This window comes from Equus asinus, chromosome 23, assembly GCF_041296235.1.
Source record: "Equus asinus isolate D_3611 breed Donkey chromosome 23, EquAss-T2T_v2, whole genome shotgun sequence".
Taxonomy (NCBI): Eukaryota; Metazoa; Chordata; class Mammalia; order Perissodactyla; family Equidae; genus Equus; species Equus asinus.
The window spans coordinates 14191832-14263920 of record NC_091812.1 but is presented as its reverse complement, the minus strand read 5'-3'; the positions used below and the strand labels follow the sequence as shown (position 1 = coordinate 14263920).

At 45.4% G+C, this 72089-nt stretch overlaps 1 protein-coding gene and 1 pseudogene across 1 annotated transcript; both read right to left on the bottom strand.

Annotated features, from left to right (window-relative positions):
* Positions 1 to 24974: 24974 nt before the first annotated feature.
* HSD17B3 (hydroxysteroid 17-beta dehydrogenase 3) lies at positions 24975 to 70545 on the bottom strand. Its single transcript, XM_070496088.1, has 11 exons — positions 70392 to 70545; positions 68205 to 68251; positions 46175 to 46307; positions 44044 to 44151; positions 42908 to 42975; positions 41597 to 41632; positions 38677 to 38711; positions 37494 to 37575; positions 36816 to 36881; positions 35565 to 35714; positions 24975 to 31595 (listed from the first exon to the last, which is right to left on the bottom strand). Exons 1-11 carry the CDS (start codon positions 70543 to 70545, stop codon positions 31362 to 31364), a joined length of 1113 nt encoding a protein of 370 aa, XP_070352189.1. The 3' UTR covers positions 24975 to 31361.
* On the bottom strand, positions 47133 to 47233 carry LOC123280309 (U6 spliceosomal RNA; annotated as a pseudogene).
* Positions 70546 to 72089: the final 1544 nt, after the last annotated feature.

Here is a 72089-nt window from a genome sequence, read left to right as displayed (position 1 = left end):
ACTGCTCTGCGTGCCCATGTCTCCACGAGCCGAACAGCCTCACAGAAATCCCCTCTCTCTTTCCAAGTATTGAGAAATTTTATAAGCTATCTTTTCCAACATGCTCGAAGCTTCTTAAGGGGATGTGAAAAAAGATTGATTTTGAAATCTAAAGTACAAGAAAAGCCTAGTGATAATGGGAAGGGTTCCATCTTACAAACCCAAAATGGTTTGCAGTTGCTGGTGCGATTTCCAGGCCCCTCTGCCCACACAGGAGCTGCTACGGTGGCCAGTCAGGAGAGGAGCAGCCAGATCCTGCCGGGGAAAAACTGATCATCTATCTAACAGCATCTGATAGCAGCACCCGGACTTCCTGCCCCTCCTTTGAAAAATCTCTCCACTCCCCCCAGCTCTCAGAAGAGATTCTGCATTACAATCCTGAGCTGAAGGGAGAAAGCGGCATTGGCTGAAAGGATGTGCTGACAGCCAGCAGAGAGAGATGGATGTGCCGAGCGGGGCTGCCCACGGCATGTGTTCGCCATCTGTCAGGCGGAGGGAGCCCTGCCAGCCCTACATGGTTATTTAGTATTAAAAGAATATTCTTGAGTTTGACTGAACTGACACCCTGGGTAGCCTTGGCCAAGACAGTTGGGCTCTGGGGTCCAGATGGGATGGAGGGGCCTCTGGTCTTCTGGGGGAGATGCCTCCAGAGGGCTGGGCCACCCAAGCTTTGCAGGCGGGCTTTCCAGGGCCCAGGAGGAAAGTGTGGCTTGGCCCGGGCTGGGCAGGCCTAGGCCTGAGCTGGAACTTTCATGTGTGGCTCGGCTTCAAAGGCAAGGGTGGAACTGAAGGAAAATGTTCTCCACACATTACCCCTGCTCTGTGTGATCCTTTGGGGAACAGTAATGCCAGGCTTACAGGGTGCCTCCTGCAAGGGAATGGAATAATCAGCTTTAGGCTTTTCCTGAAAGCTTGTATACACAGGCAAGCCTTGTCCATTAATTTCAAGACAGAGTGGACAGAAAGCCCCTTTCCAGTGGGCTGCCTCCATGGACTATCCTGACTGCCCCTACAGTTCCCTCCTCCGCCGGGAGAATTAGGTCTCACTTCCCACAGAACTCAGCAATGGCCAAGTGACCCACTTTGATCAATGAAATGCAGGCAGCAGTGAAATGTGCCAGCTCCAGGTGGAGCATTCAAAGCCAGCATGTGGTTGGCCATATCTCTTTTCCCTCTGTCACACCAGCCAGTTCCAGATAGAGACACTCTACGGGCAAGGATCTCAGAGCACAGTTCACGTGGAACAGAACAGGGGCTGGCCTGTGATACAGCTATGAGGTGAGAAGTAAGCCTTTCCTTCTGAGCCACTGAGACTTGGGGGTTGATTGTTTTTGCAGCAAAACCTGGCTTGTCCTGACTGACGAGCTCTCCAGCCCACTCCACCACCATGCCCTTCACACACCCTGCAAGGGGCCAGAAGTTTCAATTGGCAGTTGGAAAAATTTCTTTGCAGCAACAAAATTTAGAGGGAAAACTGGAGGAGGAGATTTAATTAAGGCCTATCACACATTAGATTTTCACAGCTAAGAAAAACACCAGGCCTGGAACCACAAGAAGGTTGCTTAAGAGGCATTGGGTTGGTGACAGAAATAAATAAAAGCTGGAGACCCAGAAAAAAAAGTCTCAAACCTCCCCACCACTGAGGCTGTGGGGCAAGGGTTTAAGAGATGGAAATTTCGGGCAAGGTGAGAGGGGTAGGCAGAACATGCTTGCCGGTTATTTAAATCTCTCTCTGCTCTACACACACGGGCTCTTTTTTATCATCAAACTATAGCTCTAACACTTTCATCTTGGTGTTCGAGCTAATCTGTTTGGAGACGGATTGGTAAAAGTCAAAGTTTAACAGTATTGTCTATTTTGGTTAATTCTACTCTTTTGAATTCTATTCCTTTGACTCAATTTCAAGCTTATCGTTGAGTCCTTCAACTGCAAAAGCCCCCACACACCCCAGAGCCCTGGCTGAGAACTGAGACGTCCTGCCCAGGACGGTTCCCATTTGGTTACCCGGTCATTTGGGGTTTGGCTGCTAAGAGCAGAAAGTCTTTCTCGTGAGCCGTTTCCCTGAGATGCCCAAGTTGGCTCTCAGAACTGAACTTCACATTTTCTATTGTGTTGTCTGTTCCTGAGAGTGGGCTTACCCCATCTGAAAGAGGCTCTGAGAAACCTGCATCTAATTTAGCATTCAGCTAACAACTCGGCACTCCTAGCAGGTTGAAGTCATATGAATTAGGGGCACATGTGCTATTTACACGAACACACACGGCGACGTGCGTTGAATGGCAACACTCCTTCTCCCATAAGGACAGGGCTCTTCCCATGCATTTCAGACTCCAACCCAGGATACCCGGGTTGTCTCTCCCAACTCTGATGACAGCATTCTGTGGCAGAAGCAAGGATGGGCCCTGTGAATGGCAAGTGGCTCTGGAAGGAGGAAACGTTTGCCTTGCCACAAAACTATTGTCTGGCAGCACAACATTTTATTTTTGCTTTCTTTTTTTCTCTCTTTCTCTTTCCTCCTTCCCAGTATCAGCATCTGAGACCATTTTGTGCCCTCCCACTCCCATCCTTACCCTAGACACACACCCCCACATGCTCTCCTGCCCCTCAACTTGGAACTGTCCCTTGGTCTTATCATTTTTTCCCATGAATAAGCCTCAATTTCACAGCAGAAAAAAAAAAAAAAAAAGCACTGGTTTCAAAATCTAATGCTGTGTTTGAAATTACTTATTAGCAATATAAAAAGGAGCATATTGTGAAGAGAAAGTGTTCCCTACTGCCACACTTTGACGTACCTTAGACGAAAGCACAGATACACGAAGGGCTGGAGACGGAAGTGCCTTCTGAAATGTGCAGGGCTGCCCTGCGACAGCCTGCAGACAGGCTTGGCAAAGTGAGAGCTGCCCCTAGGCTCGCTGGGTCTCACACTGAGATGCGGCAGCGGGGGGCCGACTGTGTAGTCCTTAGTGAAAGGGTCTTCCCTCTGCACCCTGGGAGTTGAAGCCCTCACGGCCCCACCCTCCCTCGGGGCTCCCTGTTGCTGTGCTGAGGGACAGAACTGTGCTGGGCGGGCAGAAGGTGCCCTGTGATGGGACGTGGTTTTGAGTCCCCTGGATTAAGTGCGACCTGTGGGCTGTGTTTTGAGGAAGTGCTGGGGGAGCTTCCCCTAAAATCGGCTAGACCCTCCAGCCTGACATTTCATCATGGGGAAGGGTCAATCCTTTGGGGATTCTGGTTTTTATTATGCACTTAGACCCTGGAATAGGAAAATTTGTGATGAGCCAAAGGTCAAATCAAAGACCGCCCTCCCCAGCCCCACCCCAGGACAAAGCCCATACGCAGCAATAGAGTCCCATGGTTAGAGCAGAGGATCTTGGAAACACAAGGCCTGGCTGTGTGATCTTGGGCAAGTTACTTAGCGTTTCCTTCTCTTTTCTGTAAAATGGGCACAGGAGAACCCACTCTTGGCCTGGCACGACAGAGAAGCAACATAAGGGATGTCACATGCTCCTCCCCAGTGCCTGGCCCCTAGAAAGGGTGCGGTGAGCTCTTTGTACTCTTAGATGTGAAGCCTTTAGTGGGAAGACGTACATAAGCCAGGGGAGGGAGCATCCACACTTCCTTCTCCTTTGGCTGGTGTGGTCAGATGGGGCCAGGCAGACCGGCAGCCAGGAGGGGCCCTCACCCTCAGATACTGTCTTTATTCCCAGGGTTAGGAAATCGCACAATAAAATGTCTGAGTGAGTGTTTTCTCATTCATTGTGCTGGGTACTTAGTGGGTGCTCTCAATTCAGAGCAGCACCGTCCCGTAGAACTCGCTGCAGGGATGAAAATACTCTCCATCGGTGCCGTCCAATACAGTGGCCACAGAGCCCCTGGAATGTTGCTAGTGTGGCAGAGAAACTGAGATCTTGGTTTCATTTAACTTTAACCCAGCAGCCTTGGCAGCTAACGGCTACCACGTTAGCGCAGCTCTAGAGATTTGTCCACAGTCTGATAAAAGGTCTTTTCATTTTCTATTTCTTTTTTTCTGGTTCCATTTTTGGCTTCATTTTTGGACACCTTTGATTGATCCTCTCATGGTTTGTTGTTTTGCTTTTTTTTTAAAGATTGGCACCTCAGCTAACAACTGTTGCCAATCTTCTTTTTTTTTCTTTCCGCTTTTTCTCCCCAAATCCCCCCAGTACATAGTTGTATATTTTAGTTGTGGGTCCTTCTAGTTGTGGCATGTGGGACACCTCCTCAACGTGGCCTGATGAGCAGTGCCATGTCCGCGCCCAGGATCCAAACCATCAAAACCCCGGGCTGCCAAAACGGAGCGGGCGAACAACCACTCCGCCGCGGGGCTGGCCCCTCTACTGTTTTTCATATTTAATGGTTTGTGGGTTTTTTTACCTCTGCCTTTTTGTTCCTCTTTTTGAGATATTTATTTTCTATTTCAGTTTTTCTATTGATATTTTGCTTTTTTTTAAATTTCAGAAGCTCTTCTTATTTTCTGATTTTTTTTTTCTGATGGTTTATTCTTAAAGGGTCCTATACTTGATGTATGGATGCATTGTGCTGCTTTATTTCTTAGAGTTTTTGTGGGGTTTTTACACATTTCTTGTGTTCTGTGCATTTTCTCTCTTTCCTCTAGGTTTTTTTATTCTGACTGTGTCGTGCTAGCGATGTTTCTTAAATGTCTGATGGTCCAGGCTATTTGCTTATATTTAAGACTTAGGTACTAAATTCTGACTGAAAGCTTTGCGGGGAGCCAGAGCTTCTGAGCTTGTGGGGTTCCCTTTGAGCCATCAGGTAACAAACCCACCTTTTTGATGGAGGCCCCTCATGTCAGCATCAGGAGGTCTGTTCTCTGGGGCCATTTGGTTTCTTAAGAGAAGGCTCCTTCAAGTCTCTTGCCTGTGATGGGCGAGGGCAGGGCCAGTGGGGTGTCTGCCTTCTAATGCCCTGAGGGCAGAGAGGGTGCATGAAAATAGCAGGAGCTCCTGCCACTCAGTGTGAAGACTTTCACCACGTCCTCCCCTTTTCAACACTACATCTGACCCTTCTCTTCTCTGCTGCGCCTCGCCTCGTAGCCCTGAGCCCAGAGCCCAGAGCCCGTCTGGCTCAGTGTCTCACAAGAGAACCCTCCAGCCTCCTCGGGGGAGGGGTGTTAGTTGCTGGGTGAATGAGCAACTTCATCCAGACCTTTATCAACCCTTGGCTTTTGGCTCCACCTTCCATGGCACCTGGTGCCTTTGAGACCTGACGGGTTCTGGGCCACAAGTAAGCTCTCTTCTCCCCTGTCTTCCCTCTGCTAACACTTAGGATGGGCATCTGGGGCCCTGCTCTGTCCATTATTACTTCTCCAGCGGCTCTCTGTCTCTCCTAGAATTCCTGAAGTCTCTCTTCTATTGATATGCTGGCCCTTGTGGGTTGTAACCTTGTATTTCCTTTCCCGTCATCTTAGAGAGTGTTTTAGGAGAGACAAACATGTGTGGCCAATCCACTACGTCTAAGAAGTAGGCTTGTTTGTTTTCTGAATCAGATTCAAGTTCTCTACACAGCTTTTATCCATCAACTGACTCCACTTACATACCCACTCTCATCTCCCGCTATTTATTCATACAGACCTTTAACTCTAAGCAAATGCCGCACTCATTCCCAGCTTCATTCTTTTGTTCACATTGCTTTCTTCACTTCGCATCACCTCCATATTTATTTTGAAATAATTTGACCTCAAATATCACTGCCTCCATTAAGTATTCAGTGACGGGTTCAGCTCATAACAACACTTTTGTTCTCAAATTCTTTTAACATCTATAGCCTGTACCATATTCTAACCCTCTTTATTTACTTCTTCATGCATTCATTCCTTTACTTATTAGTTGGGAACTTATTTCTAAAAGTCTTTTAAGCAGTTTATTAGGGAACATAAAATACTATACTATAACACACATTAGAATGTGGGGGGAAAAGGGAAAAGCAGGAGTAGAAATTGAAAATGGAACCAATATAAGAGCTTGTCTATCATAGGTCAAGTTCTACCCTCCCAGTGGGTGCACCTTAAAATCAGCTTCGAGTTTTCTAGCAGCCAACACGAACAGGGAAGCTTGACCATTTATTCAAATATGAATGTCCAACACGAACAGAATCCACCTTGGGAAAGTCAGGTTATCCAGCCTGTGCCGACTGCTCAGGAGAATGTTGACTGCTCATACGCTGACCTTCGTGAAGGAGATCCCAGGTCATGCAGTGAACAGAATCCACAACTACACATCTCAGAACACCGGGAGACAGACCCCCTGGGACTGCTGTGAAGGGATCACTGAGCTTTCACAGCTAACAAGGTGGAAGAAAACTACTGCATTCTTCCTCAAAGAATGCTGGATACCCTTGCTAGAAACAAGACACGAGACCACTGGGCTAACCCAGGATGGCATTTTCACTGGAACACCAGCAGTCTCTCTTGGGCAAGGCTTAAGACTTGACTTACAGGCCCGCATGATTGCTTTTCAAATGGATTCCTGGTTTTCTCTGAATTTCACTTTTCTTCCTTGTAAAATAGAGATATACTTACCCTACGACACTGCTAAGGACTAATCTGAGAATCAACTGAGTTAATATCCAAATGCTATGAAAATTTTAAGATGTTTTACAAATGCAATGTATTATTATCTTCTTATTGTATATGATTTTTCCTGAAGTCTAAGTTAACTTTGTGAGAAGCTGTACCGTCAAACCTCACATGGTTGGAAGATGCCATACACATGACACACCACAAGGCCTCACAGTATGTCGGGCTGACCTGTGTGCTGAAATACAAAACCGTCTTCCACTCAGCTCTGACTGTCCTAAGCTCAGAACAGACAGCCTAACCCAGCAGACGCTCAGTCCAGGCAGAAATGCAGTCAGCCAGGCGGGCAGCAGTGGAGGGTGGAGGGTGGAAGGCTCCAGAGCCCTTCTGCACACTCCCTCTCATCAGATGCCTGCGACAACCCAGGGAGGTAAGCGCTATCACTCTCAGCATACAGAGAAGTTAAATGAATTGTTTAAAAGTCACTCGGTAAGCGGCAGAGCACTTCTGAGTCCTAAATTTTGTTCAGCATGCACCACAGTCTAAAGGATTTGTCTAACCAGGGACTATGGTGGGAAGTTCGTGGACAGGGGAATCCTGGCTGCTCCATTATCTGTAACAGACACACCCATTCACACACACACACACACACACACACACACACGAACAAACTATAAAAGACCCATCCCAGTCCAGTGGCTCTAGGAGTAATTGTCACAGGCACAAAACAGCAACAATAAAATGAAATCCTCCTTTCTGGGGCCGGGCTGGGTGAGTATTTTAAACCTGGTTTAAAGCTAGACTGAGGGAAAGACGCTTTATGGACCTTTGTTTAAAACCCTGGGGTAGAAAATCCTCTGTTTAGAGTCTGTTTCATGCCCCAGGAAAAGAGCATTCTCCTTCCTGACTCTGTGTGGAAGGCCTGGAAGAGGAGACCGTCTGCTCTCAAAAGAGCCGCCTGAAACATCTCGGGTCGAGGCGGCAGGAAAGGAGAGCCGTTTTCCCACAACTACCCTTACGCGAATACCAACAGCTCATTGGTTGCCCCAAACTGCTGAGCATTTAGCAGTCACTCAGCTTGTGGGTCACATGAGAGGCAGCAAGATGTGCAAGGTAGAAGGGCAAAATGCCCCTGGGGCCACAAAATTTAGCTGCAGAGCCAACACCCACATGAATGACAGTGTGCAAGAGCCAGGAGCGGGTGGGGGTAAGGTGACCTCCGTGGAGGTCTCAACACGGAGCTGCTGAGACTTCTGGTGCTGTGGCTGGCGAGGATGTAAACCAATCCTCCCACTGAAAACAACCAAAAATGCTGGTCTTTTTTTCTTTTTTCCCTTTTTTTTTTTAACCTTTTAAAAGCATCAAGGAATTGATCATTATCAGGCCAGATCTAAATGAAACCAGAAACCCAAAGAGATCGCAGTAATTTGAAGCTCTTTTGCCCTGGGGGTGTTTGCTGAACTTGGCACATCTGAGCTCCAATTTTTACAGCCTGGGGACGAAGATGACACCTAGGGACCACCCAGGCTGGGAAATAGAAGTGTGGCCCAGGAGGCTGCGTCACCCTCCCCGAGGGAACCGCAAAGAGAAGGTGCCGGTGCCGAGCAGAGCAGGGGAGGGAAGCCCTCCCTGAAGAGCTGCACTATGGGCCTGCCCTCACCTGTGCTGCCAGCCAAACAGACAAAACCTCAAGCTGCAAATTCAGTTAAAAGTGTCCGGATGGACAGTGGCCTCAGGTGGCAAAGGAAAGTACAGATGCTCCCTGAAGACACTCCCTCATTCCAAGCCTCAAAAAATGCCCACAAATTTCTAAGATCCCCCAGTGGCACGGTGAGAAATCACCGAGCACACCAGGAAAAAGGCACCGGGCAGGAGAAGCAGCAGAAACCGAGCCCAGGGGCCGGCTTTAGTTGACAGTCAGTGGGCCTACTGTGGAAGAGCCACCGTGGCCTGCTTCTGGCTGAACCTGACCACGCCAAGACGTGGGACACGCTACCAACAGAGGGCAGGGCCCTCCAGCAGGGGACTATCCCCACCGCGCAGGTTCACACTGGCCCTCTGCCGCTCCCTTAAGGAATCGGCCCACCTCCCTTCACTAAGGAACCCATCAGGCCTGCTCCTAGTGCCCCCAGACCTGGAGGGCTCCCCTAATTCATGATACCCTCAAAATTGATCTGGCCAAAGCTCATTCCAAGGAAACTAATGAGTTTTCTGCTAATCTGACCAGTTTGGCTAATAGTGATCAAAACCATTTTTATCTGCGTCAAGATCTTCACGGTCTTTTCTGAACATCCGTTTCCATTCAGTAACACTGTCCACAGCCCCAGGAGGTCCGGGTCACGGTCCCTCTATCTTCCTGATTCCCACGACTTTCAGCAGGCCTCAGGTCAGCCACCACAGCCCACACCCACGACCCCCAGCCCCAAGCGGGCGCCCTGGCCTCCCTCCTTCAGCTCAGCGCCCTTCCACCTCCCCACTGCCACTGGACCAACTGTGTACTCTGCATGGGCTGGGGCTTCGTGACCTCGCCCCTTCACTTTTCTATTGCACTCATTTCTCTGCCTAGCCTGAGTTCCTGACCAGTCACCATAACACTGCCCCAGTACCTATGCTAGGTTTGGTAACCTCTGAGGGGACAGCTTAATGCCAAGCAGCAGAAGTGGTGCAAAATCTGAGGCAGGAGCATTGTAGGTAGAACGGTAAGCACGTACAAAGGCCCTGAGGTGGGGACAAGCTTAGCAGGTCTCAGAAACATAAAGGAGGGCAGCGCCCTGGATAGGAGTGAAGAGGGAGGTGTGGCAGGAGGACAAGATGCAAGGCTAAATAAACGTGTGTGTGTGAAGACAGAGCTTGGGGACTGGCACTAGCATATGCTCAGCAAAACTGTATTTCCTTTCCTTCTCTCCTCAAACATATCCAAACCCTCCCAAGCTTCTTGCATTAAAGTACAGTCATATGCAGTCATATCGCATAAGGGCAAAAGACCAGGACAAAGCGCTGGGCTTCACCCTGATCCCGTGGAAGGCTGGCGGAGGGTTTCAAGCAAGGGAATGGCTAGTCTGAATCATATTTTTAAAAGACCATTTTGGCTACTCTGTGGAGTAGGGACTGTCAGGGAGTGAGACCCGTTAGGAGGCTCCTGCTGCAGGAAGGTGGGGGTGAAAGTGGCTCTGGCGAGGACAGCAGCCTCGTAGCAGTCGAACTAGAGAGAAAAGAATGGATGGGGATATGCTCTGAATGTCAAGCTCACTGGACTTGCTGATGAACCATGTCAGTCTCGGTGTCCCACCCACATCCCCGACTGGCTCCTCATGGCCAGCATCTGTGTCTCTGGCTTGAGGCTTTCCCCCCAAAACCTCAGGAGTCCGTCTGCCATGTGCCTCCAGCGGGTGGGAAGGCCTGGGGAAGTGAACACACCCCTGCCACCCCCAGTGATAGCCCTGAGTCAGTTCCCCTCAAGTTTGGTATGTCAATCCCCCAGCTTCCTCGCACCTTGGGTTGGCTAATTCTGACCTGTGAGTGTCCCTGAACTTCCCCATGGTGGTGTGCTAGCTTCCTCCACTGTGCCAGCTGGCTCAGTGCTCACCTGTTATTGGCCACCTTCCCTCTTTCCTCTCAAGTCCCCCCAGGGGGACAGGCAAGAAGCACCGAGCTGCCTGGTGGCATTCATGGGCGTGAGGTCGGACCAATGCCCTTCTGTAGTCCTCAAGTGATGAGGACCCGGGTCATCTGAGTGGCTGCCTTCATTCTCCCCTTTTCCACCTGCAGGGAGGCCCAAGGGTGCTGAATTCTGGAGGAGCAAAAAGGCTTCACCTACTTAAAACATCTCCCTCCTCCCTGTGCCAGACCTAGGAATTCAATTAGAATTGCACCTCTGTTTCAGGCAGTCTCCACGACACCCCAAAGGAAAAGGTGGGCCAGGGGATGACATGAGCATTCCAGCCGCAGGAATACAGCTGGGTTTCCAGCTGGGTTCGAGGATTGGCAGCAAAGGGAACAGTGAAGCCAGTGAAGGTGAGGAGAGTCCGTGCTCACCGGGAGAACCGCGGTGCTCCCTCAGGGGGCTCTGAGTCTGTCCTTCCCCTCGCCTGGACGATGCTCTCAAATTATCCAAAATGTGCAATGGGTCTGAGAAATAGGATAGTCACAGGACACTTACTGATTATGAAGGGGAAAACGATAACTTCACAGTGGAGAAACCTGGCAGACCCCACTGACTCAAGGGGTAAAAGTAACCTCTCCAGTAATGGAACAAATGGACAGTGTGGGCCTCCTGACAGGTTGCCCTGGGGAGAGCCCCATCTAACAGTGACAGGATACCAGACAAGCCCGAAGTCAGGGACTTCCTACAGTAATGGGCCTGTACTCTTTAGAAATGTCTAGGTCGTAAAAGACGATGGCTGACTAAGGAACGTTCCAGGTTAGAGGAGACCAGAGATGAGCCCACACTAACCCAAGGTGGGGTCCGGAACAGCACGTTAGTGAGGCAATGGGAAAATGTGAATAAGGTGTGTCCATAGTAACAGCACTGTGTTGGGGTCATCTCCCAAGCTGGTCCCTTAGACTGTGGCTGTGCCTTTCGGACACACAGACGGAAGCACCGAGAGCTGAGGGCCGTCACTCTGCACTCACTCTCAGACGAATTTACTGAGGGGGTCTGAGTGAAGGGAAATTTTTGTATAATTTTTATATTTTTTATAAGCCCCAAATTATTTCAAAATAGTAAGTTAGAGAAATAAAATGTGTATGAACTCTATAACCAAAAAAATACTTTTCAGAAAGAGAAGTGTCCATCTTCATAGCCTGTGCTATGAGCCCATGGGATAATTCTTGCAGTCGGCAGAGTTCCCAACAGCCAGGGAAGAATGGGACAGGAGCCCTGCAGAGCACTGGACACGCACGGCCCAGCCTCAAGGAGCTCCCCCGAGAGAGGGGTGCTCACGGGCCTGCAGGTCATCTTTGATGCCTGCCCGCCCGCCCATGGCCCCCCAGCCCGCTGAGAGGAGGCCAGCCCTTCCAGAGCTCATGGACAGAAGCCAGAGCAGAGCACATTCTTTTTAAGTCGAAGCTGCAGCCGGTGCTCCCCCCCGGCTATGAGCAGCCCCTCGGTGGGGTGCCCACCAGAGCAAGGGCACTGCAGGCGCCCCTGCCCAGGGAGGCCAGGAGTCTCCTTCAGCCGAAAGGAGAAGGAGACAGCCAAAGTCTCCGTCAGATTTGGCATTCTGTTTGGACCAGGTCAGGAAACGGAACAAAATTCCAACATCACTCTTACTGAAAAGATAAGCTACAAAAACCAGCCAGTGGCCTGACCCTGTCTATCCCAAGCCCGGTGCAGAGTGGACCTGGGAAAACATGTCCTTCCCTAGCCTTTGAGCAGTGCCCCGCTGGCCAGAGTGGACGCTGCAGCCCTTCAACGACCACTGCCTGCTGCTGCTGCTTCTTGTAGGGCCAAGAACCGAGTCCGTGGGACCAAATTATCCATAACCACCACCGGTGTGTTTCCTGGCCAGGCTGACCACACTGGCCAGTTGTCCCAGGAAAGCGTTACTTTGAAGCACTGTCCAGTCAAGTCTGTGCCTGGTGCCCTTTAAGCAGAGGCTGGAGCTGGGCGTCTCCGGGGGACCCAGGACAGGCCGACCCAGCTGGATGGATGAGAGAACATGATGCAAGCCGCTCCTGTCCCAACTTCAACTGGGGGCCCTGGTTATCCAGCCCCACGTGTTTTTTTAGCTTCTGGAAGATGTCCCGATGACTCCAAGCCATTTCCAATGCCTCGCAATCATACCGAGAAAGGGGACCTGCGTGAGCAAGACGGCTCTACGCCGGTGGGCGGCCGGCCGGGGCGCGGGGGCCAGCACGGAGGCACAGTGCCCTCGTGCGGCGGCTCCGCGCTCCGCGCCCCGCGGCCGGCCCTCCGCCTCAGGCCCTGGCTCGCGCCTCCGCCTCCGACAGGTGGGCAAGTTAAACGATAGCTATGGCTTGCGTGCATCACAACTACAGGTTGGCGGATGGGCATCTGGTCAGTCTGAGAGCGGGAAGGGGAGCATTCCAAATGGAAGTTAAAGTCGTGGGAATACAGTCTGGCTCTGGCACTCTGGGCAAGGTGCTGGAATTCTCTATTCTCTGCAGGCAGGAAAAGAGTTTAAAGCTTGCTGCTTACATCACAGGGTTGTTGTAAAGATTCCGCAAGGTAATGTGTGTGATACAGGCTTTACCACTCCCTACATACACACATGCACACACACACAAAAGCACGGCAGTAACTGTCCCATTTCAAAGGGATTTTAAACAAAACACCGTCCCTTCTAATGCTCTCCAACACAGCCCAGTCCAGCTCTCAGGTCACCTGGATCTTCTGGTTGCAAGGAGCAGAGATGTCCCCACCACCTCCACGACCAGGTAGCTGTGTGCTGCTGCTCTGTAGTGGGCACCGGTGGAATCCTGGCACTGCAGCCATGCAGGCCGAGCCTCCCGGGTGTCCACTTGCTGGGGCCTGTGCGGCGTGACCACCTCTGCCAAGTGGCCTTACTCCACCTGGCTCTCACTGTTCTGCTGTGCTCATGGCTTCTGGCTTGAAGAGGCTGTGCCCAGTTCAGGATGCTATCCTCTCACAGTTACACTTCACAAAGCACTGCCTCTGGCCTCAGTCCCTCCCCTTCCCAGCACCACGCTCCTGAAAGAGAAGTCTGATTAGCCTGCTCATCTTGTAGAGCCGGACCACCGGGGTTACTAACCAGCTGTGGACGGATCCCACCAAGGACCAGGGAAATAGCATGATGTTGCGTGAAATATGCTTGTGCCTTTCTGCAGGGCCATGAGCCAAAGAGTAGGGTGATTTGAGCCAAAGCCCCAGGTGAAGGCGGGGAGGGTGAAGGCCACACCCCCTTTTTGGATGTTGATGCTGTAGGCTTTTTTCTTTAATCTTCCTAGAGTTCCAGGAGCTACAAAGACACCCTGAAGCAGAGACTAAATCTTCATGACTGTGAGAGATGGGGTTCTGCTGCACTTCGCCAGGGTTCAGGGAGCCTCGGGGAGACGGAACCTCCCCGGGCACCGCGGGCTGGTCAGAATTCGCTGGACGGTCTGGCGCAGGTGGCCTGCCCGCAGCACCTCTGCAAACCCGCCCAGGGGTGTGCTAGGACCCGCCTGGGAGGGAGGGCACAGGACACACGGGCTTCACAGCCTCGCTGAACCAGACCTGAACCCTCGGCCCCTGGCCGTTTGTATGGTCTCACCCCGACAAAAGATTCCGATTCATCAAGAACTAATATTCCTAAATCCCATTCTTTCCATAACTTTTTTTGCTCACTGAAAAAAATCAGGAAGCTCTTGTGCCCAAACAGCAGCTGACCTTTATTTCCAACTCGGTGTAAAAGAGGCCAGGAGCCGAGGTGCGGCCTTGAGAGTGAGTACTCCTTAAATGCCTGGTGCTCATTGCCTCGCCTCCCTCTAGTCCCAGATCTGCTTCTCAGCCTCCTTGACTGGCCTCCATCTCCAGCAGACTTTCACAGCCCTGGGTACCCCTTGTCTGTAGTGCTGTCACGGCTGTGGTGTGTTGGTTGTGTGTCTCCCCCACTGGACCATCAGCCCCAGGACAGCTTACACTGGATCGCCAGTGCCTTGCACTCTGCCAGATATACATTAGGCACACAATAAATACTTGTTGATTGAATGGGGGGAAAAGGAAAGAAAGGAAGGGAGGGAGGGAGGAAAAGAAGGGGGAAGGGAGGGAGAAAGAGAGGGAGACTAAAGAAAGTGGGGGGAGGAAGGAAGGAAGGAAAGATGGATGGAAGGAAGGAGTAAGGAAGGAAGGAAAACTCAGCAAGATGACAAAGCCTCTGTAGGGTCAGAGTCACCAGACTCGGGGGCAGAGCCCCACTCACCAACTCTAATAGCCCCCAAAGGGATGTTGCCCAAAATGTCCTGGCCCATAGAGAAAGAGCAGACAGTTTCCTCAGATATGGTCCTCCATCTGCACATGTTTATGGAGCACGTACTGTGGGAACACAAAGTCCTGCATATGTAGTAAAGTTGGATGGGCTTAGTTCCTGCCCTTGAGGGGAAAGAAGCCAAGTGCAGCAATGTCCTAACTCCAAAGCAGAATGACAAGGGGAGAGAGATGGCATTTGTTGGGTGCCTGTCATGAGCCAGGTATTGGTACCCACCTGCATGATTTCACAACAACCCGAAGTGCCACGTCTTTTCATCCTCATTTTGCAAATAAGAAACTAAGTATAAGAAATTAAATAATATTTAAAACTCACATGTACCTCACTCTAAACCATATATTCTTTCTGCGGCGTCATCTAAAAGAGGTGCCAGGTGCTAAGGAGTTTCTGAGAGAGAATTTGAGATAGGCCTTTATGTTAGGATTTCCGCCAGTATAGATGTTAGAGATGTTATAGGAGGAGAAAATACCGGGATCTTGGAGCAGCTCCCAGCTCACGTGCATGTGATGTTTCATCATGTCTCAGCCAGAGGCACTTCATTCCGGGCCCAAATCCTCCCTCACCACCCCCGCCTCCGCCCAGCTGGTCCGGTCCCTGGATCTGCGGAGGCCAGAGAACAGTCTCAGACTGGTGCGGGGCCTGTTGCTTCACAGTCACTGGGGAGTTCGTGAAAAACTCGGATCCTGCAAGAATGTGAAGCAGCTGGGGCTCTCACTCACTGTTGGTGGGAACATAAAATGGTAGAACCACTTTGGAAAACAGTTTTGCAGTTTCTTTAAATAGTAAAAATATACCTATCCTATGACCCAGCCACTCTACTCCCAGGTATTTACCCAAAAGAAGTGAAAATATATGTCCAAACAGAGACTTGAACATGAATGCTCATAACAGCTTCATCTGTAAATCCCCAAACTAGAAACAACCCAAATGTCCATCAACAGGTGAATGGATGAATAAATTGTTATACAGACAATCCATAGAACATACCACTCAGCGAGACAAAGGGATGATCTGTACACACAGCAACATGGATGGATTTCAAAATAATTACATTGAGCAGAAGAAGCGGGACCAAGAAAGAATACATATTGTGTGATTCCATTTGTATAAATTTCTGAGGAATGCAGTTTAATCTATAGTGACGGGAAGCAGATCAGTGGTTTCCTGGGGTTGGGATGAAGCAGGAGGGACAGATTACAAAGGGCACAGGGGGTTTGGGGGGGTCTAGTTTGCTGGAGTGGCCACAGCAAAATGCCGCAGATGGGTTGGCCTACTCAACAGTTGGACAGGTAGCAAGCCTTATTGTGGTGATCGTGACTGACCGTGGTGAGTTTCAAAACTTAATCAAATTATACACTTTTAATATGTACAAGCTTATTGTATGTCAGTACCTCAATAAAGCTGTTTAAAAAACAACAACAAACGTCAGACCCTGGGCTGTACCCCTTAGAGACAGCTAATTCAGGCGGTCTGGAGCAGAGCCTGAAATCCTCTAGTTTCCAACTGGTCCTGATGGCTCTCGTGCACAGTTAGGTTTGGAAACCGATGGTGTAGGTGGACCAAGAGGAGAGGGCACGCCCAAAGTCCACACCAAGCACCATCTTCCCCACCCAGCGTTTTCGGAAATGTCTGAGGATGATCAACTGCCACCCGCAGTGACAAGAAACACCAAGCAGAGGAAACACCAGGAGGCGGCTTGAGAAAGTGAGCCTTTCAAAATACAGTTTCCCCACAGCCAAAGCCACCTCGGTAACACACAATCTGAGTCAAATGGTACATCTAGCCCCTACTCCCATCCACGTGACTGTCCCTAAAACTCTCTTAAATAGAAATTCTCGGCCATAGAGTCCTTTCTCCTCTTCAGGAATTAACTCATGCCTTGGTCAGTGACTGACACTCCTACTGCTACTCAACACACAGTGGTTCATGACCATGAATCTTCTGGGAAAGAGAACATCCTTCCTCATCTAGCTCATGCTGGGACTCCACCCATATTTTCTTGGTCTTGCTGAACATGCCCTTGTGGCCACCAGGGGGAGTAGCAGCTGGATCTTTACAGACCCCTCCCAGCTTTGCAAGCTTCCCAGCATGCCCGTGTTATCTTTCTGGGGGTGGTCAGTAAAGTATCTTCATATTCAAGACCATGTTATAATGGTTCTAGCCTTGGTTCTAACACTTAGGGTAGAACTTTGGCAGTCTGCTTAACTTCTCTGAGCTTCAGTTTTCTTATCTATAAACTTAATATAATGAGACCTTTGGGGCCGGTTGCCCTAAAGTGTGGCTGCTGGTAGAGTAGTTAGTGTAGCATCTCCCTCAGCTACTCCTCCTACCACACCATTGACATCTATTGACATATATTGATATGCATTAGTGATTTTGTTTTATTACTGTGAGAGTAGGCAGGATTTTAGGTTCAGGTCATGCAAATCAGGCCCATTCCAGATACCACCTACTTGTCAGACACTAGACTTAGAATAAATTCCACACACTCCATGTCATGGGATAAGGAACAAACTTTACTAGGTGCTCTAGTCTGCTCAGCTGCCATAACAAAATATCACAGACTGGCTGGCTTAAACAACGGAAATTTATTTCTCATGGTTCTGGAGGCTAGAAGTCTAAGATCAAGGTGTCAGCAGGGTGGGTTTCTCCTGAGGCCACTTTCTTTGGCTTGCAGATGGCCACCTTCTCCCTGTGTCTTCAGATGGTCTTTCCTCTTGTGTGAGCACCCATGACATCTCTCCGTGTCCAAATTTCCTCTTCTTACAAGGACACCAGTCAGATTGGATTAGGACCTGCCCTAACAGCCTCATTTTAGTTTAGTCACCTCTCTAAAGACCTTCTCTCCAAACATGATGACATTCTGAGGTCCTGGGGGCTAGGACCTCCATGTATGAAGTATAGGGAGACACAATTCAGCCCATACCACTGGGGAAACTCAACAGGAAAGATGAGTATTATCCCTATGAGGTGGGTTCAGAGCCAGGGCTCTCTGCTGGAGACCTAGTGTGGATCTGCATTCTGGGGGAAGGTCTCCAACCCCATTGCCCTCAGTTACAGGGAAAGCACAAGAGGAACCAGTCCAGCGAATGGATGTGCAGACCACTGGGGCACCAGTCTGGATTTAGGGGCCAGCAGTTCAAAAGAGTTATCTGTGAAAACCAACTGCTCAACACCTAGGGACCTTGGAAAATCATACCCCTTCCAACCAGTGGAGAGGAAGAGGCCAAGGATCCTGTGGGAGAGGTGAGATCCCAGAGAGCTCATTGTCCAGACAAAGTGTAAAGTCCCAGTGTCATTTCAAACAATTCTTCAGGTTGTGCCAGGAGGAAGAGGAGACTGGAAGATCATGGAGGTGCTTCAACTTCCTTTCATTTGCCTTAATCCTACAGCCTATGTGGGACAGGTTCACTGCTTAACATAGCAAAGTCTTCATTCTCCTTATGGAACAACATCCTCTAGACCTAACTGAAATAATAAATTAGAGTGAAAAGAATAGAGCCCATTAAATGTAAATAAATAAATAAATAAATAAAACCTTCTAAGCTAGTAGTCCATGATTTATGTCACTATCCAACAAGCAGGGAAGAATCGGGCCAAAGAAAAAGAGACAAATGTCAATGAGTCAATAGCTATGGAATAAGCTGAATGTATAACTAAGAAACATCTCCAAAATATATGCTGGCCCAAGTAGTTTTTGAGGCAGATTCTTTCAAACCTTCAAAGAATTGAAGATGTCTTTGCTATTTAAACTGTTCTACAGGATAGAAACAAATTGAAAACTTCCAAGTTCATTTTACTAAACACAATCCTGATGCCATGCAGGTGGGAGGATAAATTTGCAGTCATGCTCTGGAGCAGCCAGTGAGGTAGAAGGAAATTAGGGTGTGGTGTCCTGAAGTCACATGAAGTGTTCCAAGAAGAGTCAATGGGTGGCAATCACAATACAAGCCAAAAAGTGACCACTGGCTTGGCAACATAAGAGTCATTGCTGATTTTGACAAGCTTAGTCTCAGTGGAGAGGTGAGAAGAGAGTCTGACTGGAATGGGTTGAAGAAAGAATGTGAAGTGAGGAAGTGGAGGCAGTGACAAAGGAATCTCTTGAGAAGCTCCATGAAAGGGAAAAGAGAGGAGGCAGCAGCTGGAGGATGAGAGACAAGGAAGGAATATTTTTTAATGGCACATACTAGAGATCATTTGTATCCTGTTGAGAATGATCCAGGAGTGGGAGAGAAGCTGATGGTGAAGAAAGTAAAGGAGATAATTACAGGCAAGATGGGATGGAAAGCAGAGGACCTTTCATTCATAGTAAAAGGAGGAAAGTAGAGAGTGTGGACATTTAGGAGTGTGTAATTGTGATGTGCATAAAACTTTTGCTGTAAGAACATTCATCGAAACATGGTTTATAATAGCAAAAAATAAGATACAAGCTACATGCCCAATAGAAGCATTGGCTAAATATGCCAGAATATTATGCAGCCATTAAAAGTGATGTTATATACCTACAGGTAACATTTTACTTAACGGCAAAGACTAAATTCTTCCACCTAAGAACAGAAACAAGGCAAGGATTTCTGCTTTCATCACTCCTATTCAACATAGTATCAGGGGGCCGGCCCCGTGGCCAAGTGGTTAAGTTTGCGCACTCCGCTTCAGTGGCCCGGGGTTTCACTAGTTCAGATCCTGGGCACAGACATGGCACCACTCATCAGGCCACGTTGAGGCGGTGTCCCACATGCCACAGCTAGAAGGACTCACAACTAAAATATACAACTATGTACTGGGGGGATTTGGGGAGAAAAAAGCAGGGGAAAAAAAAAAGATTGGCAACAGTTGTTAGCTCAAGTGCCAATCTAAAAGAAAAAAAACATAGTATCAGAAGTCCTAGCCAGTGCAATAAGGCAAGAAAAGGAAATACAAGGCATATAGATTGGAAAAGAAGAAATAAAACTGTCCTTATTTGCAGATGACATGACTGTCTGTGTAGAAAATCTCAAGGAATCTACAAAAAAAAGTTCTTAGTACTAATAAGTGACTTCAGCAAAGCCACAGGACACAAGGTCAGCATACAAAAATTAATTGTATTCTGTATACTAGCAATGGACAATTGGAAACTGAAATTAAAAACACAATACCATTTATAACTGCTGGAGAAAAAAGAGAAAGAAAGAGAGAAGGAGATAGGTATAAATCTAACAAAGCGTGTGTAGGATCTGTATGCTGAAAACTACAAAACTCTAATGAAAGAAATCAGAGAAGATCTAAATAAATGGAGAGACATACCACGTTCATGGATTGTTAAGAATCAACATAGTAAAGATGTCAATTTCCTTAATTGATCTACAGGTTTAATACAATTCCTATCAAAAATCCTGGCAAGATTCTTTGTAGATAAAGATAAGCTAAATCTAAAATTTATACAAAAAGCAAAGTAACTAAATCATTAAAATTATTTTTTAAAACTATTACCTGATTTTACGACTTACTATAGCTACAGCAATAAAGATAACATGGTATTGGCAGAAGCATAGATGTATAAATCAATGAAACAGCATAGAAGGTTCAGAAGTAGACCCACATAAGGATGGCAAACTGATTTTTTACAAAGATGCAACAGCAACTCAATGGAAAAGTTATTTTCAACAATTGGCATTTGAATAATTGAACATTCATAGCCAAAAACATGAACTTCAACCTAAACCTCACACATTATACAAAACTTAACTAAAAATTGGATCTAAATGTAAAACTACAAAACTTTTAGAGGAAAACAAGAGAAAATGTTTGTGACCTAGGATTAGGCATAAAATTTTTAGATATGACACCAAAGGCATAATCCATAAAAGAAAATTTTAATCAATTGGACTTCACCAAAATTGGAAATGTTTGCTCTGAAAAATACCCTGTTAAGAGGGCAAAAAGGTAAGCCATAGACTGTATAAAAATTTGCACATCATATCTGCAAAACTCAAAGGACTTGTATGCAGAATACATAGAAAACTCTCCTGATTCTATAATAATAAAACAAAAAAATCGAATTATAAAATGGGTAAAAGACTAAAACAGACACTTCACCAAAGAAGATAAGTGGATGGCAAAAAGAAGTCCATAAAAAGATGCTCAATATCATCTATTTGTAATGAACAGAAGTAACTCTACGCTAGATGAAAAAAACAAGGCATTTTCTACAAAGTCACTGGGACATTCTCTGTTGAAGCCCTGAGTTGCCAAGTAAAAAGATCTCTATGCTATAAGGAAGCCCAAGACACATGGAGAGGCTTCAATTGACAGCCTCAGCTGAGGTCACAGCCAATAGCTCACATCAATTTCCAGATGTGTAAATAAAGAGACCTCCAGATGATTCCAGTCCCCAGCCATTGTCACCTCCATTCATCAAGCCTTCCCAACTGAGGCTCCATGCATCTTGAAGCAGATACAAGTGTTTTCCACCATACCCTGTCCTGCAGAATCCATGAGCATAATAAAATAACTGCTTTAGGCTGCTAAGTTTTGGAATATTTATTACCCAGCAATAGTAACCAGAGCACACTGGCACTCTCTGTTCTCTGTGCACGAAATACGGACTGCAAGCCGTGAGTATGCTTACTGAACACCCACTGCCAAGTGTTCGTACCCTTTCATTTCTGCCTGCCAGCTGGGTTCCCATTGTGTTGTTCCCAAACCTGTCTATGTCAGTTGTATTTATTGTTATAATTACAAATTGAATTAAAAATTATATAAACCAATAAAATCTTGGCATTAAAAGAAAGAGAATTATTACTATTATCATTATTATTATGTTATGAACTCTAAGGTGAATACTTTGGAAAGACTCAATAAGGACAAATCAATAAAAATTATTATAGTACAATTAGATGTGGACAAGATAACTGTAAAAGATTGTTGGGGGGATTTTGAAAATCCAAAAGGATTCTGCATTCAAATTGCTTTTAAATGTCTTTACCTTCTCATTCCCCTTTAAAGAAATAAAAACTATATATTGTAGTTTATGCATTTTATGGGCGATTTATGGAAGAAATACAGGCTGCAATTCCAATCAGTGGACTCATACTTAAAAGAAAAGACTTGGCCCTACATCAAAAGATTGGCAAAGGAGCATACTTTTATATCTTTTAAGTTAAAATAAAATATTTAATACACAAAACCTCTGACCCAGTAAATTTACTCCTGGGTATAAACCTAAGAGAAACGAAAACATATGTCCACAAAAACACTTAGGCAGAGATGTTCATAGCAGCTTTTGTCATGATAACCCAAAATGGAAAACAAAATGTCTATCAAGAGGAGAATGGATAAACAAATTGTTACATATCCCTACAGGAAATAATACTCAACAGTAAAAATGAATGAATGCAGCAACATGAGTGACTCTTGTAGACACGACACTGAGTAAAAGAGAAGCCGGACACAAAAGAACCCTACTGTATGATCTCATTTATATAAAACTGTACAAACAAGCAAAACTAATCTACAGTGCTAGAACTCAGGGAACTTTCTGGGGTGATGGAAATGTTCGCTATCTTGAGAGGACAAGTGAATCACACACCTGTTTCCATTTGTCAAAACTGTACAGTTAAGATTTGTGTATTTTAACGGACGTAAATTTTACTTAAAGAAACTGGAATTTAAAAACTCAAGTCGGGGATGGGGAGAAGAAGAAGTTATAGATAAAGCAAGAATGGCCAAGTGTTGATACTTGTTGAATAGTATAATGAGGGAACATTATACTATTCTGATTGCTTTGTGTACACTTGGAATTTTACATAATAGTTTTTTAAGTTAAAATGTTTAAGGTATGTGTTACCCTCTATGATTCCCAGATTTAACCAACCTCCTTGATGTCTGACCCCCTGCCTGGTCAGGGCTCTTGCCCCACAGACGCCCGCAGGCTCTCTCCAGAGGGCTGAGCCACAGCCCTGGCGTGAGGTTAGCACACGTAAGCTGTTAAACTCACAGTCAGGACCTGGGGTTACTGCTCTCTGCACATATCCTAACACAAAAATATCTGCCTTGTTTTATAATTGATTCGTGTCTTGGTAGCTCACTAAAACTTTAAGTGAAAGATGATGCAATATAACTGAAAAAAGAAAAAAACGAATTTTGTTATCACACAGAGCTAGGGTCAAATCTCAGGTCTGGCATTTTTAATCTATGTAAATTATGACAGTATAATGTCTTTGAGCTTCTGTGTTCTTATCTGTAAAAGGAAGCCAAACATTGTGCGCAGACTGCCGTTGCCTCCCCATGCCTGTCCCCTTTCTTTCACAGTTACAGAAGTCTTGAGACATGCATATGGTGTCACAGAACCTCGGCCTTCCTTGCAGCTAGGTGTGGCTGTATGACTAAACTCTGCCTATGAGAAACAGAAGAATGTATCACATGACAGCTTCTAGGAATCTTCCTTAAAAAGAAACTGGCAGACACCTTTGCTCCGTTTTTGTCATCCCTGTCTTCCATCTTGCTGCCTGAATGTGGATGTGATGGCTGGAGATGTAGCCTGTCGTGGACAGCCTAGGAGCAGAGTGGTGGCGAGCTGGCAGGAACTGGTACTTGAAAACCTCATGCAGCAGGGCTGCCTGCCTGCCCAGGCCTGCTCATCTACAGACCTTTATGCCACCGTTGGAGTCTCTATTACACAATTAAAAGTTCACAAGTGAACTCAAACTTAAATAATATCATACCTACTTCACAGTGTCCTGTGATGAGTGAACATGTAGACGTCTATAACACGTATCAAAAATACTAGTAAATAATTGTTACCACTACATCCTTTGAGTTAATGTCTTACTGGCTTTCTGTAACCTACTCTGGGTATAGCAATGAGTAACATGTAGTAGGCCTCGACAAATACTTGTGGGAGTGAATTAAATATATCACATTCCAGTTTTTATTGAAGGAAGACATACTGACCCAAAGGAGAATAACTAAAAAGTGTAATGGTCAAATGATTAACCAGGCAGGATTTAACATAATTCTAAAATCAATAATTGGTGGATGAAAACAATGGTCTATTGAGACAGATATCCTCATAAACCAAAAAGCAAAGTTTCTCAATATCAGCACTATTGACAATTTGGGCCAGATACTTCTGTCTTGGGTGGAGGAAAGGAGGCCATGCTGTGCACAGCAGGATGTTTAGAAACATCCCTGGCCTCTACCCACAAGAGATGCCAGTAGCACCCTCCTTCCCCGGGTTGGAACAACCAAAAATGTCTGCAGACACTGCAAAATGTTCCGTGGGGGACAAAAATCACACTCCTGGTTGAGAATCACTGCTAAAGACGGAGGTATAAATTTATATAGCTTTTCTAGAAACAACTTGGTAATCAGTATTAGGAACTTTAAAAATATTTAGACATTTTCATCCAGAAATCCTACCTCAATGAAATAACCAGTAGTGTAAAGATGCACACTCATCAATTAAAAAAACACAACCTCATTTAAAAAGGGGCAATCTGAGTATACATTTCTCCAAAGAAGATACAGAAATGGCCAATAAGCACAGGAAAAGATGCTCAAAATCATTAGTCACCAAGGAGATGAAAATCAAAACCACAATGAGATATCACTTCACATCCACCAGGATGGCTGTAATCAAAAAGACAGATAATAACAAGTGTTGGTCAGGATGTGAAGAAATGAGCACCCTCATACACTGCTGGTGGTCATGTAAAAACAGTACAGCTGCTCTGGAAAACAGTGGCAGTTCCTCAAAAGGTTAACCACAGAGTTACCATTTGACCCAGCAATTCCACTGCTAAGTGTATACCCAAGAGAAATGAAAACATATGTACACACAAAAACTTGCACACGAATGTTCATAGGAGTATTATTCATAATAGCCAGAAAGTGGAAACAACCCAAATATCCATCAACTGATGAACTGATAAATAAAATGTGGTATATCCATACAATGGAATACTATTCAGCAATAAAAAGGAATGAAGTATTGAGACATGCTACAACACGGATGAACACTGAAAGCATTATGCTACGTGACAGAAGCCAATAACAAAAAGTCACATATTATTCTAATTATATTAAAAGTCCAGAATAGGCAAATCCATAGAGACAGAAAGTAGATTAGTGGTTGCCTGGGTCTGGGGAAGGGGGACATGGAATGGGGAGTGACAGCTGATGGGTATAGGGCTCCTATGTGGGTGATGAAATGTTCTACAATTGTTCTAAAATTGATTGTGGTGATGGTCACACAACTTTGCGAATATACTAAAAACAATCCAAGTGTACACTTTAAAGGGGTGAATTGTATAGTATGTGAATTAATAAAGCCATCATAAAAATACTCAAAATGTCAACACATAAAAGGATGCATATTGTTGTAATTTATTTATAAGATTTTTTTTTCTGCTTTATCTCCCCAAATCCCCCCCCCCCCGTACATAGTTGTATATCTTAGTTGCAGGTTCTTCTAGTTGTGGCATGTGGGATGCCGCCTCAACATGGCCTAACGAGCGGTGCCATGTCTGCGCCCAGGATCTGAACTGGCAAAACCCTGGGCAGCCGCAGCGGAGCGCAAAACTTAACCACTTGGCCATGGGGCTGGCCCCCTATAGGATTTTTAAAATCAGAAAATACCTAAATACAAAGCAACAAGGAATGGTAAAATAAATTATCCTCAGGCATATGAATAAGCATTAAGTAATAATTTTAAATCATCTTTCGAATACTTACTAACACAAGCAAGTCTCATGCTGTTATCTTAAGGGAAAAGGCAGAATGCAAAATCTGCACTTAGACACACACGCACAGAAAATTTATAAAAGAAAATCCACAATCAGTGAAGAATGGTTATTTTGGGTGGTGGGATAAATGGTGATTTTTATTTTCTTCTTTTTCTTCTATAGTTTCTATATTTCCTACACAGCATATATGTTTATAATCAGGATTTTTTTTTTTCGTGAAGAAGATTGTCACTGAGCTAACATCTGTGCCAATCTTCCTCTTTTTGTATGTGGGATGCTGCCACAGAATGGCTTGATGACCAGTGTGTAGGTCCACGCCTGGGATCTGAACCTTCGAACCCCAGGCCACCAAAGTGTAGTGCACAAACTTAACCACTATGCCACCAAGCAGGCCCTGAAAAATATTTTTTAAAGATTGAGAAAAAAAGAAAGTTTATTTCCAAAACTTATTTGAGATTTACAGACTATAAGAGTTGAATAGAGAATTATAGGTCGTGTGGTCAAACCTCCTACTTTTACTGATGAAGTAACCAGAGCCCAAAGAGGCTAAGGGCTTCGGCCACCGTCACCCACCTTGTCAGAGTATGAAACTGAAACTGAAGCTCTTCTCTCCTCCTTTTCTTTCTCTCTTGATGACCCCCCTACACACACAAAGGCAGCTCCAAAAAAGTAAAATAAATTGAGGGATGGACCTTGAGGGCATTATGCTAAGACAAATAAATGTCAGACAGACAAAGACAAATATCGTATGATCCCACTTATGTGTGGAATCTAGAACAAACAAACAAGCTCATAGATACAGAGAACAGACTGGTGGTGGCCAGAGGCAGGGCGTTGGGGGTGGGCAAAATGGGCGAAGGGGGCCAAAAGGTACAAACTTCCAGTTATAAGATGAGTAAGCCCTGGGGATGTGATGTACAGCATGGTGACTACACTTAACGATACTGTATTGTATACTTGCAAGTTGCTAAGAGAGTAGATCTTAAAAGTTCTCATCAGAAGAAAAAAAAGATTTACAACCATATGTGGTAAGGGCTGTTAAGCAGACTTACTGTGGTGATCATTCTGCAATATACACATATATTGAATCATTATGTTGCACATCTTAAATGAATATAATGTTATATGTCAATTAGATCTCTATTTTTAAATGAAGTAAAAGAAAAAAATTGAGTGATTTCTTTTCCCAAATTGGATTCTGTTCTAAAATTCCTACAGGATTAGACAGAAAGACCCAACAGTCTCTCTCCTAGACCAGTAGAGGGCAGTAGCAAGTCAAGCCAGGCAGAACCTTACGCACAGGGCATACACTAATGAGAATAATCATCTTTTTTGGCATCAGAAGGAGACAAACATGATTAAAATCATGCTGACCCTGAGATGACCGTCTTCAGCTTTCTCTAGCAAGCGCTGGCTAAAGGAGTCTTTTTGAAGTGGGCCATTCTGGTTCCCGTCCCACAAGAACAAGAAATGGATGATGCTCCAGGGAACAGCGCCAGCAACAGCTCCCACAGTTTTCAGAGCAGCAGTCCATAATCACCTCATCTTCCGGCTCTGAGCGCCATCTGAGGGATCCTCTGGGCTTCGGCATCCCGGGAGGTGGTGCAGATGGAAGGCTGGAAGAACACAGAGTGAACGCTTCTATCAAGATAACAAGCTGCCAGTGCTGTTCCTTGGGGTCCCGAGCCCTCCACACAAGAAGAAGAGAATCAGGTCAGAAACAAGAGCCCAATACACCTCAGCGGACACAAATGTTCAGTGAAATTTGGCAAGCCTCCTTGTTCCCAAACGATTCCCAGACATTGGTAAATTGGAGAGTGGTCGGTGTTGAAATCAAGACACATGGGCCCGGCTGCAAAGTTTGATTACTCCCGTCTCTGCACAACACGTGAAAGTGGAAAATACAGACTTGGAGGAACAGCGTTCACCGTCCTCAGGAAGTCCAGCTGAAGAAGCTTATCTCAGACAGGCAGGGCCCCACCACAGGGCTTCAGCCCTGGAAGAGGACCCCGTTCAAGTCCCAACCCCGCCACTCACTTCAGGGGAACCTGTGCGAGTTACTCAACTTTTCTGTGCCTCATCTGTAAAGTGAAGATAATAATAATACAAGTTCCTACTTCCTAAGTTGTCACGAGGATTTACATAGTCCCTGACACATGACTAGTACTCAACAAATGTTAGCTATTGTCTGGTGCTGGTGGTGATAGGGATAAAAATCTTAAAATACAGGGCTTCTCTACCATCATTTCATAAGCCAGTGTAACATCTTGGGGCCTTTACTATGGGGAAATTCTCTCTTAATTTAAAGACACTCAAAAAGCTTGTTAGACAATCAATCATTCAAAGCAACCCAGGATTGGAAAAACCCCTATGTTACACAACTAAAAATTATCTCTAAAATCTGCCCCAGGTTGTACAAGCTGAAGAGTGTACCTTTTCTTGCCTAAGCTGCTGGTTGTGGAAGTTCTTCCCCAAAGGCAAATTCACTAGGGTGTGATGTGATGGTTTAGAAACACAATGTCTACACTTTTATCAGTTGCTGTACCAACAGTTGAAATGCCAAGTAATTCCCCATAATAGATATACGCTAGGAGAAACAATTAGAGTAAGATTAAGTAGTGTGGCTCATTGTATTTTCCAAAGGTGGCCACGACAATATTTCCTATTACACAGGATCCTTCCCCCATCAAGAGGTGGGGCTTGTTCCCTCCTATTGAATCTGGGAGGGCTTGCAAATGATGCCATGTGACTTCCCAGGCTAAATCATACAAGACAGTATGGCTTCCTCCTAGTTTTCTTTGGGATACTCATTCTTGGAAGCCAGCCACCATCCTGTGAAGAAGACTAAGCGGCACTTAGAGAGGCCATGTATAGCTTTCCCTCCAGCAGCCCAAGCTGGGGTCCCAGGCAGCAGCTCCCATCAATTGTCAGACATGTAACTAGGCCACCCTTCAGATGATTCCAGCTCCAGAGGCCAAATCATTTCCAGCCTTTGAGTCTTCCCAGCTGAGCCCCCAGACAGCACTGAGCAAAACAGATCATCCCACTGTGCCCTTTCTGACCTGCAGAATCTGTAAGCCCAAGAAGATGGTCGTCATTTTAAGCTACTACGTTGGGGAGTCACTCATCACACAGCAATAATAACTGGAGCAGCCGGCAAGAACAGCTGTCTCACACACTGAAGCAGGCTAGGCTCTAACGTCTGTAAACACCTCCCACTTTGCTAAAATCTTGGATTCCACAATAACATACTAATTCTTTTGGCTTAAAGTTTTACTCCTCTTGAAACATAGTGGGGAGTATAGGCAGAAACCCAGTGCCCCAATTCAGGAGCTACCAACTAGTAATGGTACAACTTTGGGCAAATCACTTAAAACGTGGGTCTTATGTTGCATCCCTTTCCTCCAGATCCACTCTCCACCCTTCTCCCCTCCAACTTGGTGTCTCCAGAGATGGACCTTATGATACATCAAGGAGCTTCCAGCAGAATGTGACCAGTTGAAGGCACCAGCAGGAGACCCAGAAGACAGCAGGAGGATGAAGTGTGGGTATTCATTCCCGCAAAGAAAAACAGTCCTGCTTTTCCTCCCTACACTCTACTCTCAATAATTCTGACCACCAAGTGTGTGAAGAGGTTTAGCCCCACCAAGCAATTCTCAACACCATCTGGGTGTCCTAAAATTTAACTCAGTTCTGACACTATCTACTTGAAGGTAGTGTCATATCCCACAGGTTAAGAGCTCAGTCCCATAAGACTGTTTCCACTTCAGGTGCCAATTGCAAGTCCAGGTTGTCACCTGGGCTTCTGAACAACTGGCTGTAAATTAGAGGTTCCCACAACCCACTCCTCAGGTTCAATCAGTTGCTCGAACAGCTCAGAACTGAGGAAAACAGTTTACTTACCAGTTTATCATAAAAGGATACAACTGAGGAACAGCCAGATGAAAGAGATGCATAGGGCAACGTACATGGGAAGGGGTGTGGGGCTTCCATGCCGTCTCCAGGCACACCACCTTCCAGCACCTCCACATGTTCACCAACCCAGAAGTTCTCCAAACCCCACTGTTCATAGTTCAGAGTTTACGGAGGTTTCATGACGTGGGCTTGATGGATTAAATCATTGGCCTTTGGTGACTGAAATCAATCTCTAACTCCTCCCCCCTCCTCAAAGTGGGACTGAAAGTTCCAACTCTAATCACATGGTTGGTTCCCCCGGCAACCAGCTCCCCTCCTTATGGGCTTTCCAAAAGTAACCTCATTAATATAAGCTCAAGGGTTGTTGAAAGGGACTTGTTATGAATAACAGATGACACATTTATTGATCTTATCACTTAGGAAATTCCAAGGAATGGGGATGAAGATGAAATATACATTTCTAATTATAAATCATAATATCACAATTCCCCTCTCCCTCTCTGTGGGTGGCCACGGCCCGGGAGCCTCTCTCAGCCAGAATTCACAGCTCCTCTGAGGCAGTGCTCCTTACACAGTTCTTTCTCTCTCACTGGTTTCTAATAACCGCTCCCTTCCCAGCCCCTCAGGCCTTGGGGTAGTGAAAGCACCCCTCTATTACTACCTGCGATGACTTACCACCCCCTTTCACACAGTTGCAAATAATTCCTCAAATTGCTCACTCGTGCCTCTGTTTCCTCTCGGGACCCTGACCGATTAAGAGTTTCTGATTCTTCATTGTAAAAAGGAGATTCCATTCATCCAGCCTACTCCCTAGATCAGGCAAAATAACCAATGTGACCGTCTCCATCAGGTCCAGTCACAAAAGAAAAGGCACCCTGAGCATTTCAAACAGATGGGATTTAATACAGGGAACTGTTAACACAAGAGTCGCAAGGCTGAAACAACAACAAAAAAGATGCTACGTAACTCAGATAACAGGAACTGCAGAGCCAGGGGAGCCAAATGGAAGAGGTGGTGTTTCCGGAACTGGATGCTCTGAGGAGGGACCCCTGCATCGATAAAGCTCAGATCCCCAAAGGGGGCATTGTGGGGCTGGGGCTCAGACCCTTGCAGGCTGCCTCTGGGTTGGTGCTGAGTCTGGTTAAAGCCGTCCTCTCTGCAGAGGGACAGTGACAAGAAGGCAAATGGGAAGGAGTTTCCCCAGCCCCTCCTACCTCCTTTGACTCTCCCAAATTTGCCTCCCCTTGGCAGAATCTAACACAAGGCCAGCTGGCCTGAGCGAGTTAGGACCCGAGTCTGAAGCTTCCAAGTCCAGCATCACAGGTGACAGTACAAAAGGTAAATAACCGGCTCATTTACAGAACTGGTTCTGTATTGGTTGCGGTTCGAACCAAATCCCCCAGACTCGTTTTCTGACTGGAGCAGCAGCACACCGTGTCTTTGCTCACACCATGAATGACGGCGACCGCCTCAGAAACGACAGGTCGGCAGGGCCTCGAGCACGTGACCGCCTGGGGAAGCGGTCTTGGCCACTGCCAGCTGGCACACTCCTCCTCCAACGCCCCCAAGAGCTGAAAGCCAGCAGTTCCCCCACACAGCAGCCCTCTGCATTGACAGATAAAGCCCTCAGTCCAGCACCCCAAGAGCTGGAGACCTGCGAAACACCTCGTTGCTACGGTTATCAACTCCGGCCTTAGAGCGACGGTTTGTAAACCATTTTTAACAATGCATCCTTTTCTGTTTGTATTTTTATGCCTTACGTAGAGCCCCAAATATAAATAAAACGGATAAATCTGGTGCTGCATTAGCTGAAATGAGGGGTCCCCAGAAACTGGCCGGATGTAGCCGTCACCCCCATGTGGTCCCTTACACAGTTCTCCGGGTCTCTGAGGAACCGAGTTTGAGAACCACCGAGTGCTCCCTTAAGCAGTTTAGTAACTTCAGACATTGTTTAACACGGCTGTGCAAGCAACTTACTAGGTATAGCTCAACATTCGAAGAACCAGAGGCCTTCTTCTCACCACAGTTAGAATCCAGGGGAAAATTCCTCCAGCTTTACCTACAGACACCCCAATTTCCTCCCACCCAAACTCTCAAACCCCACTGCACAACACACGTTTTTACACCACAGCTTTCCCAAAGATCTCCAGGCTCAAGCAAAACTGCAAAAAAAGTTGTATTCTAGGTACTGGATCCGTGACACGGGCCCTCCGGCTCCGGGGGCCCGCCGGGCGGTCGCGCGGCCCTGTCCTCCGCAGCCACCGCCGACGGCGCGACGCCAGCGGCCCGGGCGGCCCCGCGTGGTGGCCCGAGGGCGGCGTTCCGCCTCAGGTAGTCCACGTAGCACGCCAGCAGCAGCTTCCGGAAGGCGCCGCTGTGGAAGACCCAGGGCGGGATGTGGCCCAGGAAGCTCGCCTGCAACAGACAAGAGGTGAGTGTCTGGGGGAGGCGACGAGCGAGGAGTCATAGCAGAACATCTCCCTTTACAGCCATCATCTTGACAACTGTTCTTTTCTGACTACTGAAATTAAGACTCCAAATCTTTTAAGTAGCTGCTAAAGTGTAAAGGTCTCATGACACTTTCTTAGCAAAGTGGTCTCCAAAACCAGAGCAGTCCCTTGCAGGCTCGGCCCTGAGGAGATTCTAAATTTAGAGAATTCTGTCCGTTGTCACCCCGTCTTCCCCTTTCTCTCAGTGGCGCTTTATGTTCCCCGTGCTCGAGTCCCAGCACCCGCACGTTCTCTCCGCTGAGATTCTATTAACGCGAGATCCCGGGAGAGAGTCGGCAGCGCTTTCCCTCGCGCGGCTCCCTGTCCGCGACCGCGCAGGCGCAGGCGCAGGCGCAGACCGCCCACCCCAGCAGGGCGCGCCCGCCGCGCGGCGCCGGGAGGCAGGAACTAGCGCGCGGCCTGCGCCGCGAAGGCCGAGGAAGCCTCAGGTCGAGGAGCTGGGCCCAGGCCCCGCAGGCTGCGCCCCTCAGTCATGCCCGTGTCCTGGAAGGCAGGCCCAGGCACCGGGAGCAGTCACCGTGTGCTCACTGCGATCCTGTTAACCGCACATTGCTCAATCCATGCGCTGCCCACGGAACACGGGAATTTCAGCCAGAGGAAAACGAGCTTTCCAGGCAGCGTTCACATTGCTGCAGGCTGCTCGGACCTTCGGATCCTTGGCCTATCTGAGCTGTTCCAAAGCAGGGGACTAAAGACGGCTTCTGGGAGCCACACTAGAGCCCTTCTTCCACCGGCCAAGTCAAGAAATCAACACAACTTCTTCCCCAAGAACTTCATTTTCTCCCTGTCAGAGCTTTTTTTTACCTCACAGCAAAATCAAGCCCTTTCGTTAGCATTGTCTTGAACTAAATGTTTAGGCTTAGTGAAGTCAACCAGAAATAAAATAAATTAAGTAAATTAAAATTCCAGTCCCTAGAAAATGTTCTAAAAGGTTCCCTCTTTCGTCTACCTCCTCACAACTCAGAAGGCCATGTGGAAGGAGCCAGGAAAGGCTTGTCATGGACAAAAGTGGACTTCAACCCTAGTGTCACCATTCCAGCCAGGTGGCCTTGGGCGGTCTCATCCATCTGCGATTCACTGGCTCTGACTCAGCTCTGAGCTGCGCTTTCCTCAGCTGTAAAAGAGGGGCCACATGACCTGTCTCGCAAGATGATTAGGGGGATTAAGTGAGGTAACTTATGACCCCCCCCCAAGTGCCACATGGACCCTTAGGTACCAGCTCCATCCCTGCCCCAGTCCCTCAGTTCCTGCCCAAACTCCCCGGGGTTGGGGGGGTGGTCATGCTGTCTTGGCCTCACCTCTTTGTAATGGAAGGGCTGCTTGTTTGCCATCTGGTTCTACATGATTACCCGTATCTGTCCATTCAAGGATCTTTCTAAATCCAGGTAAACTTCAGATTTGCTTTAATGGTTTTAATGATTATATTCCTTTGTTTTCTCTTTTGCTTCACCAGGCACAAAAAAAAATCTGTTTCCTAGTCTGTTCTTGGCATCTCTTTGCCAGAAGAGATTAGGTTAGTTACATGAGAAATCAAGAGAAAAGTAAAAAAAAAAATCAGCTTTTGACATCTAGAATTGGATTATGTAGCAAGACAACAGTCTTGCAGGCCAGGCAATTGTCTCAAAAAAACATTGTCTAGGGGGCCTGCCCAGTGGCATAATGGTTAAGTTTGCATGCTCCACTTCAGCAGCCCTGGGGCTTGTGAGTTCGGATCCTGGGCGCAGACCTCCATACCATCAAGCCGTGCTGAGGCGGCTTCCCACATAGAAGAACTGGAAGGACTTACAACTAGGATCTACAGCCATGTGCTGGGGCTTTGCGGAGGAAAAAAGCAAGAGGAAGATTGGCAACAGATATTAGCTCAGGGCCAATCTTAAAAAGCATTGTATGTATGTGTGTAAAAAAAAAAGTCTAAATGCTTTTAGAAAAAAAGACATTTAAGACATCAACATCCTGGAGGACTAAGATCACAGAGTTCTCCTGAGGGGCGGGCCGAGGGGATGTCTTACCCATTGGAGCTAGCTAAACCACTCCAAGATGGACAGGATATGACACTGGAGAAGCAGACAAAAAGCCTGTACTTTTTCCTGCCCCGGAGATGGTGGGAAGTGGAAGAAAGAGGAAGATATGGCCAGATACGTGTATCCCCTGGGCTTAGGCTGCGGGGTGGAGGACTGGAGGATTGGGGTGAAGGATAGGGAAGTGTGATAAGTAAGGGTGGCACTGAGGAAAAAGGAGGAGTTATTGCCCCCACTCTTTTGGAGTGCAACCACAGAACACGATCTCACCGTGGCAAGGTAGGGGGTGAGATTTTGGGTTTCCAGCATCCTTCAGGACCACATTGGTACTGATGCGAAGGTGAGAGCCAGAGGGCCTGTATGAACCCAAGCTGCAGATGGACTGCAGGCCTATGGCTAGATGGGGGAGGTAGCAGACTCAGGGGTCTGTAGCCATCAGGAGCGAGTGGGGAGTCCACTGGCCAAGCCAAAAGCACGGAAAGGGTCATCACCCTCACTTCCCACAGCTGTAAGTCAGCAAGGTGAGCAACCACCAGATAGATGAGGGACATCAGCCACACACACTACAGATCAGCAGGACATTATGGGGCTCTTCTCCCCAGTGTCATCTTGGTCAGCGAGGCAGGAAGAAGGGAAACTCCCAGAAAGACTGAATATTTTCCTCTAAATAATAGACAGAGAACACATTTCCTAAATGGCCAGTTTAGATTACCAAGTCAAATTAAGTTTAAACTTGCTGGACATTCCATTATTTTGTTTTCCTGCCATGCAGCAAGTGGCAGTCTGGAGAACAGATCAGCAATATTCAAAATAAAGATCTTATGTTCTTTCTGCCTGCCCACTTTGTAGTGTGAGTTCACTTGGTGATTCTGCACATTGTTGAGGTCCTACGGTAAGAGTAGCAAGTCGTTATCTGAGACAATTCGGTATCTCTTACCGTAGTCTCAGTAAGTCCCAGGAGGTAACTGAGTGCTTTGGGAGGATTTAGTGCCTCGACCATGAATCCTTCCAGCATCGGAGAGAGAGAAAGAGGGAGAGGCCTAATTCCCGTGGGAGAAAAGCCTACGAGGCAGAGGAGGGGGTTGACATATGGAGGGAAGGTAAAGAACGCCTGATGCTGAAAGCAGAGCGAGCGGCCCTGGCGCCACGCTTGTCTCTTTCCAGTATCAGCCCACAGTATTCAGGTCTACCTTCGTTCCATGTTTTTGTTTGTTTCTGAAAGCAGCCCAAGAATAGTAAGAACTCCTCATGCCATATGCCATCAAACCTTATTTCCATATTTAGTGGAGTCTGTGGTGTGCAGGAACCAGCCTGGACCTGCTCGTGAGAGTCGACTGTGCACATTCCTCTTGAATTCATGTGCAGTGACCACACACTGGTAGTTTAACATTGGCCATGGGGGGAGAATTTACACCATGGAAATCAGCAAATGCTACAAATCAACATGTTTTGTTTTGCTTTTTTCCTGGAGAGCTGATAGTTAAACATTTACTAGCACAGAGGGCCAGGGAAGACAGCAGCCCCCCAGGGAAGCTCCCTGTGTCCTGGTCTCCCTTCCCAAGAGCTCTGGGAGCCTCCTTACTTTCTGAGGGGGGAGGTGAGGCAGCCAAGGGTGAGATTTTCCAACTTTGGGGTGATCTGTGGACTGAGCCCCAGGCCTCTAGCTTCTCCTCCCCTTTCTACATATGCCTTTTCACGGGCTACGCTACCACTCAGAGCACACCCTCTGGCACCCAGTTCTTACCACGAGAGAGAATGGTTGCATGTTCCAATAGCGAGGAACAGCTAGCTAAGCCCTGCTAGGGCCCTGCATGTCTGTCCTCATTTGCTTTGAGGAAAGAGAAGTTATCAATTACCAAGATTTCATGGACAAGGCAGCCACAGGTTTCATCTCCAATTGTGACATAATTCAGTGATTCTTTAGCAAACTCATCGGCAGTCTTGGTTATCATGTTGGTTTTTAGGTACTTTGTCATTGGGGTTGAAACAGCATATGGAGTCAGCACCTACAATGGAAAATAAAGACCATAATGCAGGAGCAATCGGCCCAGCCCTGAGAAATTAGCACCCATTTTACTATCTCTTCGTTCTCCAACTCTTTTCTTCCTATAAAAAGTTTCAGGATCCTAAATGACAATGGTATAGAACTGGTGTAGAGCTGGGAATCACAAAGGCTGTTTTCTCGTTTAACTTAGGCACTAACTCAAGATGAGGCCTTCACCACACAACACTAGGTGGTCCAAACGCACACAGGGTGGCTGAGGACGTGGGTACCAGACTTCGAAAATAAAAATGCAGGACACCCACCGGAGATATTCTCTCCTGGGTATTGTAACTGAAAATCAGTTTGTACAGCAATAGTTTTAAAGACATAACTGTGGATGTGCCTTTTTCATTTCTAATAGTATGTTGTAAAACTTCTTCCCAAACAATAACAAAAAAATCTCTGTAAACTGTTTATTCCAGGTTCCAGAAGCCCTTAACTCTAACTGTGTTGCTGAACCAAACACATGTATATCACTGACACCTCATGATGTCATATTGTTCAGCCTACAGATGGCACTGACAGCCCAACTCTTGGGTTAAGACAAAGTCATCTCCATGATGATTCTGCCGTTGAGGTGAGGGGAAGCAGAGCACTTCTTCCTAGCCTGCGCAAGAACAATGTGGGCTCTTTGTGGCCTGTCCCAGGTGAACAGCCGCAAGGGGAAGCTCCCCTCCCCTCGTCCCAACATGGACCCAGAGCCCAGTTTTCTTTTGTTCCTTCTCCACAGTTTCTCCCATGTAAGCCTGTTTCCTGTACTTAGATCGGAGACCACAGGATGGTAGACAAGACCCCAATTTCTGTCCTGATGTAGCAACAGGTAGCAAGAGGGTGGACAGTGCTTCTGAGCAGCCCCCACCCTGCCCCATTTCCTCCTCCAGCACCCAGGGTGCCACAAGGTCAGCAGCAGGCGGACCCGTGATAGTTACAGGAATTCACGTGGTATCATCCAGACCACCTCCCTCCTGGTCACTCATGTGCGCCCAGTCCTAGGTGGCAGTGGCCCCGACACAATGGGGATCCAGAGTTCCTGTTCCTAAAAACTCAGAACTGTTGACCTTACCTGGATTATGATGCCTTTCGCTTTATATTCTGCTTGCAGCGCCTTGGAAAACGTGCGCATAAAAGCCTGGAGCAAGAAGGAGAAACACCCGAGGAATAAAGAGCTTCCTTTCTCCTTCTGAGCCAGCACACTCGGACTTCAAAGGCACCGCGGAGAGCCTGCCGCTCTACCTTACCGCGCCGCCCTTCAACGTGATGGGAGTTAGGACTTGACTTCTCAGTCTGGGAAAGAGCTCTCTCAATGAGCAGGAAGAGACATTTTGCGATAAGCACACACCCAGGGCCACTGCATATAGGTGACCTTATCCAGGGCAAGCTCTCCCTTGTCTAGAGCAGCCCCTCCTCTGAGGATGTGTTTTCATGTCTAGCGCATGGGCACTCCTGGCTAGGCCTCCACAACAGAAGGAAGGAAGACCTCCCAGGCAAGGAGGTGAGTGGGGGCTGGAGTCCCACGGGGGCTGCACTTGGCCAGCTGTGCAGCTGCAGGCCTTCATCAGCCCAGGGGCAGTGCCTTTTTCTTATTTGCACCCAGACGCCTGCTGACTAGCTCCACTGTAAACACAGAAGAACCCCCAGGCACATCAGTCCATCAGCTTGCCAAGTGATCCACAGGAAATTCCCACTGAGGAAAACAAGAGGGAGAAGGAGAAGGGGCCTGGGACTATATGCTATCACTCACCTTGGAAGCCGAATACAGGGAGTATATGGGCCAAGGAAAGAGGGCCACCCCGGAAGAAATGTTCAGGATGAGACCTTTCCGCCTAAAAGGCATAGAAGCAAAGTTTCAATTGCTTTGCTGTCTGATCACACCTTTCAAAAAGGAAGAAACCAGAGGCTCATGTGAAGGCTGGGAAAACTCCGTCCTCTCTCGGCTTCCCCAGGCACTGAGTGCTCTGCTGCCGAGAAGCGTGAATGGAACTTCCGCTACATCATGACCTATGACACTGCACAGTGATGTCACTCGGCAGTCGGTTGACATCAAGGACTTGTGGCTGGAAACAGGGGCTCTGCTACAACAAAGATCCGCCACCAAAAGGCAGAGAGCTAACTCAGTTCAGATGAGGCTCAGGGGGAAGGGAGCCTTCTCTCTCAAATGTGACCACGTGAGCTCGAGGTCCCTTCTGACTCGTAAATATGACCACAACAGGACAGACGTCATATGCAGAATCCTGCCTTTGGCAGAATTTGACAGTCCATCATCTGCTCACACAGGCACCCCCACAAGTCTCTGAGGTCCTTAATTATCCTTTTGAAATTCAGTATCCTTAATCCTTCCCAACTAGAAGAGTTCAATATGGACAAAACAAGAAACTGCCAATTAGAATGCAAGGACAAGCCCCTTCTTCCTCCAGGGAAGATAATACCATTGACAGCTTGCTTCTAATGAATACCACCTGAGAAAAGCCAGCTCTCAAACGGATGTTGTAATAGACTGGTAACATGGAATAAATGGAGATGCTGATGGGGTGGTGATTTTTACCACTAAACTGGAGTATTCATTCTGACAAGAGCTGAAATTCCTAACAACAAAGAGATGGTCCTGGTCTCAGGCCAACTTCTGAAGTCTTTTTCTTGCTCACCATGAGTTAATTTTTTAAAATACTATGTGTGCTGAAAAATGCTGTTCTCTTCCTCCCTCCAGCACATGCTACATTTGACCTTCAAATATGCTTATCTGTTTGCAAAGCTGGCCTGGCCCAGAAAGTTATGCTTTCACCCATAATCACCATGTCCTTTCCTCGTAGTTTTATCATTTGTTAAAGCAGCAGCCGGATGAACCCCATACCCCGAGTCCCCAAGTCAGCTGACTGCCAAGCCAGGGACAGCCTGCTGCTCCATGCTTTTTCCAAGAAAGATCTTACCTTGATTCCATTTGTTTCAGAATGAGCTGTGTCATCTATAAGAGAAAGCCACAGTTAAACCTTGACAAATGAACTAAGTAACAATGGGTGGGGGGACTTGGGAACCAAGTGCAGAGGAAGCTGGAGAAAGAGCTTAATCTTCTCAGATGGCCTTGAAAATTTGCTGACACTCATTGGAGGTAATCTGGCAACACTAGAGTCTGGCTGGAACCCACAGGAGACAACTAGACAAATGGCAAACTGTTCAGAGGCCTCTGGTTTCTTCCCCATGGAGCTAAAGTCTTCCTGCAAAATGAGGGCAATGAAAAATTATGGAAATGGGCTTATGGCTGTGGGATCAACACTGAGGTTCCCCAGATACTCTTCATTTTGAGAGACAGGCAAAAGTAGCCTGGCCATCAGAAACCACACCATGAGGTAGAATTAGAGGATGGTCAGGAAATCTCACAAGTGTCCGTGATTATCTCACATACAAGGTATGAGATGGAGAACGACATCTCTTCAGTTCAACAGTTGCCACACAAGCAGCCTGAAGGTGGTCTGTGAAATAGCTCCCTAGACAGAACATGTCTGTCTGGAATTACAACAGCATTGAGAAGTCCCTTTCCCCTCTTAACCTACTGCCACCTGAAGAGGTTTTCCCTGCCAGCTCTAGAGCTTAAATATCCCATTAAAAGAGATTTTTCACATCATAAATACAATGCACACATTTTAAGAATTAAGGAAGAGGCAAACCCACGGACTGAATGTTCTTGAATGTATCACTGAGTGGAATCAGGCCTGACCATGGGAGCAGGTTTGAGACAGAGAGGAACCAAACAGAAGGGGAAGTCAGCAAAATAGAGAAATAAAGGAGACTGGGGCCAGAAGACAAGTCTTGCCTATTTCTCCATGTTGTCTGGGGCCTTGCGGGAGCTTTTCACTAGGCTCTGGTCCCTGCTACCCCACCGAAGCCCAACCCCAGGAGCCTCCAGGTAATGTCTTCACAGCTCTGGGCAGCAGGAGAGGGGGTAGGGCTGGAAAATCCCTAGAACCCACTGGACTGCCTCCTGAATCACTGGATTTGAGGGAGGCAAAAGAAGGATGAGGGCTAGACTGTGGCATCATCCTTTCCTTGACTCTCCAGCTTCATTAAAGGTATGACTGGAGCGCTGTTGGACAGCATTCCTCAAAGTCTCCCAGATAAACTCACTAGCATTTTTGGGTGAATGATCCCAATTAAAGAGATAATATTGGACTTTGTAGGTCCCTGGCTCAAAGCTCCCAATATTTAGTCTCTTATCCCACCTTTCATTTGCCCTCAAAGTCATTCTCTCACCTATGCCCTTGAGAGAGAACCCTACTATATCCAGACAGGTACTTTGGAATCATTATGTGATGCTGGTCATACTTGGCATACGTAGCATACTTAGCCTTCAATTTGTTTTCTTTGTTACTTAGGGAAGTCAGTGTCTACCAATATATAAAATATTTTTCTTGGGAAATCAAAGCATTTCTCTGCTTAAAGGAGTCAGATGGTTGTCAAATACACTCTGGAAACCCTGTGATTAAATGGACCAAGACTGAAAAATCAATATGTAAAACAATGTGGAAGATTTTAGTAGTGAGGCTGCAGACAACAGTTGGACGTAGGAAGCTTACAATTATGTCAGCTGGGGGTTTTAAAAAGCCATTGATTTCTCAGAATAAAAAGAATGTGTGTACCGATAAAATCTGAGCAGCAAACTATAAAATATGCTTACAAAAAACAACCATTGGTCTAAATAATTGTTGTCAGCCAAACTTATGCTCTTGAAAATAATTCTATTTTGGTCTGCTCAGCATCCGTCCCCCTTCCGTATGTTGATAAAACCTCTGTTCCTCTGGGAAACCAGGCCTCCACTGCCTGTCCTGTTGTTCAGATGAGACCGAGCCTCCCGCCACTCCCCAGCCAGGGTCCCAGCTCCATGAAATCAGGGCTCATACCTGACTCATTGCTGTGGTTCCACTGGACCTTCCAGAGTGGTCAGGAGGGCTGCCATGAGCAGCTGTGAATTTTGCGTACTGAGCAAGGTGCCCAGATGTGGGGATGAGTGGGGGCTGACAGCCCAGCGTTCACCCACAAGCCATTTGGAGGACTCTAGCCATTCAGAGGAAAGGGAAACATGTTCACGCAAAAGCATCATCTCCTCACCAAGTCAGGCAGCATCAGGCTGTGTCCACTCTTCAGCAGTACCTTTTTCCAAACTGTCTGCCCAGAGGGGTGCCTTTCTCTTATTCATGCGAAGACACCATACAGGCTAGCTCTGGGGTGGTCCCCTTATAAACGCTTATGCAGTTCACTCTAATCAAAGGGCCTGAGTGCTGAATAGCATCTGAGACGGCACTCAGTCCAACACTATTAACAACAGAGGAAGAACCTGAAGTTCAAGGGGGTTAGACAACTTGCCCAATGCTGTCCAAATAACGAGTAGCTGAGCTGGGAGCAGAATAGACATGAACTTAAACTTCAATTCAACAAGTATTTATTGAACAGCAAAAAATTCAGAAAAATCCAAGCCATGCCCTCTGTCATTTTTCCAAACAGAGCAAGCTTTCCTCTATTTACAAAGACTAAAATCAGAGGAAGATATTAAATTTGAAAAAAGCAAAAAGCTGTCTTGGACTCCTGAATAAGTTTCAGGATTGTCAGGCCTAATACGTTCTGACATGTGACAAAACTGAATGCAGAAATAGGATTCAGATACTAGGGAGAATAAATCCATCACTATTTTCTTGATGAAAACAGAATAAGACAGTTAAAAGACCACTACATGACCTCTCACTCAAGTGTGGTTCAGTTTCAAAGAATTCTGCTTCAATAGAGAAGAGAGCGCCGCTCCTGAGTTGCAAATTCCAACAGCTGCGACATTTTAATGCGGTTAACGTATTGATCACATACCTTCACTACTGAGGTGATGTTACAATGGATGAGGCTCTGTAACAAATAATCATAACCACAAATCAGCCAGATCATTTAAGAAATTCTCTTGAGAAGTAGTCAGTGCTAAAGAACTATAAAGTGGGTCAAAATGTGTGTGTGAGCAGTACCCTCACTCACTCCGCCTGCAAATTCAGCTCCTAATTGACGTTCAGCAAGTATGCACCAGAACTGGGAACATCTGACATCCATACTATGATTCTATAAGAATGCCATCCTGCATAGAAGTCAATTGAGAGTTTCCTCAAAAATTCGGGGAGGAATATGGACACAGTTTTTCAAAGGGAGATGGTTAATTTGCAGCTAGAGGAAGCATTTAGCCTATGTGGCTCTAGAAGACAACAGCATAGAGAAGAGAAAGGTGAAATGTTGTACAATACAAGGCAGAGGTTCTGGGCTACAGAGGCCAGATAAAGAAACTACTAGAGTCACCCAAGACAGACAGACAGGGAAAGAGGGACAGTCACAGAAACAAGCACAAATGCAGACAAAAATAGAGAAAGAGAAGCAAGAATGGAGCCTGCTTAATGGAGAGACGCAGACTGTGCCAGAAACAGGGACCTTGGGGTTAGATGTGTGGCCAAGAGGGAGCTTGGCAAGGATGCACAGCAATATCTGAGCAATCTGGCATTATATGCCCGTCCAGTAGACATGGCACTTAAATAGGACCTAGGAATACCTGCGAGATCCGGGCATGGAGGCATGATAGCCTGTTCAGAAGTGGTATAACCCCGTGATCTTGAAGGTCAGGGCCTGGAGAAGATCAACAAATAGTGCCTTCCAGGACTCTTAACTGCATAACAAATTCACTCCTGACCAACAACGGCAGCCATGGGTCTGAGTCAAGCTTGCTGAACTTACAACACCCCCAACCACAGAGTTTGTATCATGGAACTCCCTCACAATCTTACTACCTGGGAAGACAAAGAAAGCCAAAGAGCTGGCCTTCTGCCATTTACATCCACAGCCATGAATGTGTTGGGTGGAATTACCCACCTTTTAAAGCAGAGTGCAGAGCCCCAAAAGACTGGGACAGTGGGCAAGTTTTGATGTTTGGAGTAGGGGAAAGAGGTCCTTGTCCTAGAGATGGTCATGAAAAGGGGCACCCTTGACTGTGTATCAAGTGCTGAAGTGAAAAAAAAGGGAGCCCTTCAGACAGCCACCTGGAATACAGGATTTTGGCCACACACACTCCTCCCAGGCCTTGGTGATTGTCCAGCCAGGGGCCCAGTACCTGGGGAGAGGAACCATCCCCAGAAAGCACAGGCGCACCTGGATCTCATCCGGTGAATTAAGGAAATGTCTCGGGAGAAGGTCTGGAAGCATTCCAACATTGTTGACTGACAGAAAGAAGCAAAACAAAAAGATGTCAGAAGAGCTGGTGGCAAATGTTTATTGAAAGCCTTAAAAATGTTCATATTCAACCCAGAATTCTCTTGGGAAGTTTTCCTAAGGAAACACATACAAAAAGATTCATATATGAGGTTGTTCACTGCAACATGATTCGATAGGAATGAGCAAATTGGAGGGAAAAAAATTTGTTGTCTAATAATAGGAAGCACATTAAGTGAATCATGGTGCAGACACATGGTGGAACGCAATGGAGTCATTCAAAACCGTGGCTGCTTAGAATTTCAAAGACATGGGAAAACATTTGTGATGTATGGTTTTATAAAAGTGTCACAAAACAGTATGTAAACTTAATTCTGGTTTTGAAAATATGTGTGTATGTATCTGGAAGGATATACACCAAAATGCCATCTCAGACTGCTGGGATTTTAAGAAATTCATATTTCTTTTATGTGCTCATCTATCGTTTCCAGGTTTTCTGCAATAATATGTTTTACATTTTTATTAGTAAAAAATGTAATTATTTTTCAAATTCAGTGGGAAGTTTAGAAATCGAATCTTACTTCCCTCTGTGTACAATACAAAACTGTACTGTATGTGTGGTTATAGAATAGCTTGTCTACAAATCATCATAGAAAAGAATATTATCTTTTTTCTGAGTTAGAGAGTCGATTCTCAAATAACCGCACTGACTTGCTATTTCGTGGATCAATCAGAGCAACATTTGTTTGCTAAACTAATTCCTTTAGGCCAATGTTTCTGAGATTCTCCCTTCCTGGCAATTGTCAATATCAGTTCAGTGAAAGAAAATTCATTTTAATATTAGGAAATATGGTAGGGAAGGTGGAAATATGTAGGTTTGATACATTCCAAAGCCATATATAAATTTGTGAATCCAGTCTGCCTTTTGAAGAACTGAGCTTTAACATTCCGTTTATTCTACAGATTAGAATACAGCCATGGGTTAAGTTTAAGCCACCATGGAATAATCAAGTGTCACTGAGATAACTATTTCACTGATGCATTACAAGGAGCTGTGCATTTTGCAATTTACTTACCTAAAATTCCAATTTCTAAGCCTTTAAGTTTTTCTTTAATATCCTCATAGATGTCATCTTTGGTAAAATCTGTTTGTATAATCTTCACACTACTCCCTGTAGTCCTCTCTGCATTAGAGACAACAGTTATTTTTTAATGACAGGGGTCCAAATCCTCCTCTGCCCATGGGGCTCCCCCGATGCTTCTGGACCACCTGGGCAGACATTGAGGAGCACAAGTCCATCACCCCAATTAGAAACAAGAAGCAAGGGCTGACCCATGGCCGAGTGGTTAAGTTTGCGCGCGCTCCGGCAGCCCAGGGTTTCCACGGTTCAGATCCTGAGCGCAGACCTAGCACCGCTCATCAGGCCATGCTGAGGCGGCGTCCCACATGGCACAACCAGCAGGACCACAACTACAGTATACAACTATGTACTCGGGGGCTTTGGGGAGAAAAAGAAGAAGAAAAAAAAAAGATTGGCAACAGGTGTTAGCTCAGGTGCCAATCTTTTAAAAACAAAGCAGAAAGCAGCCCTGGAGAAATGCTGGGATGCGCTGAAAGATCTGCGAATGATGTTTCTGTCCGTTTCTAAGAGTTACTATAGTGACGAGTATATACATTAAAACAGGTTTAATGCAGCGGTTCTTAAACTGGGGTCCACAGAACACAATATCAGCACCACCGGGAACTTATTAGAAACAAACTCTCAGGCTCCCCTCCAGACCTAGCGAAACAGAAACCCTGGAAGCAGGCCCAGCCACCTGTTTTCAGCTGTGTTCCGGGGAACTCTGGTACGAGCTGGTGGTGGAGACCCCAGGACTAAGTGCTGTCAATGTGAGGCGGCCTCTGCTTGGTCAGTGTCAGGTCCCTCTGCACAGACACAGCAACGCTTTCTATCCATCCCACACTTTAGCGTTCACAAAGCATTTAGATACACAATATCTTAGTTCAATCCTCTCTACAGCCTTGCAGAGCAGGTATTATCCCCATTTTCCAGAGGAGGAAACTAAGGCTGGGAGGAGCTAGCTAACTTGCCCAAGGGCGCCCACACGCTGCTCCCGCCAGGTTAACGCTCCCTCCACACTTCTCTGTGGTCGCCTTGTGCAGGGACCTTCAGGAGGACGCAAAGCAACAGGCAGATTTCGCCAGCTGCTGTCTGCTCAGCTTTGGCAGTGGACCCAATATTTCTGGGTCAAGCGATCTTGAGGCATAGTTGGGGGGTGGGGAATGTTTTCAGACTAAAGACGCTTCCTGCTTTTCAAGAGGATGATAAAAAGCACATTTCAGCATGGTGAAGGAAACACTAAAGAACGTCCTAATCCCGGCCAAAGTTGCTTCTGAGACCGAGACCCAGAATAAAAGCAGAATTCAGTGGTCCAAGGGCACAGAGCTCCACAGCACGATCACTCAGCCCCGCACCTCCCACCTCCATCTCCCAGCCAAAATCTCCCCAGGGACACGGGGCCATCCCTCAGACGGCCTGCACGGTCTTCCTGAGGCTTCAGAATCAAACGTGCATTCCTTTGAGGTAAGGAGTTTATTAATTACTAAATAAATAATTAATTATTAAAATAAAATACCCAAAAGAGGGATATTGTGATCATCATTAAGAACACTTCAGAGTGGATCATAATAATAAAACCTTATAATATAACATACATTATAATATAAATTCTGCCTCCTAGGATTATACAATGTACAACCTTCACAACCATACATGGCAGCCCTGGATCAAATCTTTTTTAAAAATCTGACAGCCACAGTAAGCACCATCACTTACCCTCTTGCAAGGAGCAGAGCATGGACACAGGGAAGTGAAGTCCCAAATACATATCCCGCTTTTGAAGGGAGTGGCAGAAGCAATAGGCAGCGGGAACCTCTGGGTGAAGGGGACTGATTCTGGAGATGAAGGTGCCGGAGAAAGGAGGGAGTGGATCTGCTAGTGTCTGAGTCTGCTCCTGCCCCACCTGGCCCAGAGTCACTGGTGAATTGAAGCTGACACAACGTAAACTGGGCTCTAGCAGGAGGGCTGGCACCCCAGGCTCTAGTCAGAAGACTAGAGATGCTGAAGGGATGTCTACAGGCAGAACAGGAGCAGACTTGGCTGGCGGGCTTCACGACCATCTCCCTTATGTCTTGGGGTCACTCACCAATCTCTGTGGCAGTGGCCTGTAGCTTTTCCAGTGTCCGGCTGATAAGCACAACGTTGAGTCCTTGTCTTGCCAGCTGGGGGTGGGGATGGGAAAACCCAAAAAGACAAAGGTGATAAGCAGACGGGGAAGGCTTGTTTCAAGGTGAATTGGGGCATCACCTTGCTTCTCCTGGGCTTAAAGTTGCAGAACGTGACAAAGGTTTCTGGGTTACTAGCAAAACAACCACACTGGGCCAGGCTCAATGTGACATAGTAATTTATTTGTGTATGTTTACTACAGGCCAGGAACTACTCTGGGCGCTTTTTTGCACAGATCCACAATCTGAATGCCCTCTCATCTGAAATGCCTGGGGTCAGACATGTGTCGGAATTCAGAATTGGGAGGGTTTTATACTATAATTCATGTAACAGGGTCTAGGGCAGCACCTCAAAATAAAAAACAGTATTTCTACAGCAACTTTGGAGCTGCTTCCCATTCACAAGAACGTGCTCCATGAGGTTCGCTTCACTCGGGCGTGGTCCAGGACCCGAGCCTCCCTCCCTGTTCTCAGGCAGGAAATGGAGTAGGAACCCAAGGGCAGATGGGGCTTCCCAGAGATCAGCAAGAGCGTTCTTCAGAACGGACACTGCCTAGACTCATGGGGGCCGAGTGGCCGTGTGCAGAAGCCATGCACATTAACAGGGCACAGGGGACACGTAAACTCGGTGTGCTGGGCCGTCACAGGCAGGCCGAGACGTGTCACACCTAAATATGCGACAGGTGAGAAAAGTTAGAGCATTCTCTGAAGACAGAAGGAAAAGCCAATGTTCATTTAAACAGAGACTGGTGGCATTTGAGTTAGTGACAAAGGGTCGAGTTAATTGAAATCTTTCTCTATGGTTTTAATTAAATGGTTTATACTGTTTTTTTTAAAATTTCGGTAAAATACACACAACATAAAATTTGGTATCTTAACAAAAATATAGAATGTTTTGCAAATTTGTGTGTCATCCTTCACAGAGCCCATGCTAATCTCCATATCCTTCCAGTTTTAGTACACGCCCTGCCAAAGTGAGCATATGTCATTATTTTTATAAGGAATTACATACTATAGAAAAGGCGTAAGAAGCTGAATTAAAGATTATACTACACAGTCTCCAACAATTCAAGCCCGTGGTCTCAGAATCATTCAGGAAGATGTCCAAAAACACCAATTCCCACCAAAGCCATCCAAATAAAAATCTCTGGGATTGAAGGCTCGACATGTACATCTTTTTCTGTTTTAATTATTTAATTATACTATTAAATACACGCGTATGTTCTCGTTGTGGAAGATGCCCCACTGCCCCACGTCCATCTCCCCCAGCCCAGGTCCCACTGCCTTGAGTCTGACGCCCAGCCGCCTCGCTCTTTCCCTGCGTCTATGTGCAGGTGTAAGTATGTACCAAAAGGAAAGTCCGCTGTGTGCGTTTCCTTCCTTTTCACCCTTTATAAACTGCATTATAAGTATTATCTTTTAAACTTGGTATGTCTTATCTCTAAGAACTTCGTCTATTTCCACATCAGCCCATGTAGAGCCACGTGACTCTTTTGATTGCGTCACAGGGCTCCACAGTTCACTTTGCTCGGAGCACTACAGTTGTTTTCAAGTCTTCCCATGACCCATATTGCTAGAGTGAAAACCCTCCCATATAACTCTTTGTATATACAAGTGGACTGACTCCTAGAGTAGATAGAAAAGAGGTGGAATTGTGTCAAAGAGTGTATGCTTTTTAAATTTTAATACTACTGTCAAAGTGCCCTCCCTTAAAACTGTACCATCAAAAATAGAATTATAGCTATTTCTCCACACTCTGGCCAATACTTGATATTAGCAACCTTTTTCAACTGTTTCCAACCTAATGGTCAAGAAGTTACATTCCTTTATTATTTTTAATTGCATTTTTCCAGGTATCAGTGGGGTAGGCGTCTTTTTGTGCATTTATGTGTGAATTTCCAGTGTACACCCTTTGTGACTTCTTCTACTAGGTTATCATTTTCTTATAAATTTCTAGGAGTTTTTTAAATATATTCTGGGTATTAATTATTTGCCTACTATATATGTAGCAAGTATTTTCTCCTTTGTTTATGGTGTGCTTGCCATACCTTATATATTAATTTTAATGTTATCAAGTTTGTGAACATTTTCCTTATTTTTTAAATTTCCTTTATGATTTTCTCTAACTCCAAAGATATAAATTTGTAGTTTCTTTCTTTTTTTTCTTTTTGAGAATAGTATAAGCTTGAAATTATCTAGTGTGATTTTTTTTCAAAATGGGTAGGTAATTGTCTTGACATTTTTCTATTTGTTCATTCTTTCCTGATTTAAAATGCTAACTTAGTCATATGCCAAGTTCTCATATGTACACAGGTCTCTTTCTGATCTGTCTGTTCTGTTTCATTGACCTATTTGTCAATTTCTGTGCCATTACCACTTCTGGTTTAATCATAATCTTCTAACAGGCTTGGATATCTGATGTCTGGTAGAAGAAGTTCCTACCATTTATTATTGTCCTTCAAAATGTTTCTGTTTTATCTTCTTAGTTTAATTTTCCAAATAAATAATAAAACTGTCTAGTCAAGTATTATATTGAAATTAGAGATATTTAGGGGAAAAGTTACGTCTTTTTGGTAATCATTGTCTCATCCATAAATACAGTATCCATCTATTCAGATCCCATGTGTTCTTCTAAAAACTTTTAGAAGTTTCTTCATATAAATCTTGGACATTTCTTGTTAATTTGCGTTAGTTAGGATAACATTAGCTGCTGCAACAAAGAACTCCAATATTTCAGTGGCTTAACACAGTGAAGCTGGTTTTTTGTCTTGCATAATAGACTCTATTCTGCATAGTCATTTAGGGCCCATGGCTGAGAAAGGCTTTGCCATCTTCAACACTAGGTCTCTAAGATTGCCCTTGGGTGTAATCCAGCCAGTGCAAGGATTAAAAGAGGGTAGAGAAGATACATGCGATCCCTCGGTCACCTGGACCAAAGTGACACACATCATTTCTGCTTGGTTTCATTGGCAAAATTAGTCCCATGACCCCATCTGGATGTAAGGGAGTCTGGGAAATTGTGTGGGCAGCTGGCCCCTTACCAGCTACAACTCCATACCATGGAAAACAGAGTGGGGATGTGGCGGGACAGTTAACTGTTCCTGCCACCAATATCTTAATTTGTTGCCATCGTGAAGTAAATTATCATGTAAAGAAGACACCCTAGAATTATACTTAGATTCCAGTCCTGTTTCTACCATTTGTGCAAGGTACGCTACTTGGTCCTTTGGTTTCCTCATTGGCAAGGGAGGATCCCAACAGACCTAATATATTAAAGAGTGCATGGCACAGGAACTGTCACGTAGGAAGCACTCACTAGCATTATTTGTTCTATATTTTTTAATTTTATTTATATATTTTCTATCTATTTCATTTTATTTCTAGATTTTTTTTCTATATATTCTAATTTGCTATTATTTGCGATTAGGAACTCCACCCAGCCGCCTCGCTGAATTATTTCGTGCATTCTAATAGTTTGTTCATCAATGTTTGGCTTTTCGTGATGGACAATAATATTCTCTACAAAGTACAGTTCTGTCCCTTCCTCTCCAGTATTTGCATACTTTCAGCCTCATTATCTTGGCCAACACCTCCCGCACAGTGTTAAGCAAACATAATGTCTGCTCCTCCACTGTGCTGAGAACACTTTGAATGTTTCTCAATACGAAGCATGATGTTTCCTATTATTTGTGGGCAATATATTTTATCAATTTAAGAACATTTTCATCTATTCCTTTTTTCCAAATTACTTCTTTTTTAAATGCCTGGATTCAGTTTGCTAATACGTAATTTGGGTCATAGTACTCTTGTGCTATCTTTGTCCCATTTTGATATCAGAGTCATGTTAATCTGTCTACACAATTCATGAAACATGTAGGATGACCAACTTGTCCTAGGATTTTCCCAGTTTTAAAACTGAAAATCCCACATCCCCAGCACCGCCTCAGGCCCAGGTGACTCAAGATGCCTAGTCATCTAGACACTTTTTCCCCTATTCCTTGAAGACTTAGTAATGTCTACTTGTAAAAATGTCCCGGTGTTTTATTTACATGTAGCCCTTCATTCATAACCGCCTTTTCCATTTCTTCCGTATTGATCTCCTGATGTTTTCCACCTCTTCTTGAGCCAATTTTGAGAATTCCTATTTCCACAGAATGTCATTTCTTTCATCTAGATTTTCAGTTTGTTGATTCAGAGATTGAAATAGTAGATTCTTCCTTTCTTTTTCTTTCTGACTGTTCTTTTTTTAAAATCTTCTTGTCTGTAGCCAGTTTCCTAATGTTGTTCCTTCTCTTTCTTTTTTTTTTTCTTTTTTAAGCTTTTCAAAGATTTGTTTCCTTTTTTGGTCTTTTTAAAGAATCACTTTTTGTTGATCAGTTCAATTTAAACTGATCAGTTTATTCTTGTGTTTCCTATGTCATCAGTTTTTGTTCTCTTTATTAATTTACTTCTTCTCTCTCTTTTGGATTTATTTTGTTGTTCCTTTTCAAGAATTTCTTGAAAGCTCAGACTATTTGCAGTCTTCCTTACTTTCTAATAGATGTATTTAAAGCCAAAAATTTTCATCTGCATAGCACTTTGACTTTAATTCACAGGAGTGTCCATTTTTCTTTTTTCTTTAATCTTAGAGCTACATTGAAGAATAATTTTTCAATATAGATGAGGGAGTAGATATCATTTTCTAAGATTATTTTTAATTCTATTGCATAGTCGGCAGTGAATGATATGTTTTTTGCTATTGTAATTTATCACAATTTTCTTCACAGACTAATAAGCAGACAACTTTTACGAATGTTCCACATGTATCCTTAAGGAATGTGTATTTGATCTATGTTGGTTACCCAGTTTTATATACTGTTGTCTATTAAACTAAACTTAAGGTTTACCAAATATTGGTTAAACCAATGTGAGAGGATATTCAAATCCCTTATAGCCGTAATTATTTTTATATACGTAAGAAGATTGTAAATGAGAAGTTTCAACAGAAGTGCTAAGACCCAAAAGATATCAGATCACAAAGTGATTTCAGAGAGAAAACCAAGAAAAAAATGTTCAAAATAACGTCTAAGAACTGATCATTGCTCCTGGAGCCCTTCCCTGGTGGACCTCTTGCTCGTATAAAAAGTGCAACAAGACAGAGTGGCAATTAAGAGGGCTTGTGAGAGGGTTTCTTTGCTTCCTCCTGCTGCCCAGCAGAGGCTTCCCTCCAAGGGCAGCGTGAGGGAGGGGCACTACCTGCCTCTCACCTCAAGTCGACAGAGAGGGGACCAGCCCATCCAATTTCATGTTTTACATACATTTTGCTTTCTGTTCTTTATTCCCCCTCTTTTTTTCCCTTAATTAGTTAAAGGCAAAGCTATGGTAACACATTAACCCTGAAATCTCAGCAGTTTAACATAACAAAAGTTTATTTCTTACTCACTATGCTCCAACTGTGGACCTATCTTTGACCAAGGCCCCCCAAAATCTATGAGCAAGAGATCATGGCTTCCTGGTGCTCTGACATTGGAGTTATCTGCTGCCATGGGCTAGGCCACCATCCAGACTTGTTTGAGCATTTCCTCTGGACAAGACATGGGAGGGAACTGGTGTGGGATTAAATTCTATTCACAAAAATTACCTCAAGGCAAAGAGACCTCACAGAAGCAAAGCTGGAGAAGAGTGCACAGGCAGTGTGCAGGATGAGGGTGCCTTCGCCAGGGCCAGGATGCGAGGCACTCACTGCGGTGCAGAACCCAGAAAAGGGCCCCATAGGCAGTGTCAGGGTCAAATAGTTGCCAGTCCCTAAGAGCAAGATGCCCACCTAGGAGAGTACCAGGCATATAAGGCACCTAGGATTCCCCTTCCTTCTTCTCTCTGCCCACCAACCCTCCTGCTCTCAGACCCTGACAGGCTCACACGCCTCAGTTACCAAGCTGGAAAAGGATAAATGCTAAGCCAGGGAAGAGAGAAAACGGACCACAGCACCAGGGTGTGTCCCTCCCAGATCATCACCTCAAAGCAGGTCCCAGCGGTGGGGAAGGGACAAGATGTAACTTTATTTCACGCTCAGCATTTGATTACTGCAGGTGATTGGACACTGGTCACTACAGAATTGAAACCATGTCGGCATCTGGAAGTGACCAGAGACTTTGTTTTACCTAAGAGTGAAGTAACAGGACCAGAGGCAGAGAAAGAACCACCACCATGGAGGGGGTCAAAGAGGTGAAGAGAAATAGCACACTTGTAAGTGTGTCCTGGAGCTCTTCAAGGACTGCTTATTGAAAACGCGTCACACTGTAGATTTCTATTTCTGAAAGAGACACACGAATCTCCCACAATGGCTGTAAATTCAACAAACACTTCTATTTCCAACGGTTTCTACTTTTGTGGGCATCACCCACATAGGCAAAAACCTTTACCTGACTAAAAGAATTATTAACCTTTGTCTTTTGTCTCCCACCTTAGATAAAATCAAGAGTTAAGGGTCGCTGACACAGGTTCAGTCTTTTGGAAACAGGAACATTGATCAAGGAGGAAGAAAATTGAGACATTATTGGGAACTATCACCCACTCGGAGACAGGTGTCTGAAGAAATTGTGTTCCTAGGATAACGTGGTGCAAGACTGCATGTCCTCTCCCCTGTGTAGCTGCTCTGTGACTTTTCTTCGGGGAAGGTGGGCTTTGAGGACCCTAGTCTGCCATCTTCCATCTTTGCTTGCAAAAATGAATAAACCCTTTCTATTCCACCAACTTGCCTCTGGACTTATTGGTTGGTGTCATGGTGTCAGAATAAGTGTGTTGCTGGGTAACACTTTCAGTATTTTGAAATTATATTGCCAGAAATAGAATAGACTCAATATTAATAATCTGAATTTTATCAATATGAATATTTGTTTTATTGTCTTGTATTATATTTTGTCTAACACTAATATTGCTCCTACTCCTTTCCTTTCTTTTGCATTTTGCTAGTATATGTTTTTCCATTTCTTTGTTTTCAATCTTCCTGTATTCAATATTGGATACTTTTTTCAACCCCATCTGAGTATCTGTTATTTATCAGTAAATTTAACCAAGTCACATTTATTGAGATTGCAGATGTGTTACACCAACTCTTGCTATCTTATTTTAGTTTTTCTGTTCATTGTGTTTTCCTTGTTATTTTTCTCCCTTTGCAGGAAGCAGGGTAGGATAGTTTGTGCTGGTAACAAATTGGCCCCAAATCTCAATGGCTTAATACAAGAAAGGTTTGTTCTTCCTCACACAACGTCTTCTGCAGGTGACCCAACAGTCCAGGCCAGCTCTCTCCATGGAGTGACTCAGGGATCCAGGCTTTTTCCCCAGGGCTAGAAGTAGGATGAGGCAAGTGAAGAAGTTAGGGTGCAAAATTCAAGGAGGGTCTCACTCTCAGGTTCATAGTCACCATGTATGCCTCCCCTTAGTCCCGCCCTACTATTTCCATCTAGTGGCTCCACCCTCTCAATACAAGGCCCCCATTGCTTGGCCTCATGTTGGGTAATTGAGCACTGAATTTGATTATAGCCTAGCCAAGATAAATTTGTGTCTTATTTTAAGAAATAAGTTAAAGAATAGCCATTTTTTTTCCTCAGGCTAAATACAGAAAGACCAGTTCTTTACCTGGATTAGTAAAACATTTACATAAATAAAAAACTGTCACAAAACTATGGACATTTTACAAGAATACATGCAGAGAAAAGGATACACATCAAACATGCAAGAAAGGTTGTGTATGGGTGGATGGGGGATGGGAATGAAAGAAAATACAATGAGAGAGGGACCTCCTATGACTCAATGATAATGACCCAACCCTCCATGTCTTTGATTAAAAAATCAGAAGGAGGGGGCTGGCCCCGTGGCCGAGTGGTTAGGTTCGCGCGCTCCGCTGCAGGCGGCCCAGTGTTTCGTTGGTTCGAATCCTGGGCGCGGACATGGCACTGCTCATCGAGCCACGCTGAGGCAGCGTCCCACATGCCACAACTGGAAGGACCCACAACGAAGAGTACACAACTATGTACCGGGGGGCTTTGGGGAGAAAAAGGAAAAAATAAAATCTTTAAAAAAAAAAAAAATCAGAAGGAGAAGGAAGAGGAAGAGAAAGAGAGTGGGGTAAGGAATGGGCAAGGGAGGAAATGACAAACTCAGAGTGGCCTCCCTAGGTAGACCTGCGTTTCGGTTGTAGTGAGCGTACGGTATGCGTCATCTCCCCACCATTTGCTATTTTTTAAGTTAATTATACCAATTGTAAGTTTTACAATGCCCGTGCTACAACTTAATTTTCTTACCTATAAATGCTTATTTTACAGCTGCTTTTAGCCATTCTAGTTTATTTTTTAGCTAAGGTTACCCCTAACCTTATCAATGAAGAAGCCATAGTTGCACACATTCTGACAAAGAATTTTATATTTTAAAGTTAAATTGTTAAAGAGAACCTCATCCCAAACTTACAGGCAAAATGATGATTGCTTGATATTTTTTTTTATTAATATAACCCAGAGTGTTTTCTAATAAGCCTACTTGACCTCATCTGACACTTTGGGGCAGGTAACTGCTGTCGCAGAATCTTTGTTCAACGATCTCAGCCAATGAAGGTGCAGTCAGCTCACAGCCAGCGAGGGGAGAAACAGGAGGTGTTGGGACTTTACAGTCTGGAGAGAAGCTAACCCAGAGACGGCACGGTTATTACCCTGTAGAAAGTGAGCCCGTCGGCTATCTAACTCGGCAATATTATTTCACATTCCTTTCCCGGCTGACTATACAAGTCCCTGTTCCTCGCATGCTCCTCCATCAGCTCTTTCTTCTGCCGGCTGCGGCCTTCCTCATTAAGGTGAATGAAACTGCAACAGGTGCGGACATGGACGTTTGCTGGAGAATCGTGCTTTTACAATACTAGAGAAAATTATTTGGCTAAAAGAATACAACAGTTACACTATAACCCTGATGTCTCCTAGATTTCAAAAATGAATATACTACCACCTCTACTAAAGACAAAGAATATCAGAGAGGAGTTTTAAAATCAGGGTTTACGGTATTTTCAAGAGACATACTTAAAACATAAGGCCACAGAAAGGTTGAAACTAAAAGGAGAAAAAAATATTATATATATAAGGTGAATACCAACCGAAAGAAAAAAGGTGCAGCTTAATTAACATCAGTCAATACAGGCATTAAAGCCACTAAGTACTAGAGTTAAAGACTAGTGAAAGGGTCCATTCATCAGGAAGAGACAGCAATTCTAATTCTGGATTACCTAATAAAGCAGCTTTACAAGGAGAGTTGAAAAATATACCATCAGAGCGGGAGATTTTCATTTACCTTTTCAGTAATTGTTGGATGAAGCACACCAACATTGGTAAAAAGACAGACTATTTAAACCGCGTAATAAGGTACTTGACCTAATGGCTGTGTGTAAACACTGAACAATTGCAGATTACCTTCTTTTAAAAGTTGACTCTTTGAAAAAACTGATAAAACCAACAAATCTCCAGCAAAATTAATCAAGAAAAAGAGAGAAGGCACAAATAAATGATAAGCAATATTAGGAATGAAAAGGTGGGCGTAATTAGAGATGCAGCTGAGATTTAAAATATAGAAAAAGGATTAAGGGAGGAGAGTGAACACATAGTTAATTTTGCTGCCTCCTGAAATCCCATTAAAGCCATAGGAAGGTGATTTTTTTCCTAGGAAAGCATAAATCCACAGAGAGGGTGACAACAAGAGACAAGAGCAGCCCCAAAAGTTTGGTTTCTACAAAGTAGATGGGCAGGATCCCATGTCCTCTACCAGCAGTGGGGTAAGCTAAGAACTGACAAAATTTATCCCACTAAAATCCTCAAAATCTCAGGCACTACCAGCCCCAGACCTGGCTGCAGGGAGAAGCTAAGGAAGCAGGACGAGGTAAGAGCCGTTGGAGAAGCCCTCAGAGCCATAGGTGGCCGTTCCACAAGGTGAAGGGAGAGGTGCCTCTGACAGCGCCCGCCCAAATCTCGCCCAGCACTCCGCCAGTCCAGGCAGAGTGTGCATGCCCCTCATCCAGCTCTGAAACCTGGACAGATGAGCCAGGAATGCCCGTGGAAAGCAGTGACATGAAAGACAGGCAGCCAAACAGGGAAAAAGTAACTTGGAAGGAGAAGACATTTTTTCAAAAGAAGATAAAGAAAATATCCTCCGAGGGCTACGAGAAGCTGCCGTATCTGTGAAAAGAACAGATAGCTCTGAAAAGGCACAGACAGAGCACAAAAGAGCTCTCAGAAATATAAACAGTTCTTAATTTCTTAAATAAGTTTTTGTTTTTAATGTTTTTAGGAATTTGAAATTTGAAAAGAAAAAACGAAAAGTTCACTAGAAAGTTGGATGATAAAAATGATGAAATCCTTTTGCAGAAAAGAAAGAAAAGAGACAATAAAATAAGAAATTATGAGAAAAAAAGAGACAAACAGAGGATGATTTCAGGATCCGAATAATAGGAGTTCCAGAAATATTACCCAACACCTGAGTAACAACAGTTCCAGAAAGACGAGAGAAAGTGGAGAGGGTAGGTGTAAACACCTTGGCCAAGATGGCTCAGTGGGCGACCTGGCTGTGTCCCCACTGCCTAGCCTCTCGATATTTCTGCTCATTTTCTGAACAGGGCTGTTGGGTCTTCCCAGTGGTTTTGTGAACTAGATGATAGCCTTGGAATAAACTCAATTCCTGCTTAAGTTTTTAAAACCTAGTAAGAAAATGTTACAAAACTTTCTGCCAATAAATTTGAAAGTTTAGGTGAAATGGATATATTTCTAGAAAAATATAAATTGCCAAAACTGATCCAAGATAAAATTAAAAACCCAATTAATTCTGTAACCACTAAAACATGGTAACAATAATAACGTGATGATGATAATGATATAAATGAGTAGTTTAAATTGTCCCACAAAGAAAACTCTAGCCACAGGTGGCTTTATGGATAAATTCTATCAAACATTCAAAAAAAGCAATCATTCCAAAATTGCATGATCTTTCTCAAAGAATAAAAAGAGGTAAAAGTCCTTTATTCAGTTTGTAAGGCAGGTATAAACGTGACACCAAAAGTTTGGAAACCAGCTGGCACTACCTAAAATATGACTACGCAAGTGCCATGACCAGCAGTTCTGCTCCAGGGCGTGTCCTCTGCTCTTGTCCAAGCTCCCTAGAAGAATGGACAACGCGTTCATATCTGCAAAAGTGAAAGCTACCAAAATGTTGGAAAGCATAAGTCCTTTCCAGCAGAGGAAAGGATAAGTAAACTGCGATATACTTCCACAACGAAATATTACCCAACACTGTAAATGGGTGAGCCATGTTTTAGACAGAGCAGCATGGACGAACTTCAAAAGCATAATATGGATCCATAAGAAGTAGATTACAGAAGACATACGATCCAATTGACATTAAGTTCAAAACAAGCAATGCCATCAATGTATTGTTCAGGGATACATGCACACGTACTAGAACTTGGTTTTAAGTAAGGAAATTATTAACTCGATGTTGATGAGAGTGCTTGCATCTTCTGGAGTGAGGGGGAGAAACATTATGCTTGGCATGTGTGCCTATCCGGCGAGCCTCAAGACACTGGTAGTGGTCTAGCTCTCATTGGGTGATAAGGGACACAGTATTCATTTTACTCTTATTGTTTATAACCAGACTTACGCATTATAGATCTTCTTGTTTGAGACATTTCTTCCCTCTCTCCCTCCCTCTTCTCTGTCTCTCTCCGCCCTCCCCTGCCCCCATGCACACACAGCCATCACATACCACAATGAACCCAGGATATTCAAAGCCTAGATCAGAAATTATAGGGTTGAAGTCAAGCCACACAGAAACAAAGCAATGAATCCACAGGAACATAAAAATAATTACAAGCTGCTGTTTCATTTAAAGCAAGATGAAAGAGAATAAGCCGAGAGCACAGCTGGGGTAATTTAGACTAGGGTAATTTAGATGGTATGAAGAAGAATTTCCTTGCTGAAATGCATAATATCCATCATATATTGCCAAGGAAGTGTGTGAGGATATTCAAGAATAGGGCAAGGCAGTTGCTTTTCTTAGGTTGGTCTGACACAGAGCTAGCCGAGTGATTGTACTCCAAGGGCCACCTCTGTGCCATGACCTGTAGCTGCCAGGAGCACTGCTTTGGGAAGAAGTCTGACTGCCCTTGTCTGCCACACTGGCGCCCAGAGCAGCACCTGCATCCATGCCTTCCCAGATGTTGGGGGGTGGCACTAGAACTGCCCAGATGTGCGGGAAGGAAAGCAGGCAATCTTAGTCATGTATTTCGCTTCTAGCATTCTCTGGGCATTAAGAGCCAAGAACACGTTTACATTCATTCAGAGTGACAAAAAGTAAAATTTATAATATTCGAATATATATTATATTAAACATATACTTTACATAAATATTAAAGTTTATCATAATATGGGGTAGGTTAAAATTGGTTCAGTCATACAGAGACCTATTTGGCAATGGTATCCAGTGTTTATATGCGCATACTCACTCCCCCTGCAGTCCTACTGACAGGGATGTGTACTTGGATGTGTATACGTATACGTTCAAGGGTGTGCTTTGAAACGTTATTTGTAAAAACAAACACGAAAATCAACCTCAGTGCCCATCCCTAAAAGCCAATAAAAGAGACAGGACACATCCCTGGGCCATCTCTGTGCCTTTGCTGTGACGAGCCCTGCAGGCTATATTACTAGACAAACAAAGCAAAGTTAGAACAAGGCTTACGGTTGTGTGAAGTAGGATCCCATTTGTGCTTAAGTGGGCAAGAACTAAACACACAGGTGTAAGTTCTGATGGAGCTTGCTAGTGGGCCACTCACATCTGTCCCCTCTTCTTCTCGGGCACATGACTAGATGACACTCCCAGCCTTCCTGGCACCAGGTTTGGCCACAGGAGTGAGTTCTGCCCAAAGGAAGGTCAGGACACAGACATGCTCACGGCCCAGCTCCAACCTTGTAAAGGAAAGCAGAGCCCCCCAGGACAGATGAGAAACGACGGAAGGAACCTGGGCAGAGCCATCTACCAATCAGGAAAGTCTCTGGACTGTCGTTGGGTCTGTCTGTCACTACAGCCAAGCTTCACCACACTATCGAGAGCCACATACACACAGAAGTATGGACACAGCCATGGTTTTTCTTTACCTTTTCTGGAAGGAATCTCAAGACATTTTTAAGATGGGTGACCTTTACAGAGAGGGATAAGGTAAGGGCAGGGGCAGAGAGAGGCCTTTGTTTCTCCTTTTGTGTCTTTCTGTACTGCTTGAATTTTATAATTTTATGCCTGAATTACTTTTATCTTTAACAGGAACTATTTGGGCAAAGAGATGATGGCCTTTTTGCTGCTTTCTTTTTTATACCTCTTTGAATTAAATATACATATATAAACATGATCAGCCATAAGAGAAATGTGCCATGCTGTGGTAGGCGTCCCACATATAAAGTAGAGGAAGATGGGCACGGATGTTAGCTCAGGGCCAGTCTTTCTCAGAAAAACAAAGAGGAGGATTGGCAGATGTTAGCTCAGGGCTAATCTTCCTCGAGAAAAAAAAAAAGAGAGAGAGATGCAAATTAAAGCCACAATGAGATATCACTACATAGTTATCAGAATGACTAAAATAAAAAATAGTGACAGGGGTTAGGAAGAGGGAAGTAAAAAAAAAAAATAATGAAAACACCAAATGCTGGCGAGGATGTGGAGAAAATGGAACACTCATACATTGCTGGTAGGAATGGTACAGTCACTCTGGAAAAGAGTTTCTTAAAAGACTAAACACGCAATTATCATACCATCCAGCAAGTGTGCTCTTGAGCATTTATCCGAGAAAAACAGAGACTTATGTTCATGCAAATACTTATACACAAATGTTTATAGCAGCTTTGTATCGCCAAAAGCTGGAAACTACCTAGATGTCTTTCAATAAATGAGTGGTTAGACAAACTGTGGAACGTTGTAACTTGAAATTCCACTCAGCACTGAAAAAGAACAAACTATCGATACAATAACCTGGATGAATCTCTAGAGAATTATTCTGAGTGAAAAAGCCAATCCAGAAAGGTTACATAGCGATGACTCCATTCTTGAAATGACCAAATTATAGAAATGGGAACCAGGTCAGTGTTTGCCGGGGCTAAGGAGGGAGGGGGGCAACCCAGGCTATCCTTGTGTTGACGGAGCTGTTCTCTCTCTTGACCGACACTCTGTGATATTGTAAGATAGCTCTGCAAGATGTCACCGTTGGGAGGAACTGGGTAAAGCGTACGTGGGATCTCTGTATTATTTCTTACAACCACATATGAATCTACAATTATCTCAAAATAAGAAGTTTAATTTTTAAAAAGTTAAAGGAGAACAAAACAAATACATAAAAATTAGATGATAGTACTTTTTAAAAGGGATCAGGGGCCGTGTGTGGAGTGAGTGGGTACTGCACGGGGCTTAGCTGCGGCCAGGGTGAGCTGGGAGGCCAGAGGGGCTGGCCCTGCTGGGGCCTTGTTGGGCTGCTTTTTATAGGGGCCAGAGCAGTTGCACACGCTCCCTTAGGGAGGCCTGCCAATGACTGGGCAGAGCTGACTGGGAGCCCTGAATGCCCTGAGCCCCAGGAGGCAGTCAATTTGATGTCTTTATCTCACCTAAGACTATTTGGTTGTTCATAATTATTGGGTTTTTCTTATAGCCTCCAGCAATTAGAGGTAGATTTGGGCTACAGATCTCCTCCCCCACAACCCAGCCAGCGGATGGATTTTGTAAATGCAAGCAAGCCTCAGACCAAATCCCACCACACAGAAACATTTGTTGGTGAGCCAGCACCAAGACAGTCATGAACCCATTCCTGCGGCTCAGTGGAGTCCCAGCTCTCCGTCCTTAGGCACTCTGTGAGGGCCTTGCACGAAGGTTCATCCCAGGTAGATATGACAGTGCCCTGGGGGCAGGATGCAGTCAACCTTCTAGCTGGGTCAGGTGACAGAACCCTCCACTAAGTGGCTGGACACGGGACCAAATCAGTGCCAGGCCAAGAACACTACATGATGCTCTCATGGGTACCGTCACAGCTGTGCTCACGCAAGAGCAGGAGAGCCTGGCAGGATTTCCAGCCAGTTCACACGTCTCGAGCTGCACTTCCTCAGCGAAAGGATTCATAACATCCCTTAGACTAAGGGGCAAACGCTCTAACGAAAGTCAAGTTAGCTGAACCATAGACGTTGATGAACCCCCATTTAGTATCTTTCAAAATTAATGAAAACCTGGATCTAGCCAGCATCCTGGCAAAATCAAATAGCACACTCAAATTGGGTACCTTGAAGAGAGTTTCATAAAAGGAAGATTTACCAAGTGTGGGTAGAATGTAGAGAAACCACGATCCCCTGGGGCTAGAGAGAGCAGGGCTGTTGTCACCGGGCTGAATGGGCTGCGAACACAGTTACCAGAACTGGAGGGAGCAGCTGTGTGGAGAGTCACCCGAAAGTGGCCACCTTCAGCAGAGGGACACAGCCAGCCCAACATGATCCACAGGGAGACACCAGGAAAGTAACCCCACTTCACTCTCCTCTTTCCTTCTTATCTGTTGCTAGTGTCCTCACTGGCCAAACCAAGCCGAGACCAGAGGTCAAGCGAGCCCCTTGGGGCAGGGCAGCCTCCTGGGGCACTGAGTAGGGCGGAGAAGGGCAGAGAGTGGGTTTTCAGGGCCATTTTGGTGAGTTATTCAGCTTTGCCGGGTTTCTCCCATGTATATGTGTTACTAAATTTGTTTGATTTTCTCCTGTTATTCTGACTCATGTCAATTTAAATCTTAGACCAGCCAGAGGGACCTAGCGGGTAGAGGATTAGGTCTTCCTCCCCTACAGTGCTGAAAAACTTGGTTAATTTACCAAAAATCATTGAATTGTACAGTTAAAACAGGTGAATTTTATGGTATGTGAATTATATTTCAAGAAGCTGTTTAACATAAAAAACTGACATGCATATCAAATTATGTACGATGATATATCTTAAAGCAAATTATTCACTCTAATAGTTGATCTTTAGCCATAAAATATGATAACAAGTCCCACCCCTGGCCTGGAATCTTTACAGTGAGGTTTCACTTTATGAAAAGATGATCAATCAATATCCAGACATATAAAAAGAGATCGTGAAGGTGACACTCTGCATCTGTTGTAAATAGTCGATTTCCTAGTGTATTTAAACATGACACTCAAGGTTATTTACAGACAGTTTGGTTGGAATACAGTTCTGGTTTAAAGGACAATAAGCCACAGGAAAATCTCTCAGGACGTTCATGCTGAATTTGACTGGCCCCGGGTAAAGCTGGGTTCGGGCCAGCCTGGGCAAAGGAGGGGAAGGGGGAAGCAGGTTTCCCAGGAGAAACGTATCTCCAGCTGTGCCCGCCTCACGCTTTCCTCCGAAAAAGAACCACCGCAGAAAAATGAAAGCAGGGAGAGTGGCCACTCAAGTGAACTATGGCCGCTGGTCAGTGACAACACGTCAGTGTAGGCTCCTTGACTGTGACAGGTGCACTGCCCCGGGGCAGGAGGACAAGTAGGGGAGGCTGTGAATGGGGGGCCAGGAGGCGTATGGGAAATCCCTGTACCTTCTGCTCAATTTTGTGGTCAACCTAAAACTGTTCTGAAAAATAAAGTCTATTTAAAAATAAATAGAAAGATAAAAAATAAAAGTCCAAGGACTGTCCCATTTCAAGGCTGATCCTGCCAATGATATCCTGAAGTCTCCTCTCTCTTTCTCTCCATGGAAAATTCCCCACCCCCACCTTCATCCCTCATTTTGAGTCTTGGAATCATCAAAAGGCGGGCTGAAAAATTAAGCACCTTTGTCTCACAATTCACTCCATCAGCCTCCTAAAGGAGAGATTGTCTATTAAATGGAAAACAATTTGCATTTTCAGCACAAAGGATGCTCTCTGCCTGGTGGGCTTCCAGCCTCTCCTGAATTGTGCCACTACTCTCAAGAGCCACAGACAATTTAAAGATTCCATGTGAATTGGTCTGGGCCAGGAAGGGGGCGCGGAGAAAGAACACTTGGTTGTCTGGGCTGGCATTGTTCCCTTTGTCCACTTGAGCAGGGCTCAATCTTATTTCCAGAATGTCCAGGCTGACAGGCTCCATACAGGGGCTTTGCTGCCCCCCTTTTCAGGGGGTTAAGCCACAGAAGCACTCCCTTTCCTAGAATTCACTGCGGGGCACCGTCCTCAAGAAGAATGGCTGCAGCTGTGATGAATGGGCCGCGTTTCCCTGCTACTGGATGTCAGAGCCTGGGTCAAGGAAGGTGCTTGTTGCTGCTAATCTATAACAGGTGGTGGGAACGCAAGGCAAACAGGGCTTCCTCTGTGTGGCAGCAAAGAAAAGAAAGGGCTTGCGTTCAGGTGCCAAGGGAGTGGAAATAGTGAGAAAGACAGGGTGGAGCAGCAGCTTCGGAGGTGCAGAGGCGCAGGCCCACTCTCGTCCTTCCTCCCCCGGCCTATCCCTCCCCACAAGTTTTTCCCACCTTCTTCCAGCGATGCTTGAAATTCCTTTAACAGGAGGCAAAGCCTCTCTTGCCACTCTAAATATAAATACAGACTAGGTTAAAATGAAATATAGAATAGGCTTCCAGAAAGTACTTTTCCCTATTCTTACCATGAATTGCAATTAAAATGTGCAACCTGGCCATAATACATAAAATAAGCATAAGAAGACTCCAAAAGATAGTAAGAGGAAGATCAGCTAAGGGCCTCAGGACCTGAAGAACAGCACAAGGGTGAGGTTCCTGGGTTTTCTTTCTGCCTCATATATCCCAGACTTATTGCTGGAGAAGCTGGCAATTCAGAAACACCAACAGGTGCAGACATACAATGAATGCCCCAGCAAATGTCTGCTCTCTCTAACCAAAGGACCAGAAAAGGGGCAGCCTAGCAAGGCAGAAAATTTTGGGCAATAACTGCTTTACTCCTGGCAAACAACTCAAAAAAATCTTTGATCCCACAGCACCCCCACCCACAAAGACTGATTGGAGAGCTGAGGTTTCCACCCTGGCGAGGCTGCTGTAACAAGGGCCCTAACCCCTGCCAGGCTGGCATCAGAGAAGGCCGAGCAGGGAGCTGGGACTTTCATCCCTGCCACCATCCCACCTTAGCAGAGACTTGAACTTTCACTTCCACCTGTCAGTACCAAGGCACCCCCTCCCCGCCATCTCCTCTCCCTCCCCTGGGATAATAAGAGAAGAGGCCTAGAGGAGAGCCAGGACTTTCACCACCACCCCAGCAGTAGGGAGGCCGCCTCTTCCAAGTGCCATTGGAGGCCTTGTGGGGACCAGTAAGGAGGCACCCTTGCCCCTCCCATCCAGAGTGGCCCAGTGGGGAGCCAGAAGTCCCACTCCTCCCCAGCAGTAGCAAGTAGGCAACACCCCGCAGGGAAGGCCAAGTAGAAAACCTGGGCTTCTCCTTCACCTGGTAGGAACAAGTCAGCACCCTCTCCTCCCCCACCGACAAAAAATAGACCTAAAACAAGATTTAAGTAAGATCCGGAGTCTCATAAAACCAAAAATATTAAGATTCAATCAAAAACCATTCATCACACCAAGAACCAGGAAGTACTCAATTTGAGTAAGAGTAACACAATCAACAGAGGCCAACACTGAGATGACACAGATACTAGAATCATCTGGCCAGGACTTTAAAGCAGCCATCATAAAAATGCTTCAATGGGCAATTACAAACACAAATAAAACAAATGGAAAAATAGAAAGTTTCAGCAAAGAAACAGAAAATATAGAGAACCAAATGGAAATTTTAGAACCGAAAAATACAATACATGAAATTAAAAACTCGATGATGGGCTCAGTAGCAGAATGGAGTGGACCAAGGAAAGAATCAGTGAACTTAAATATAAAACAATAGAAATTACTCAATCTAACCAACAGAAAGAAAGTACGTGGGAAAAAATGAACACCATCTCAGAGACCCGCTGGGCTCGAAGAAAGATCTAACATGCGTGTCATTGGAACCCCAGAAGGAGAGAAGAGTGCTGGGCAGAAAAAGTATTTGAAGAAATAAAGAAACGTTTCCAAATTTGGGAAAAGACATAAACCTACAGACGCAAGAGGCTGAGTGAAACTTGAACAACATGACCCGAAGAAATCCACACCACGATGTTTCTAGCTAAACTTCTGAAAACTAAAGACAAAGGAAAAAGTCTTGAAAGCAGTGAGAGCGAACACGTCACCTCTGCGGAAAGACTCTTGGAATGACGTCAGATCATCAGAAACCATGCAGGCCAGAAGGGAGGGCACAGTGGTTCAAGTACTGGAAGAAAGGGACCCTCAACCGCCAAGCCTATATCCAGCAGAGCAGTTCATCCTACAGGAATGCAGGGGAAGGCGAGACATTCTCTGATGAAGGAAAACAAAGAGAATTTCTCACCAGCAGACCTACCCTAAAAGAACAGCTAAAGGAAGCTCTCCAAATAGAAAGAAAATAACAAAAGAAAGAATCTTGGAACATCAGGGAAGAAGAAAGAACAAGGGAAGAAGTAAAACTATGGGTAAGTACAATCCATTTTCCTTCCTGAAAAAGAACCACAACACGTGAGAAAGCGAGCACAGTTTAAACATCCAATAATAACAGCGGCCTCTTGGGGAGCTTACTCTCCGCAAAGCATTTTGCCTGCCTCATCCCATTAACCTTTACAAAAGGCCAGATTATCATCGCCTCCAGTTTATGGATGTGGGAATTCTGCAGCGAGCGTCAGAGGCAGGGTTTGAACACATGGACGTCTGCTCAACTCTCCACCTCGAGCTCTTAACCGTTCCGGCCCGCGGCACCCCAAGCTCGGCACGGCTCTCCGTGGAGCAGCAGCCAGCAGGGGACAGGAATGGGCCTCCGGAAGGGAGAAGAGCCTGCGAGAAGGAGGGCTAGGGAGCCCGAAAACCGTTCAACACTGCCTCAGAAAGGAGCAAACGGAAATGAGGAGAAAGATTCTACAAGGAGGAGAGCAAAGCAAGAACTAGTAGAGGACAGAAGCAGAACTGAGCGCCCGAAGGCTCTTGGGAGGCATCTTTTGTGCCAGGAAAGACCCAGAAGCCCAGACAGGATGTGTAACTGGTCCAGAATCTCCAGACAGTGAGCGTCAGGGTGAGGACTGGAACCCACAGCTCCTGAACCCCAGGCCGTTGCTTTTGAAAACAGTAAAGAAACAAACGGCTAAGGAGAGTTTCCACATGGGTCTCCTCTAAGTAAAAAGTGTCTGAGTCTTAAGATCCCAAGGGGAGCTCAAGTACATCAGGCCAGTGTGAATCTGAGGCGAGAATCTGGAAAATCGTAAAGAAAGAACCTGAATTTCTCGGCAATCCAGAGAACTGCGAGGTAAGGCCACGGATCTTTTGGATGAGGGATCGGGCCCTTTCCAGAAACCTGCTCTAAGGGGAAATAATTACATAAAAGGTGGTATCGTTCTAACGCAAATAGCTCAAAAAGCTTTCCCTCCGATTTTTGGGAATGGAAGACACAAGGCTTTGGACAATGTTGCTGAGTGGTCCCCCCGCCCCCTCAACTCTGACCACGGGTCTCGTGAGCGCTGGGCACTACCGACCGTGAGAAAGCTGCTGGACTCCGATGAGGATGAGAGCCAAGAAGAGCTCTTTAGCTCAGGAACACAGAGTTGAAGCAGAACGTCAGCACCAAAGAAATTTTCATCAGAGGATGGACAGTCGGGGCAGACCTGACTGACCAGCACGGGGAGCTTTTTGACTGGCACGGTTTAGGTTTGTTAACATCCCAAAAGTTTCTGTCAAGTGCCTCCGATGTGCACTGCACTGTCCACTTGACAGGATGGTTGGGCATCTGTCATGCTGCAGGCCTTCGGGACGGGAACACACACAGGCTCCACACTGCTGTTGAATGTAGTTTTCATAATGGAAGTGCTTTTCACTATATTTTTAAGGTGGTATTGATTTTTTAAGAGCCATCCTCTCATAATTTCTAGGATTCTCTTTATTTCTCCTATTGCATTTTGCATGGTTCTAGAGGTCAGTGTGATAGGCATGAAGAAGAAATAAAACATATAAAAACTCCAAGAAACAATATTTCATTAATGAAAATGGGAAATAAGTGATGCTAATAATAATAGCATACAAAACTACATAGGCTATAAATGCATTTTTTAAAGAGTGTAACTTCCCATCTATCTACCTATCTATCTGCAGAGCAACAGGAAGCCCGGAAGGAAATGTTCAAAACACTAGTTATATTCCAGTGACTCTCAGCCCTTTCAGATCTTCTCTTTTTACACTATTTTGTAATGCCCATTAGTCTTCTTGAAATAAAGTCATAGATAATATGCCCTGCCTACACAAATAATTTTTGAAAAATCAATATATGCCCCAACTATAATGTAAAAGATAAATAAAAGGAAAGTAGTTTATAAACTTGTTTAAAATTGTGTTTAAGTGTATAAACGCCTGTGGTACAATCACACTAGAAAATAACGATGCCCCATCAATTCGTAAAACGACTCCTAAGGGGAGATACCCCAACTGAACGTCATTGTTTCGTTTTGTTTGTTTAAAAAGGTGTCCAGGAGCCGGGCCCTTGGCGTAGTTGTTAAGTTCGGCGTGCTCCACTTCTGCGACCCCTGTTCATGGGTTCAGATCCCCGAGTGTGGACCTACACCATTCATCAGCCATGCCGTGGCAGCAACCCACGCATAAAACAAAGGAAAATGGGCACAGATGGTAGCTCAGGGCGGATCTTCCTCGCCAAAAAAAAAAAAACAGGTATCCTGAGGATGACATTATTATTTCTAAATTTCCTTTTTTTATAGAAAATATTCTTTGCCTAAATGAATGCCTTTTGCTTTTATAATCAGAAAACGAGTGTTTGGGTGGGTGTCATGTGACTCTGATGTGTTCGGTACAAGGGGAGGGGTCTCCAAGAGCACGCCTTACCTCGAATGAATAAGCCTTCCCAATCCCAGCTCCTGCTCCAGTGATCACTGCAAAAGGCAGAAACGGTTTCAAAGGAGAGAATTAATCTTTCAAGTGCCCTTTCTCGCTGACTACGTTTTCTCGCCGGCCTACTCTGTAGGACTCTCCATGTCCCAGAGCAGCGCCCTTCTGCTCTCCAGCCCTGCTCGGCTCAGCTGTGAAGTCTCCAGCCTTGACTCCCCTCACCACACGTTCAGAATGAAGCTATTTTTCTTTTCTTTTTGTTTTTTTTTTTGAGGCATCGGTAAGGCCGTGGAAAACATGCTCCAAAATGAGGCAAAGAACTTCAGCCAGAGAACGTTTCTTCAGACCCCACAAGGAGCTAGGCGTTTCTAAGCCGTAATTCACGAGGAGCCAGCAGCGCACACTAGTATCTCTCCACCCACACAGCCACCTGTCACTGCAAGGACATTTCTTGGTTCCTCCTCCAAGCCGAGTTCTCCTGGTTTCCCATCCGCACCCCCACAGAAAGCAGCAATCAAAGCCCAAGGAAGATAGGGAACCCAACAAAGACAGAAACACAGAAATGCAGGGGCCTGAAGACTTTGTGCTCAATAGGTCTATTGATGAATGTGGAACACTCAGACCGGCCTTCTAGTCCTTTTATAGCCAATCTTACATATATATTTATTTAATGACTGAGCTCCAGGATAAGCCTTATTCACACAAATGTCACAATTTCAAAACGCACTGCAATTCAGCGTATACATGTGTCCCGTTTACCTTTGCACCAATTGAAGGGGACGCTTTCCAGAAGTGTGAACAAGAGATACGTGTGCATTTAGCTCACTTCGGAGCGGGAGCAAGCCAAGCTGTGCAAGCTTCAAGCAGCACACTGGCAAAAGCACCCTCATTTTAATCCTTCTTAATGATTTTGTCTGTTTATTTGGGTAATTCTCAGTGAATCTGTGCATATTGCTTGTTCCTCTTTATACCTGACTTTGGAGCCACAAGTCTAAACAGATGCACCAGTGACATAATTAGGAAATCAACTACAGAGCTCTGGGGAGTTGAAAATTCTGGTCTCTAGTAGCTGGAGTTTCTTCTTGTCCCCTGCACTTGAAATAGATCACCTCCCTGAGATCTGCCATCGCCCAAGACACTTTACTCTTGCAGGTGACATTGAGCCTATTCAATATTGACTCAGAAGACAGCTGAAGATTACGTTTTTCCATTTGAGTCAACAAGTACTCTAGTATCTGGCGCCCTGTGAGCTTCTTTTGGAATGCGTGTCCTTAGAAGGGTTTTGCCCTACTCTGATGGATGCCGCATAACATTTGGGATGTCGCATACTAAAAAATTATTCCTTGCTTATCTGAAATTCAAATTTAACTGAGTATCCCATATTTTATCTGGCAGCCCTGTAAGGTTGTTCACCATCTCCCCTATTTAACCTGGTGTGGTATTTCTAAAGCTGTTTAAATTCTTTTTTTTCTGTTTTCTGTCGTTGGATTTCTTGGTGCCTAACTTGGAAATGTAACTTTAGCATGTGAGCCAAGGAGATGCTGAAACCGTAGCCTTATGCCCTTCACCTTAAACCCAGCCATGGGGCTGAAATTCCAAGTGGTGGTTCCAGGAGACAGAGTCCACTGGGAGGCAGCAATTAACCCACCATACTTGGAACAGAAACCAGACCCAGCTTCCATATCTAACCATCTTGAAAACGCATCTCCATGGAGATCTTTTGCCTTGATTTTGCAATACCTTCACTTCATGAAAGGGCTTGAAGCAATTTTTTTTAATAAAGTGAATTAAAATTATTCAGATTTCAGAATTTTGAAACACCCTTTGGCAAAACAGAAACACTCTAGGCTTTTGAAAATCTGAAGAAGAGGATGCAGAAACTTCTGCAGCATTTATTATTTGTGTCATCAGAGACCACAAAGAAGAAAGCCCAACTAGTGAGGATGAGAGGAGAAGCACACAGGCAAGAACTGAGCACCATGCTGCCCGAGTCCCTCTCCTCAGGCCCCACATCTTGTTTTTCACTCCATTCTAATTTCACTCATGCTTTCCAGCCCCCCACGTTAAAATCACCCAAGGAATTACGTCCTTGTGCTCAAAGGGAAAAGGTGCGATATACCTTTTGAGACATAAATAATGATAAGCAGAAGCAACACAAAGCAAGAGATGAGAAGCTTTCTTTACCTGCCCACTGTCCCATTGACTTCAAGAAAGATCTCGGCAAAACCTTCCAGAAGCGCAGGAAAATACATTTGGAGAATCTCACGCACTTCACGAGGTACACTAGGCACACCAGCAGCCCTACAAGAATGAAGAACTGTTCCAGAACTTCCCCCATGATGGCAGCACTGCAGAGGCTGTCTCAGACCTGGCCTGGGCCACCACCGGCAGGCCTCCTCGCACGCGGCTGTGCGGGGGCGAGCCAGTCACCTCCTGGAGTCGGCCACAGGGTGCCTTTCACTCCATTAAGGCATTTAAAGTAACTTCTTTACACAACCGTCTGATTCACAGCCTTTGAAATAGAGTGTTCTTTCTAATATCTTTCCAGCACTGTTGGGCTTTTGTGCCTGCAGGGGAGTTGGTGAAGAAGCCAAAGGTGGACAGGAAGAAAGATAAAGCCCGGACAAAGAAAAAGTGGCAGCCCAGGGTTCTCTCCCTGAATTTGGAAACTCAAAAGGATGCAAAATCCTGTAAGTTATTCATTTCTTTACTCAACAAATATTTATTGACCGCCTACCAGGTGACACGGCTGTTCCAGGCACTGGGAATATGTAATAGTCACAAGTAAATTTCTGCATCCTCTCCCCCAGATTTTCAAAAGCGCAGGGTGCTTCCATTTTGTTAGAGGGGATCTCAAAATTCTGAAACCCAAATAGCAAACAAGGGTCGCTGCAGCGGGGAGCTGAGAGTCTGGTAGGGAGAGACAATGCCCAAATAAACGTCCGTGCCGTGGGGAAGTGCTGTGCAGCGACTTGTGAGAGTGACCAGTGAGCGGAGACTCGAGAGAGGGTGCTCAGGAAGGAGCTCTGTGAGGACTGGCACTCTGAGCCAAAATTTGAATGGAAAGAGGAGGCAGCCCTGCACAGATGAGGTCCCCCTCCCAGCTGAGGGAAGAGCTAGTTCGAATGCCCTGAGCTGAGAAAGAGCCACGTGCCTGCGGAATAAACAGCCCCACACAGTGAGGGACTGCTCTGCGCAGCACAAGCAAAGGAAAGAACGAGGTCGGGTGCAGGTGCGGGGAGGACCCAGATCCTCTTGGCGAGGAGTTTCAACTTTAGTCTGCGAGCAACAGGAAGCCACCGAAGCAGCTTAGACAAGGGAGCCCAAGAGTCTGCATTAGAGGTCACTCTGATGCTGAGGGAAGACCTTTTAGTGTTGGGGATGGCCGAAGCAGAGGGAGTGAGGAGACTACGGTGCTCATCCAAGAAGAGCAGCACAGTGCTCAGTCCTGGGCCCTCTTCTCTTTCCAATCCACCATCACCCATGTGGTGACATCACCCAATCTCTTCACTTTGGGGACTCTTTGTATGCTGAGGACCCCCCTCCAATGTATAACTTCAATGGCAACCCAGGCTGGTCATCCCGTCTTGCATATCCACTCACTACCTGAGACCTCCAGCTCAAGCTCAATATGTCTAAAGCTGGTTTCTCATATTTTCTCCAAATGTCAAACCTGCTCCTCTTGCAGACTTCCCTCTCTCAGGAAATTTCACATCTTATCTTCCAATTGTTCAAGTTAAAAACCTTGGAGATCTCCTTGACTCCTCTCTTTCTCTCAGATCCCACAGCCAATCTATCTCCTGTTGACAGACAATCGGATTTGTTTTCCGTTTTCCTTTATGCTGAAGAACACTGCTACCTATATTCTTGTATTTGTACTTT

What these genes read in the sequence shown, in the direction of transcription:
- HSD17B3 (XM_070496088.1), bottom strand. Translation starts at nt 70,545, where the DNA reads ATGGGGGAAGTTCTGGAACAGTTCTTCATTCTTGTAGGGCTGCTGGTG. An exon ending in GGAAGGCTTATTCATTCGAG is followed by an intron (nt 46,308 to 68,204) that starts GTAAGGCGTGCT and finishes CCTTGAAACAAG; the next exon opens with CCTTCCCCGTCTGCTTATCA. An exon ending in GCCTTGTCCATGAAATCTTG is followed by an intron (nt 31,596 to 35,564) that starts GTAATTGATAAC and finishes TGTCTGTTGCAG; the next exon opens with GCGAGCTTCCTGGGCCACAT.